The 72,089-nt window shown below is 42.1% G+C and overlaps 2 protein-coding genes across 6 annotated transcripts; one reads left to right on the top strand and one right to left on the bottom strand.

Moving 5' to 3' along the window:
* The first annotated feature begins 15,641 nt into the window (after positions 1–15,641).
* On the top strand, positions 15,642–32,828 carry LOC106562106 (aryl hydrocarbon receptor nuclear translocator-like protein 1). 3 transcript variants are annotated; one of them, XM_014126697.2, is made up of 19 exons: positions 15,642–15,752; positions 19,503–19,586; positions 23,045–23,113; positions 23,658–23,802; positions 24,174–24,194; positions 25,311–25,373; positions 25,539–25,696; positions 25,847–25,926; positions 26,042–26,134; positions 26,543–26,660; positions 27,108–27,257; positions 27,444–27,690; positions 30,188–30,294; positions 30,569–30,719; positions 31,138–31,220; positions 31,390–31,498; positions 31,664–31,757; positions 31,962–32,055; positions 32,157–32,828. In XM_014126697.2, the coding sequence occupies exons 3-19, from the start codon at positions 23,101–23,103 to the stop codon at positions 32,312–32,314; spliced, it is 1,884 nt and encodes a 627-aa protein (XP_013982172.1). In that variant the 5' UTR covers positions 15,642–15,752; positions 19,503–19,586; positions 23,045–23,100; the 3' UTR covers positions 32,315–32,828. The 3 variants fall into 3 exon arrangements, with proteins under 3 accessions (XP_013982172.1, XP_013982173.1, XP_013982174.1); XM_014126698.2 differs by lacking the exons at positions 15,642–15,752; positions 19,503–19,586 and adding an exon at positions 21,149–21,779; XM_014126699.2 differs by lacking the exons at positions 15,642–15,752; positions 19,503–19,586; positions 23,045–23,113 and adding an exon at positions 23,529–23,548.
* Positions 32,829–33,991: 1,163 nt separating this feature from the next.
* Positions 33,992–47,103, bottom strand: btbd10b (BTB (POZ) domain containing 10b). Of its 3 annotated transcripts, none has more exons than XM_014126707.2 (9): positions 46,910–47,103; positions 39,179–39,326; positions 37,431–37,672; positions 36,962–37,274; positions 36,666–36,768; positions 35,908–36,028; positions 35,517–35,714; positions 35,020–35,130; positions 33,992–34,908 (listed from the first exon to the last, which is right to left on the bottom strand). In XM_014126707.2, the coding sequence occupies exons 3-9, from the start codon at positions 37,582–37,584 to the stop codon at positions 34,574–34,576; spliced, it is 1,335 nt and encodes a 444-aa protein (XP_013982182.1). In that variant the 5' UTR covers positions 37,585–37,672; positions 39,179–39,326; positions 46,910–47,103; the 3' UTR covers positions 33,992–34,573. The 3 variants fall into 3 exon arrangements, with proteins under 3 accessions (XP_013982182.1, XP_013982180.1, XP_013982179.1); XM_014126705.2 differs by having other exon boundaries at positions 37,431–37,648; positions 46,910–47,102; XM_014126704.2 differs by having other exon boundaries at positions 37,431–37,627; positions 46,910–47,102.
* Positions 47,104–72,089: the final 24,986 nt, after the last annotated feature.

Below are 72,089 nucleotides of genomic sequence, written 5' to 3'. Positions count from 1 at the left end.
AGAGAGCCTTGGCTTTTCAACTGTCACTTTCTGTATTTCAGGCCTCGCCCAGTATTTATAGAGCGTTTTATACATGTTTGGACTGGTAGACAACAGGCCACCCCACAGAGAAGGATTATTGACACCATGGGGGAATAAACAAAAATGTAATGCGGTTTGGTATGAGCAGTAGCAAAGAGTTTCTAAACCAAGAGGCCCAAAATCGTGATACTTCCAAGAATGCTTGGGAAGTAGACTCGGCAGGCCAGAATGGGGTTTGAGGTTTGAGAAGTCAATGAAGCACAACCTAGATTGGAGCCAAGTAGCTGAACATGTTATAACTCCAACCTCGTGAAAGTGACAAACTGACACGTTTTCAGTTTCGTCAAAACACCTTTATATCGAAGGAGCACCATTGATTTAACGGCCTGCACATGCCCAGTTCAGCGGAAAACAACCGTTAGACCTGATGATGTGTTTCTACGCATGAACCTATTGCTACTATCGTGATCAGGGGTTTGTGTTGGAGAATCAGTTTCTACATATCTTCATACTAAACCATCTTTGGTATGAGGTCGAACAGCACCACGTTAGCTGGGATATTTTCACAATATCTGTATATCAATGTCTCTGACCCGTTATCACTTAATTAATTATACCAAATTCACAAACACTGGTGTGTGAACAAAACTACAAAATACTCATCTGGAGTAATGACCCAGTGTGTCACGATTCCCACCGACGGTGGCGCCCCCTCCTGCTCGGGTGGCGCTCGGCGGTCGTCGTCACCGGCCTATTAGCTACTACCGATCCCTTTTTGGTTTTCCCTTTTTTTGGTTTTGTTCACCTGTGGCCAATTAGCTATTAGAGGGGGTATTTAGTTTAGCTGGCCCGTCTGTTGTTTGTGCGGGATTAATTTGTGTTCATTGACGACGTGTTGTTCATCGGCTTTACCTGGTCGTCTATTTTGTATTTTATTCCCTATGGTTGGGAACTTTTGTTTATCCTGTGTTATTAAAAACACCACTCCCTGTGTTCGCTGCTTCCTGCGCCTCATTCCTCCTACCCGACTACCGAAGCCGTTACACAGTGGATACATTTGAAAAGTGAACATCCTAGCCCTGCACTGCTATGGGAGAAAGACCATTTTAAACAGTAGTATTATATCAATAGATTGCATTCTCTCAGCGTTTTAACATCTGATTATGTCCAAGGGATCAGCACATCTCCGTCATTCTCATTTGGGAGCAATAACCTTCACTTAAATCCTTTACTTAAACCCAACAAAAACAATAGCATTTGCAGGGTCATTGCTAATACTCTCTGTCATGTCAGTGTTGTGAAACAAATACACACAGATTGCAGGTTGCAGAATGCAGATTTTAAGCCCTTGTTCTGACCTGAAGAAACAGTTCAAGCCCCGATATGCTGAAGAGAATGGACATGTGTTATAAACAGTGGCAAGGACTGGTTGCGTGTGCACCATGTGTGTCTGTGTGTAGCTGTGTGTTAAAAAGGAAAACAAAAATATGCAAATAATGGGTCTGACAAAAAGTTATTCTTATTTAAATCCTCAGATCATAGTAAAATATACAATCTGGGTTCACTTTTCATTAACTTGTCAAAGACAACATCTCTATCTAGAGTCAACACTCCCCTTCCAGAGAGCGAGTGAGCTCAGGGATGCAGGCTCAAGGTGATCCGACATCAAAAGAGACTATGGACCTGTTGCACAGCAGGTGAGGCCTGGCTGTAATCAGCCTGATAAAAGCTGGCTTGTTGGAGAGGGTCTGCTGAGTGATCTCATCAGGAATTCCCATTAGCAGAGAAGGAAAGGGACCTAGGCTGTCCTGTCCTGTCTCTCTGGCAGCTGGATTATGTGACATCTCTCTCAGAGCACAGAGATCAACGACACTACATCTCATGCCTCATAAGCAACTGCTGAAAACTTCATCACCATACTCCTCGTTGTTCCTTCTGGTTTTAACATACCAACAGTCAAACATATGACGATCAAATCTACTAAATCTTCCGAAGCCAAGATGGATGAAATTCTTGTTTGCGATCGTGTATGGAAAAACACAAATTGATCATCCTCTGGAGAAAAAAATCTATTTGCATCAGAATTGTTCCATGCGAGATGGAAGAAATCGAATGTTTCCATTCCATATGATACGGAAGAAATCGAATGTTTCCATTCCATATGATACGGAAGAAATCGAATGTTTCCATGCCATATGATACGGAAGAAATCGAATGTTTCCATGCCATATGATACGGAAGAAATCGAATGTTTCCATTCCATATGATACGGAAGAAATCAAAGACAAAGCAAACCGTGTGGCATGTGTCTGCAAATGCACTTTCATTTAGGAGAGGTTTGTGTTATGACTGAGTCTGACTGACTGACTTGTTATCAGATTGTCTACGACACAATTTATTATTTCTGATTTATCACTATGAGTTCAGACAATGCTAGACAATGGAAAAGCTTACTCATCGGGCACAATTTGGGCCCAGTTACCAGAGCTGGCATTTCTCTAGCTCTGTGCGAACAGGATTCCTCTAGCACCACAACCCTTTCAGCAAAACAATCCCAACATGCCCTTGGATTCCAAGAGGAGCCTCTGGGACTTTTCTTTTTTGTCTAGACAGTGTATGAACTGCTGTCCCTGCAAAGATTAAGCCACAATGATATCAGGGGGAATTCAGCCCAGGCTTTTTAATAAATGGAATGAGGGGGATTCATTGAGATAATGTTTTGTCTGGGTGGGATGATACATGAGCACTCCTGCATAGAATAGCCCAAATCCAAAGATGTAATAGTTTTCTCTGGGATGCAATAGTATGTTTGTCAAAGCTAGAGAATATAAAATACCATTAAATGGATCATATATAATCAGAACTGTGGTTAGGTTACAATTAGCCTAGATAATTATTTAGGCCTATTGTAAAACTGTCTTATAGAAAAATTACTAACCTTAGCTTTATATAAAGATCTTTGATGGCCTTTGAAGCTTCAATGGAAGGAGATGGAAGTCATACACAGCTTTGCTCTGCAGGAAACTGGGCTCCTATTAGAAATGAATTTAACATGTCAATTTACATGTCTGAACTGTGTGTTTTGTGATCATGCACAGACATTTATCCATCTGTAGAGTTGTCATCGTAGCTTTGAATGCCCTTTAGATCTACAAGGAGGATAACTAGTAGTATACAAACTAAAGTCAAGCTACATGAGGAGAGAAGAAAAGCAGTATTGTGTCCCTCTACTTCCCGTCAGCAGCTGATGTGCAGACTCAGAGAAACCTGAGCAGTCACCATGTAAACTCATGGGGATCTCTATTGACAGCTTGTCTAAATCTCTCCTAACAAAATGTTTCCTAATTTACAGGTTTAGGGGGTGAAAGGAGGCAGGGCCTCAGTAATACAGGAGTCTTAGGAAGGATGGACATTAGGGGGGTCTAAAAGGGTTGAGGGCCTCATTGTATTCAAACAAACCTGTCCAGACAGGTCCTCTGTGCTACAAAGCTATGACTGGAAAATATCAAATGCAAGGATAAAAAAACACCAACATACTATATCAGAGTTAACATTTCCACATACAACATATGTAATTGTTGGCTCTGTAGAAAACTTTATGGCGAGAACAGTTTTTCATCTAATGGTTTATTGAGGCAACCTTTTGCCATTGTGCTGCTGGGTGTTACCAAACAAATGTGCACACAGAGACAGCTTTGTGCCTGCCTCCCTAGAGGTCATGTAAAAAAGGCTTCAACATTTCTCAGGGAGAAAAGAGCCACATAAAGACAAGATAGAGCCTGCTGAACACATTGCTTGACTTTGTCAACTCTACCTAAGGCATGGTCACCAAAGACAAAAGTATGGACAGCAGACCACGTCATGCTGCATCTGTCAGACTTTAACACTTCTGTCCACCAGCCTTGTATTTGGTTACATGTTGTGAGGTACTGCTATAAGGCTCATTACCTAGAATACTTCCTATAGTGTACAAACTATATGGTAAGGTAGGGGTGAGTTACCAACGACAAACTTGACGTCTTCAGATGGTCTTGGTTAATAGGTCTTTTGGTGGAAGAAAGAGAGCATTATCTACATGAGGCCATTCAGATGTGCCATTTCTTTCAGGGCGCTCTTACAAGAGATGAGCCTAAGTAAGAATGGAGAGAAAAGAAACTGAAGATGGGATAAGTGCACTGGATCTCATTTTGTCCTGTGGTCCCCAATGGCAGTACTTGCAGCTAACAATCCCTTTTTTGTGTTCACTGACTGGCTTGTTTTGTAAACCTGCCTCTCAATGCAATGGGTAGGCCATGTGTATCTATGGCAATAAAATGGACTGCAACAAGTTGCATCAAGAAATTCTAAATATTGCTTCTGGTGGGTATGATTGGTCTGTTACAAAATATCTATAACTGAATATAAGCCACTTAATTCACTGTTACCCTGATAAGTAATATGACACTTTCACTCCGAAAAGAGCAGATGGGTCGAGTAGCTCATAATCAAATAACTGTATAATGTTGCTTGCTCTCATCATTCTGTCTGAAGAAATATTGAATTAGAGGATACAAGAGCCTGTTATTGCCCAGCTGTTGAGAGAGAATGAGATATAGAGAGAGATAGAGCGAGAGATCACACACCATGGATGACGTAAGCTTATTCCCGGTTTTAGTCAGAAACTCAAAATAAATATTTCAATGGGAATTAAGTTTTGAGATTTTTCATTGTAGGATCAAAATTAAGTGGGTATGGACTTAAAATGAAGTGGGGATGGTATGCTCGCACGCACGCTTTTTAATACATCCCCTTATAAATGGTTTCTCCCAAATTAATATTGCTGTTCTTTTGATCTTCATGCCAATATCATGAGTATTTACATGTGTTGAGGACATTTTTGGTCGAGTTTTTGGCACATTTCAGTTTCATTATCAAATGCAGTAATTTACCTGTTTGCATCCTCAAAGTGGATGTGATATTTAGGTGCACATGAACACACTCTGAGCTTACAAAAAATACAGTTTGTTTGTTTCCTTTGTTTGTAATTTGAGCATCTCGACATGTCTGTCAGTGTCTGTCACGTGCGTACTAGGAGCGCTCGCGAGTGAGCGACTGCCGAGATCCACTGATCTGTGTTGAACACGATAAGGAGATGAAGCCATTCATTTTCAACGGAGGGAAGTGAAGTGGGCGAGGGGACCATTGGGCGATGCGAGCATGGGCAAGGGAGCATGAACAGGGGAGGGGATTTCCACATAACAAAATAATTTGGATAGCCACTTTAGCTTCACCCTTATGCTATTGCTAGCAAGCAGGCTAGGTATACTCTTAGAAAAAAGGGTTCCAAAAGGGTTCTTCGGCTGTCCCCATAGGAGAACCCTTTTTGGTTCCAGGTAAAACAATTTTGGGTTCCATGTAGAACCCTCTGGGGAAATGATTCTACATGTAATCTAATAGGGTTCTACCTGGAAGCAGAAATTATTCTTTAAAGGGTTCTCCTATGGGGACAGCCGAAGAAACCTTTAAGGTTCTAGATAGCACCTTTTTTTCTAAGAGTGTAGTGCTAGGTATCAACAGCCAATCCAGTAGGGGCTGGAAGCTATAGTGAGCTTCGATTGGTCAATAGCATTGCGATATCGCGGCGTATTTGCATAAATTCAGCTTTCTCCAACTTTGGTTCCACCCTGTTCACTCTCCCGCGACCATGCTCCCAGCGCCCAATTGTCCCCCCGCCGACTTCCCTTCCCTCCATTGAAAATTAATGGGGCTTTGTTGTTTCATTCCCCCCAACGTGTCATGTAGAAATACACTGTTTGTTGGGGAAAGCTGAACTTTATGCAAATATTCTGTGATATCGTGTTGCGATTGACCAATCAAAGCTAATTATAGCTTCCAGCCATTACTGAATTGCTGTTGATATCTAGCGTTATCTAGCATTCTTGCTACTTGCTAGCACCCCAATGTGGGTGAAGCTAGCGTGGCTATCAGAGTTATCGCTGACAGTGGAAATCTCTGGTGATATACAGTGGTAACTCGTCTAGTTACGCAGGCTTCACCTAGCAAGGTAGCAATCATACTAGGTAGTGCTACACTCTTAGGAAAAAAGGTGCTATCATATCATACTATAGGAGAACCCTTTGAAGAACCCTTTTTGGTTAAAGGTAGAACCTTTATGGTTCCAAGTAGAACTGTTTGGGTTCCATGTAGAATTCTTTGCACAGAGGGTTCTACAAGGAACAAAAAAGGGTTCTACCTGGAAGCAAAAAGGGTTCTTCAAAGGGTTCTCCTACGGTATGATATGATAGCACCTTTTTTCCTAAGAGTGTAGCACTACCTAGCATGATTGCTAGTATGGACTGGTCAAGAATTTAGATTTTCAGCAAAAGCAAGAAGGGCAAATGAAAACAGGACATCAAGTCTTCAAAAAGAAAATCACTAGATTCTATGAACGTGATGACAATAGTAGAGCAACAACAGGGAAAAAGGACACTAATGAGGAACAGGAAAAAAAGCAGAAGCGCTTCTTGAATGGCGCAATTCAGAACCTGTATCAGAAGTTTAAGAGGGAATATTCAGAGATTCAAATTTCCTACTATGATTTCTTAAAAATACGTCATTTTTGGTTGTCATGCCAGCAGTCCAAGATTGAGAACCTTATTGAGTCTTTGTGTTGTGAGAACTTGAAGAAGGAGTGCATGTATAGAGAGTGCTCCCTTTGCCAAGCAAAAGAGCTTAAAACATATGACTTTGATGCTGGTGAGCAGACATTGTGGTTTGAGTGGAAAACAAAGCTGAAGAGAGAGAGAGAAGAAAAACAAAGAGGGAAACATGGAGAACCTCACTGTACATTTTACAGTGTAGTGTAGTTTTGTTTGAATTTAAAAAAAATATATATATTCAAATGTAGGAACTGGGTTCTAGAGTTTGATCCCACTGCTGTCTCTGGCTCCACACCCACCCCACCCGGCCATCTAGATGTGTGAAGGTTAGTGTCTTTTCTGTAGGGAAGCTAATGATCCATCATGTATGACATTCCCGGGAGTGTGTAAACTAAAAAAATGTATTACCATAGTATTTTTGTATATTCTCTATTTATGTACTTGAAAATGTATAAATTGACCAATTTGGCACATTTGGGCAAACTCCTGGCAGACTTGATACAACATATTGTGTAGTGACGTAATTCTTCATTGGATCGGTCTGAAACTTTGCACACACACTGCTTCCATCTTGTGGATAAAATGTAAATTATACCTAGAATCCTATCTCAATGTATGGCCTTTCTCTTGCATTTCAAAGATGATAGAACGCCCCGAAAATGTATATTTTACCAGATCTAATGTGTTATATTCTCCTACATCAATTTCACATTACCACAAACTTCAAGGTGTTTCCTTTCAAATGGTATCAAGAATATGCATATCCTTGCTTCAGGTCTTGAGCTACAGATTTGGGTAGGCAAAATTTGAAAAAAAGGGTCCGATCCTTAAGTTAAAAGAGAATCTGGGGAAAGAGGAGATCATCATGCATATAGACTTTGCAGAGAACTACCTGTGTAAATACACCAGTGAAATTCAGGTAGTTGTAATTATCACAAGCAGATTCTCCAGACCTGTGTTGGATACACCACAAATGATACAGTTTCACTTTGCTCACTGAGCTCTTCTATGCGGCATGACCCCTCTGCTATCTAGGCCCATCTCTCAAAAACAATGACCTACTTCCTTGAGCTCTGCCCATCGGCTACTGCTGTACACTTTGTGAGTGATGGGCCACTTTTGCCACCCTTCCCTTTGAAATGGGCTTCTAGAGAGTAGGCAGTCATTGTAAATATGATTTTGTTTTTAAATGACTTGCCTAGTTAAATAAAGGTTAAATGCAAAAAAAACAAAGAGTTACATGGAATTTCCTAGAATGGAAAAGGCCAAGCTGATGAGGTAGGAACAGCTGTGAAACGAAGAGCAAATGGAATTATGGCACAAGGCAAGGACCTCCCAAATGGAAGAACTGTATTTGAGAAACTGTCAAAAGATCAGTCAGCTATCAAGCAGTTATATAACTCAGAGGAGGAGATAGCGAGCATGGAGGCCCTCCTACCAGATCACCTGGAGAACATGCATGGGACAATGAAGATATACCAGGTAATATTTGTGGGTTATTTTATGTCAAATCTCACATTTGTTATACAAACATATTATCACTACACTATGTATCACTAGATCACTACATATTTCGAATGTGCATAACTTTTAGAATTTTCTGTGTTTCCAGATCGTCACCGACAGTCCAGGAGAGATAACTTGGAGGATACTTCTGTTTCTTTCCACATCACTGCAGCTGTTTCAGCCCACAGACTGATTCTGGTTGAAAAGAACAGAGCCAGACCAAGACGGAAAATCCAACACATCTCACAGTGGTGGAGTATGATCAGAACGTTTACCCTGGTATCGTGCAAGACATTCACGCAGAGAGTGGTGCTCTTGTTGCGTTGGCCCCAACTGTTTTTTTTGTTTGTTGGCAGATGAGAGATGACATCATATGGTACAGACCACAGCATGCGCTTGGACTTGTCCCTGAGCCCCATCCAGTGACCAAAAGGCACACGGAGCTGGATGCATTTGTCTGGGAGCAACTTAGAACTCTCTTTCTAGATACCCTTGGAAACTCACTATACAAATCAAATCAAATCAAATTTATTTATATAGCCCTTCGTACATCAGCTGATATCTCAAAGTGCTGTACAGAAACCCAGCCTAAAACCCCAAACAGCAATCAATGCATGTGAAAGAAGCACAGTGGCTAGGAAAACTCCCTAGGAAAAACTCCCTAGAAAGGCCAAAACCTAGGAAGAAACCTAGAGAGGAACCAGGCTATGAGGGGTGGCCAGTCCTGTTCTGGCTGTGCCGGGTGGATATTATAACAGAACATGGTCAAGATGTTAAAATGTTCATAAATGAATAGCATGGTCAAATAATAATCATCATAATAGTTGTCGAGGGTGCAACAAGCACGTCCGGTGAACAGGTCAGGGTTCCATAGCCGCTGGCAGAACAGTTGAAACTGGAGCAGCAGCACGGCCAGGTGGACTGGGGACAGCAAGGAGTCATCATGCCAGGTAGTCCTGAGGCATGGTCCTAGGGCTCAGGTCCTCCGAGAGAAAGAAAGAGAGAAAGAGAGAATTAGAGAGAGCATATTTAAATTCACACAGGACACCGGATAAGACAAGAGAAATACTCCAGATGTAACAGACTGACCCTAGCCCCCCCGACACATAAACTACTGCAGCATAAATACTGGAGGCTGAGACAGGAGGGATCAGAAGACACTGTGACCCCATCCGATGATACCCCCGGACAGGGCCAAACAGGCAGGATATAACCCCGCCCCCACACCACTAGAGGGATGTCTCCAACCACCAACTTACCGTCCTAAGACAAGGCCGATTATAGCCCACAAAGATCTCCGCCATGGCACAACCCAAGGGGGGGGGGGGGGGGGGCGCCAACCCAGACAGGAAGACCACGTCAGTGGCTCAACCCACTCAAGTGACGCACCCCTCCCATGGACGGCATGGAAGAACACCAGTAAGCCAGTGACTCAGCCCCTGTAATAGGGTTAGAGGCAGAGAATCCCAGTGGAGAAAGGGGAACCGGCAAGGCAGAGACAGCAAGGGCGGTTCGTTGCTCCAGCCTTTCCGTTCACCTTCACACTCCTGGGCCAGACTATACTTAATCATAGGACCTACTGAAGAGATAAGTCTTCAGTAAAGACTTAAAGGTTGAGACTGAGTCTGCGTCTCACATGGGTAGGCAGACCATTCCATAAAAATGGAGCTCTATAGGAGAAAGCCCTACCTCCAGCCGTTTGCTTAGAAATTCTAGGGACAATTAGGAGGCCTGCGTCTTGTGACCGTAGCGTACGTGTAGGTATGTACGGCAGGACCAAATCGGAAAGATAGGTAGGAGCAAGCCCATGTAATGCTTTGTAGGTTAGCAGTAAAACCTTGAAATCGGCCCTTGCCTTAACAGGAAGCCAGTGTAGGGAGGCTAGCACTGGAGTAATATGATCAAATTTTTTGGTTCTTGCAGCCGTATTTAGCACTAACTGAAGTTTGTTTAGTGCTTTATCCGGGTAGCCGGAAAGTAGAGCATTGCAGTAGTCCAGCCTAGAAGTAACAAAAGCATGGATTAATTTTTCTGCATCATTTTTGGACATACATTTTAGTACATACAAAGCAGGACATAAAATCATACATTAAATAAAACATGTGTAGCTCTCAATTAACTCTTCCTTCAATATTGTCACATTCTGACCATAGAAAGATTTTATTTTCTATTGTAGAGTAGGTCAGGGCGTGACAGGGGGTTTTGTCTAGTATTTAGTTCTATGTTGATTCTAGTTTCTTTTTTCTATGTTGGAGGTTTTGTCTAGTTTATGTATTTCTATGTGGGGTTCTAGTTTCTGTGTTTTTATGTTTTTTTGGGGGGGGGATGATCTCCAATTAGAGACAGCTGGTCATCGTTGTCTCTAATTGGGGATCATATTTAAGTTGTTGGTTTTCCCACTAGGTTTTGTGGGAGATTATTTTTGAGTAAGTGTATGTTGCACCTCGTCGTCACGGTTTGTTGTTTTGTTTATACGTTTATTTGTATGTCTTGCATAGTTTCACAGTTAAAATAAAATGTGGAACAATACACACGCTGCGCCTTGGTCCCATTCTTCAGACAGTGTAGCCAAAACATTGTTCTCATGTTGAAAAGGTGCTAGTTCCAGTGTTTTGGAACCGTACTTTGTCTTATATTAATGAAATGTTTAACAATGGTTGTTCAAAATGTTTGCCATCAAATATTGTTTTCATAAGTTTTTGTCATTTCCACCACAACTATATTTTTGAGGTAAATTAGTATATTATGGATAATTTACATTGAATTATTTATTTTAGATAGGGAAATAATATGGTTGTTATCATGATCTCACAAAAAGTTTGGGTGGAAATATCTTATTTTTCATGATAAATATATTTTTCAGCTGTCACCGAGGCAAGTTTATACATTCAGGCGTCGTGTTGAATTATTAATATTAGGAAAACCTTAAAAATCACTTTAAAGAATATTCAATACAAGTTATGTACAAATGTATAAGAAATATGTCATAAATAATTGTATTTTATTTTCAACTAAAATGGATGTTTAATGACATGATGGAAATTACATTTGTCTATGGTTGTCTGGGAAAAATAACCAAAATATATAAATTCCTGAAAAGAAGATCGCAACCATTATCAGATATTGTTTCTAGACAAATCAAAGACAATTATAATACTGGTAAAATGGTGTTTGAATAAGTTTTAATTTCTGAAAGCTATGCGGCTCGACCAACATCCACGCACCTCGCCAAATTTCCCAACCAACGTGGCTCCACATACTGTACACGTCCTCTTTTAATTTGAATGTGTTCACAGTTGGAATAATTTTTGAGCCACGCTGAGAATTCGAAAGTATAAAAGCCAACAGTCCAATATTATAGAACACTGCTGTGCATAAGCGTACACGTTGGACTCTGACAGGTGCAGCTAGTAATAGTCCTACCTTGCTGCCTATTGTCCTGCAGTACTATGAAATGTATATTCATTTATTAAAAGTGTTCTCGCTTTGATTTTACTCCTAGAATGTTACAAGTTTTCTATTTAAATGTGGATACATTGAAGATACCTGTTGCATAATGTAATGAATGTTTTTGGTTAAGAGTATGGTATGAGTTAATGGTATGGTCCATATGAGAGAGGCCATTTGTATAAAGATACCTGTTTTCAGGTGTACTTCAGTTCTGTTTTAGCTCAGGTATGTGAGTTGTGGGGAAGCTGTTGTTATAATCTTCGTCTTCTGAGGAGTAAGAAATATCGGACCAATACGCAGCGTGGTAAGTGTCCATACTTAACTTTTATTTTTTAAACGTGAACACTAAGCAAAAGAAGAAAACGAACGACAGTCCTGTAAGGCTACACAGCTATACAAAGAAACAACTACCCACAAAACCCATGGAAAAACACCCCTACTAAATAGGACCTTCAATTAGAGGCAACGAGGAACAGCTGCCTCCAATTGAAGGTCAACCCAATAAACTAAACATAGAAGAACTAGAACAAACAGAAATATATTAATATAGAACATAACCCAAAAAACCCTGAAACACACAAAACAAACACACCCCTGCCACGTCCTGACCAACTACAATAACAAAATGACCCATTTACTGGTCAGGACGTGACAGCTGTGGGTCAATAGGCTGGTATACTCCAATCTGCTATAGTTGGCTTGGGGTAAGGCTGATTCATTCAATGTTTTGACAGTATTTGAAATCTGTTTATTTTGTAAATGACTTTCTAGACCTATGTAAATATCCATTGGATTTCATCTTTCAGCTGTACAACATTTTCATTGTGAATAAACGGGATACTATTTTGCACCTGATCCTGCTGCCTCCTGTTACTCACTGCACTTTTAATATTGCTGATCCAACATCTGGGCCCTACACCAGACTGGCCCATTTACTCCCCCCAAAAATGTGGGCTGTGAAATACAACCCAATCCTCCCTCACCCTACTGTCCTATGTGGAACAACAAGTACACAGTATATATTTGATAAAATGAGTGTTTCTCACATTACAGTCATAGTTCAGGAGTGTGAGTTCAGTGGCACAGAAAGCAGCGCTCAATGTGAGCCGGTTTTCCAGCAGACCAGTCATGCATGATGAGCACAAATCACCTGCCCGAGCTGTCAAACCCGGACTTAATAACAAACAGCAAACACAATCTGCAATTTGAATGTTACGTTCATTATAACACCAACGTTTAGTTAGTGGATGGATAAACATGACAAGCTCCTAAGTCATTACATAAATCTTGTATAACGGAGAATGTCTAAGATTCCGCTAAATACCCTCCCATACTCTTCCTTATGGAGGTCTGGAGGAGAAATGCACAGGCATGCAATTGGAGACGGAATTCACCTCACCAGACCCCTCTATCACAAGAAGGTGAAAGGTTGATTGATAGAAAATGGAAACAGCTTATCAGGTTGCGCTCACTGGCACGTGACAGGTCTGGCAATGGGACCTTTTGTTTTGTCAAGCAGTTTCCTTTCATAATCACTTCCTACACAAGCTGCTTGGGAGAAAATAAAATAAAAAAATGCAATCTAGGTGGCCGTTATTAGGGGCAGGTCTTCACAGTGCAGGTCATGGCCAATGCCATACAACCCCACACAGCTTCACCATTCACATGGCCAGAGTGGTCATTGCAGTGGACCACTCATATCTAGCATTATGTTTTCATCTGAGTTTGTTCACATACAAAAAGCTGTGTGCATGATACGATATTACTATGGGCTGTGTCTGTCAAGGAACAATAACGCACTGAGATGTGAGTCAGGTAAGGGGTGTAGAAATTTGACTACCTCCCCTGAACCTTCTCTGTCTGCATGACCTGGCTGGACGCAGCTGTCTCTCTATGCCCGTCCTGCCGCTCTGCTGCTTCACATCGCCAGGCTAAGGGAGGGAGACGGGGAAGGGAGACGGGAAAGAGCACCGAAAAGCTGGTTTAAACACAGGATGCATTATGATACCACCACAGCGCTTAATTCTTGAAAAGGTACATTAGTTCATCCACTGCAGTCTGCCTAAGCCTCTTGGGACGAAGAGCGTCTGGACTCATTCTGCAGAGACATGAGAGACATATGCTGAATCATCACGGACGGGACACAAATCCCCTGAGAGACTGTCAGGCAGCACAAATGACAGGAAAAGCAACTGAGGGATCAGCAAGTCCCCTTTACCGTTTTGCGGGCAGGGCAGGGGAACAGGGGCTTTTCATGCCCTCATTGGAATGGCAGCCTGAATAAATCTCTCCACAATCTCTTCTTTTGCCCATGTTGTGCTGAATATGTGGCTGGGTGGCAGCTGCAGGTTGGGCGATAACAGCAAGGCTCTGCTTGTGAAGAGCTTTTGTAGCTGCTCTGCTTATGGGCAGGAGATGACAAGATGCCTTCCCCCTTTGTGTGGCAGGGAGAGAGCTGAGGGGTATGCAGGGACAGGGTTCACATGGGGCGAATGAAAATAAATACTTCAGTGATGCAGCAGGCGTCAAGTCAAGCTGGGACACAAGCACCTTTTCCAAGCAGCTGATACACTTTGAACTGATCTCCAGGTGCAGTTTAATATGTCATCATATTCCACAGTGCAGAGATCAAAAGGAGAATCTGTGGATGTCAGTGGATATGCCAAACCAAATCTGTTATCTATTAACAATTTCACAAGTACCACTGACCTGCCCATCTCCAATAGTCAGGCTAATTCTGGCCCAGTCCGTCTGAAATTGAGACATATTTGGGGATTACCATACAAGAAGTCTACTGTACTACCTGAGATCTGCCTAACATAATCCCCTATTATGTTAATTAAAATAGAGTATGTAAGCTTTTGATTAACAGAAATCTCAGCAAGCCTCAGAAATAGTCATATTGCAATGCATCTGAAACCATCCTAAGGGAACATGAAACATCTCTATTGCATTTGAATAGCCTATATTTGCAAATAGCATAGTTGTTTAAGGAGACATACTGCGGCCAGCCATATATGTGTGTAAATGTGAAATGACAACTGGCCACACTCTTCACATCCATACGTTATACTCTGCTGCCCATCTGTGGTGGAAGCATGAAATAGCCCTAAAGTTAAGAACCCCCACTCATCAACATGTTATAAAACCATGACAGGTCTTGGAATATGCATTGTTTCTCTGTTTTTGGTAACATTTACTTTCCATGTTTCATCTGATAGATATTTGTCTTGTCTTAGAATGTGATGTGGTAAGAATGCACTGTTTGTGGCTCATCTTTCAATTGGGCTGTTGGTATGGCAACAGATTTTACTTAGACAGGCAGTGATGGTTCTTTATTAGATTAGATAGTTCGTTATTTTCTGTTGATATTTGCTCTGTAACTACATATTTTTGTAACTATACATTGTAACTATATTGAACTACATTGCTTTGGTGCATTGTAATTCTGTTTTCCAAGAATACACAAACATAATATTTCTGAATAATTGCATATTCACCAGATTGTTACAGAGTAGCATATCAAGTTATTCCTAAAGAAATAGAACAGTAATTATTAGGTAATTACTGTAACTAACTATTTCTAATAAAATGTCAAAGTAGATAGGCCTATAAGGTCATTATCAGACAGACTTATTTATGTTGATTGTTTGCTATGTGGTTATCCTACATGCCACGTTGGATGCTTTATCTTCCTGAGTTAAATAGGCTACACTTCTATGCATTGCAACACACATTCTTGACTTGGTCCATTAGAGGAGTTCCACAGACGAGTCCAGCAAAAATATTCCAGTTTACTGCCCACATGTGTTGTGATACAATATATATTCCTGCTGGCTGTATTCTATTTTGCCATTGGCTGAATCGTTGCGTTATTCTGTAGCTTCCTTTGACGCTTCATGTCATTTCATTGGATATAGCCCATATTGTCTTCCCCATGTTCATTGGTCCATAAATGGCAACGAGTTATTCTATTTGCTAGAAGCTCAATACCTTGATCTCGAAAGCACCCAATTGGTTCATAAACTGGGTTAGTGGTGCAACGATCATCACAGGAGGAGGAAAGTAGGTCAGTGTATTCCAACTGCCTACCACTGTTCCTATCCGCATCAGTACACATGTGCTGCCTTTCCACACGTAAGTCACATACTTTGTTATATTTTATGTAAAAGGCCCGTAACATGTTTCCTTTATTCAACATTTGGTATACTGTGTGCATTTCTTTACTCGTATTATGGTTTCAATTGGCTGTCTAATGCCATTACCGAGGATGTGCAGTCATCGGTTTACAGGGTAACTTTTAAAGGCAAACAGTGTAATTTAATGTCGTAAGAAAAAAAACGCGATTTGTAGGTGTCTAACCTAATTTAAACATCTGGAATGTCCGTTTGTAATTTTATTTGATTGGGAGGCTATCTTTTTCGATTTGTACATTGCGTGATTTGTCTGAACTTCCCTACCACGGCTCGGATTAAACGAGGTCATAGCTATGTTGCATAAATCTACTAGTGACGGGCAGTTGATTACCTGTTACAATAATTTGCCTTTTATAGTCCTATATAGTTATCCTTTAATTAACAGAAACAATGATTCTCCTCTATATGAGCAATCCAAGGCAGGTGTTGGGCTGATATTGATACAATGTAATGAAAACATTCTGTTCTGTTTCAGATTATATCAAATCAATGTGACAGTCACTGACAGGTTTCTTTCCATTTGTAAACGATTTGCAGTCCATTAGGACGGTATGTTTCATTATTTAATGACCGTTGTCATGAGGCCTATGTGCTCCACACATCCTAGTGCAGAATAGTCTAATAATAGCCATGTATTTCTATCAAGCGTAACAAATAAAATTTTGTTCAATTTGAGCAAATCCCTCTGCTCATAAAAGTACACCATCAATTGCAGAATTTTGTAAAAAAGAAAGAAAAGAAAAGATAAACAATCTATATATGTGAAAGTTATATGTTGGACAAGCTATTTATAAAAATAGTCTCAATATGCTGTCTATTCCTGAGTAACAAATGGCTACAGTACACCATGTCCAGGGAATGCACATCCAAATTGTTCACTTTTAAAAGGACATTTCTCTGCTATTCTTAAAATCTGAAACAGCTATTCCTGAAAAAGTCGACAAGTGTATCAGTAATGTGACAGTAATAACATAGATGATGCTACATGGTTTTAATTTAACATAATATGCCATGAAGGTAAATAGAGGTCAGTGGGGTCAGAGGAAATTCAATTGTGATTGCGTTGTCTTTACTAACTCATTGATGGACAGCAGTAAAATAAGTCAGGTCTTGTTTTTGTTTTATGAAGTATTTACCTATCAGTACTGCACATTAACACGGGAAAGTGGATTTTATTGGCTACTTCACCAAATTTTGGTAATCGTCCTTTACTTTAGCGAGTTGCATCATGTCACATTACAGTATGTGTGGCGCTGGATTGTTTCCACTGGAGCTGTGCAACTCGCAGTAGCTTTTATGTTGGGGACCCAAAATTACACACTTCTTGATTTTCACTTCTATTCGGAAGTCTCTCACTCTTTCTTCATGTTGCCCTCATCCCAATAGCCAACTTTAGGTTTCAACGGAGGGATTCAACAGCAAGCAAGGCATCGAATTTGAACACCCTCCTACAGTGTATATGACCATAACCTGACCATATTCACCTGCCCTACCAGTATGATGCTCCTCTCAGTGTTTTCACTGAGCTTTCGCTAAGCCTACAGTAGCTCTCAAAGAACATGTAAAGTTGCTTTTTGCCAGTCAGGAATGCTTGAAGCCAACAGCAAATTTGCAGAAAGAGCAGGATATGCCGAGGGAGAAATCTGACCTTGAAATTCTGTACATGTACAGTTGAAGTCTGAAGTTTACATACACCTTAGCCAAATACATTTAACTCAGTTTTTCACAATATCTGACATTTAATCCTAGTAAAAATTCCCTGTTTTATGTCAGTTAGGATCACCACTTTATTTTATTATTATTATTATTATTATTTATTTTAGCTTTTTTTTCTTTCATCACATTCCCAGTGGGTCAGAAGTTTACATACACTCAATTAGTATTTGGTAGCATTGCCTTTAAATTGTTTAACTTGGGTTAAACGTTTTGGGTAGCCTTCCACAAGCTTCCCACAATAAGTTGGGTGGATTTTGGCCCATTCCTCCTGACAGAGCTGGTGTAACTGAGTCAGGTTTGTAGGCCTTCTTCTCGTCTGGCCCCGTAGCCTTGTGAATGTTGACCTGTTTAAAGGTCTTACTCACGTCGGCTACGGAGACGTTGATCACACAGTCATCCGGAACAGCTGATGCTCTCATGCATGCCTCAGTGTTGCTTGCCTCAAAGCGAGCATAGAAGTGATTTAGCTCATCTGGTAGGCTCGTGTCACTAGGCAGCTCGTGGCTGTGCTTCCCTTTGTAGTCTGTAATAGTTTGCAAGCCCTGCTACATAAGACGAGCATCTTAGCCGGTGTAGTACGATTCAATCTTAGCCCTGTATTGACGCTTTGCCTGTTTGATGATTCGTCGGAGGGTAGTGCAGGATTTCTTATAAGCTTCCGGGTTAGAGTCCTGCACCATGAAAGCGGCAGCTCTACCCTTTAGCTCAGTGCAAATGTTGCCTGTAATCCATGGCTTCTGGTTGGGGTATGTACGTACAGTCACTGTGGGGGCAATGTCCTCGATGCACTTACTGATGAAGCCAGTGACTGATGTGGTGTACTCCTCAATGCCATCGGAGAATCCCAGAACATGTTCCAGTCTGTGATAGCAGACTGGAACATGATCCCTGCTGATGATCCCTGCTTTAGGTGTTAGAGGAAGGTTCATGTCACTTAACCCACCTAAGCCAATCATTTGAAGCAATAGGTTTTCTCAACCAATAATAGAGTAAAAATACAGTAATAATAATTCACAAAGTCAAAGGATGACAAGCGTAGTAGGCTGGGTAGAGCTATAGCTGCCACCTAAGCCTAGAGCTGAACGGTCAGAAATGTAGTTTTTTGTTAGACTATTGTGAATGGTTGTCCAGCTGTCTGCTTTGCCCTTTCCCTGAGGCACACACAATGCTCGTTAATCTCTGTTGCTGATTTTTTTAGACCCAAAATGGTCTCAATCCCCTTGAGTTGTGCATGTGTTTTGTCCATTCTGCTGACATGCTTGATATTTTCCTCTGGAGTTGTTTATGAGAGTAGCTGAGATCAGCTATAGGTGTAAACATTCCAAATTAAAAGAAGGCATTGCTGTTATCAATGTACTCCAATGATGATATGAGCAGGAAGGTTAAAAGTCGAAACAGAAAGTTGTTCTGTTTATGGTGTGGATAAGTGTGCATGTGTGTCACTGACCTATATATAAGGGGTGTGTGTGTGGAGCCATTAGAGCACATGCTAAAAGGAAGGAGAAGTGGTCTCTTTTGTATACATCTCCCCATGGAGCCGTGATAGTATGGGAAACATAAACATAAATGGGCCTAGCAGTTCTGTTTCTAATTACAGGAATCACATCAGGGACTGGGCTGTCTGTTGTCCATAGTATACTGTGTGGCATTCAAAATGTAGTACTTTGTGCAGAACTGATGCAGTATGATTAGTCTTATAGGCATGATATTTAGCATGGCAGTGGCGATCCCATTGCTAATACACCCTGTTGGGGCTTGGCATAGAGGAGAGTCTGTGGCCATCTCCTCTACTCCCACTATCTCCAGATCACCTCCCATCTGTCGCCCATCTGAGTTTTCTCAACAAGCCACTTAATCAGAGCACCACTCGCTCTTACATCATAGGCCTAGATGAGTCGCCACTCCCAGCTGGCCAGTGTGTTTTACACTGTGACCTGACCTCTTGTCCTACCTGATCCCTCTCTTTCCTTTCCAGGTACTGTGCCTGTCGATGGATCTGTGAGAAAAAGCCCAGCTCTGACATAAGGAGGCCAGTCCACTTCCTGCACCACTCATCCAGGTATGTGGACGCACATGGTTCTGTGTGATTTCATAAGAATTGACAGCTGCTCTGAAGTGAGTTCACGACCTTCATTTGAAGTGAATCACCAATGACATTTGTGACGCACGGCTTCATGCTGTTTCACTTCAAAATGGCCACATGAGCAGTTGGCGGGTAGAACAGTTAGGGGTGAAGTAAGTTATGATCGCAGTCAGTCAGTCATACATAAACACAGTCATGCGTGAGGGTGGTTTTCTCACAGCTATCTGTGTTTCATCAATATTGTTTTCTTGCATCTTATTAACTTGAACTGGAGTCTTATTTCTGCTTTTTTAACATGTCTTCTAACCATCTATTCTACCAAAGCTTTAACATCTCCTTCTGTCTATCTTTCTATTTTGGCTCTTAGAATGCTCTGTTCTGAGTAAAGGAGCCTACTGAGAATCGGACAGCTTGACTTACATAGCACACGTAGGCCATGTCATTACAGGAGCCAAGCCTGAGCTTTCCAGGATGGCACACAACAGAAGGGAATTACAGACTGCCTTACAGCGCTAGGATAATGCTGCTGAGTGCACAGGACACTCTGTTTCATCTGAACGTGACAGAACGATGAGATCACGTCAGGGGAGTGGCTTAAATAGGAACACAACAGTGACATAGCATTAAGAACATTATGAAAGGGAGAAGTTCTTGCAGGGCAGACAGTATCATAGTGCTGTGTAAGCTAACCATGCGTATCCAGCTGAGCTGACACACTGTACATTCACCCTGACCCTGTTACCCGTGGTTCTGCTTCTTCCCTGCTTCTCCTCATCTGATCAAGGTTTTTGTTTCCGCACAGATTAAATATAAACCTTTTTTTGTCACGTAGATACCATAAAGGTCATGTGCATTAAAACATTTGAAATGATCAGAATCCAGCTTAGTGATCTTCTAGCGTTGTAAAATGGATGGTGTTGAGTGTTACTGAATATGTGAATGCCATGGAGATGGTAAAATGATACTAAAGTATTTTCATTAGACTGATGAGCAGTGGAGTGGTGGTGTGGGGAGAGGTGTGACCTGCATGCTGTCAGTGGGTTATGTGTAGCGGAAAAGGTTCCCTAATTGGCAAGCATTCAAGAAGTTCCTGCACCACTGTATCCAGGCAACCAGAGATTTGTCACAACTAGCTAAGCTGACCTTAAAGCAGGGTTTCCTTTTTCTCCTTTTTTTGTCAGTACGAGCGAGAGCTTTTGTGTTTGAGTATACACTGAGCATACCAAACATTATGAACACCTTCCTAATATTGAGTTGCACCCCCCCCTTTCCCCCAGAACAGCCTCAGTTTGGACTCTACAAGGTTTCGAAAGCGTTCCACCGGGATGCTGGCCTGTGTTGACTCCAATGCTCACCACAGTTGGTGGTGGATCATTCTTGATACCCACAGGAAACTATTGAACATGAAAACCCAGCAGTGTTGCAGTTCTTGGCAGAAACCGGTGCGCCTGGCACCTACTACCATACCCCGTTCAAAGCTCACCCTCTGAAAGGCACACATACACTATCCATGTCTCAATTGTCTCAAGGCTTAAAAATCATTCTTTAACCTTTTACTCCCCATCTACACTGATTTAAAGTGGAATTAACAAGTGACAATCAATCATAGCTTTCACCTGGATTCACCTGGTAAGTTAATGTCATGGAAAGAGCAGGTGTTTTTAATGTTTTGTACACTCAGTGTAGGTGTTTTAGCCTTCCTTTGGCTTATGTGACAGAATTAACATTTACAAAAAGGCTTATTCTTAGGAGTACTGTTTCATGCAGCTTACAAAAAAACATGTAAAAAAACATAGATGATGAATGGTGAAGCAAGTCCTCTTTGCCCCGTGGATTACATGGTCAGCTCGGATGTCTGTTGTGACATATACCGGACCAGAGTGAAGGGTCAGGTTGTAGTGTAGGTTGTTCACTGGTGACAGTGACAATAACAACGTTCCTGGCTACAGGCAAGACATTATGGGGTGTAATTATGGTTTGGTTCGATGTAATCACACTCTGAAACTGTCACATCATACGGATAGGGAAAAAGAGCAGGGAAAAATAGGTCAGTGGAGAATCTAATTACAATGAAAAGACTTTCAGGCACAGTGGAGCAGAGCATTAGTTCTGGTCTGATTACAGGAGCAGGACAAGCCACAGTGACCTGAGGTGGCTGGGCTTTTTAAGGTAATTTTGTGCAACCTGGTCTCAGAGCATTTCATATTATTCTGTATTTAAATCTGAGACACTCCATTTAGTATGATATGTTAAGTTTCGTATGGTATGTATTCATTTGTGGATGTCCATCACCCATTCGTATGATATGTTCCAAATTACAATTTTTATTATATGTTACAAATTTGTGAAACGTGCAATATGTTACGAATTTTCAAAACGAACAATGTGTTCCGAAATTGCAAAACGCATGATATGTTACAAATTCTAGCAAGGTGGCTAACTTTAGCTAGGCTAGGGGTTAGGGTTAAGGTTAGGGTTAAGTTTAGGAGTTAGGCTAGGGTTAGGGGAAGGGTTAGTTAACATACTAAGTAGTTGCAAAGTAGCAAAAAAATTGTAAGTAGTTGAAAATTTGCTAATTAGCTAAAATTTTAAAGTTGTTGGACAAAACTGACAGTGTAGTTTATTTAGCACTGTATCCAAATGTAAAAATCCATACCGGTATACCTTAAAATATGATATATCGCCCAGCCCTATGTGAGGTTAAGGTCATCTATCGAGGCAAATTGACCAGGATTACAATGTTACAAGGACGTTGTGCAGGAAACTACAAGGAGCACCAAGTGATGGGTTAGCAGAGGAGACTCATTTAATCTATCTAAGTGAGGTTAGGAAAAGGCCATGTTACTGATTGGATTATATAAACAGTGATCAATGCAGATATGGGTTCTTCATGAAATGTGACACCTCTTCCTCTGTAACATTGGCATTGTTTTATCTGAATTAGCCTTTACATTAAGGACTAATCTCACTAAATTATGTCTCTGACTGACACCCAGGTTTATGTTGCATATGCTGCATTATGTTATGGACACTATTCCAAAGCATCCGTTTTTAGTAATCCAAGGTTTTCATTGACGACAAAATCAATTCTACGCACATCATTCTTCTGGTTCATTATTGCTGGAGTTAAAGTGAATGATGCCTCTCAAAGATACTCTTGATTGTTGCCTAAGGGAGAGCGAGAGGCTTGAGCCTCTGCTATAGCTTTCACCTTATGTAAGACCTTATCATTTCTATCTCAAACCATAAAGATATGAATCGGTCCTCTTACATCACCTTTACTGAACGGGCCATCTACGGTATACGTCAGCACAAAGTCCAGGTTATACGGCAGCTGCTCAGGTTCAGAGGGCTTTGTTATATGATGCTGCTGTGGTTTCCTCATGCCTTGTATATAAAGAGGACGTCTGACTCTTCACTGACTTGCCTTTCAGATCTGGGTCACTGCTGGAAAGAAACTGAGTGAGATGTTTTGAGGATAACCGGCCTTATGAATATTTGTGGTGAGTGTCACACCCTCTTTAAAACAACCACCATTTATTTACATTTGTGATCAATTGTCTTTGTCTAGGAATTGAGATTTTTATATCTATAGTTGTCAAGTGTCAGTGTGCAGCGGGTAGGACGGAGTCAGGCTCAGGACACAGAACTGAGTAAAAACGTACTTTACTCGAATAAATCACAAACTAATTCCATACAGGGAAAACAATCCAGCTCGACACAGAAGAGCGACCACTTAACAAAGAACAAACACGCACAAAACCATGTGGGAACCAGAAGGTTAAATAGGGAATAAATTATAACGTAATGGAAACCAGGTGTGTACAATCAAGACAAAACAAATGGACAAAGAAACGTAGATCGGTGGCGGCTAGAAGGCCGGCGACGCCGACCGCTGAACGCCGCCCGAACAAGGAGAGGCACCAACTTCGGCGAAAGTCGTGACAATAGTGTTCTTTCATAGAAGTCGCTTTCACGTCAACTGACCTTTTGTTGTGTGTTATGGAGAACAATAAGTGCTGAAATCAGTGTGTTTTCTCTCTAAAGGGGATCTAATGGCAGACCAAAGAATGGACATTTCCTCCACGATGAACGAGTTCATGTCTCCCGGCTCCACTGATCTAATCAGCTCGATCGGCACACCCGGCATGGACTACACACGCAAGAGAAAAAGCAGCACCACAGACTACCAGTAAGCCTGACTTCAAAACTGCTTCTAGATTTTGTCCTACTTGCCACCTGAAGATAGTACATGTGCCAATCATCTTTATTATATTAATGTCACGTTAGTTCTGGTTTAGTGAGATCACATTTTTACGTTTGTCATTTATGCCATTTTCTGACAGATGTGTATGTTTGCATGGCAGCTTTTTGATTAACTATATGGAAATATTTTCTTACTGTGTGTCAAAGGTTTCCACTTAAAGTTGACAAGATATCTACCTACCTAGAAATGAACAACCAATTAGGAACAAATGGTAGCATAACCTTGATTTAGATTAGATCAGAATAATCGGTATACTTCATTTGAATTGTAATATACGAACTTCCTTGCTTTCACAGAATTGATGACTTTTCTTTTGAGTAAGTATCAAATCTAATTATGAATGTTAAAGTACATTTGTAGTAAAGGAGCCAATCCCGTGTCTGATTAGTTGGCCCTCTGTGATCCTTGTTTGGTCGGGATTGGCCTCTTCTTTGATCAAACCATACAAACTGTTCTAGCGTTTACCCCTAGAAATAGAGGTTAGACACTGTGTTCTCCATATCAGTTAGATGTTGTGAAATTCCTCATCCCTAATTTAGGTCAATCAAAATGAATGCACTATGGTGATCAGCACCCTGAGAGTGACTGGTCAGTTAGTATGTACAGTATGGATCGCTGTGAATATGGGAGAGCCAGGTATGCTATAGTGTAGATTTGAATAGCTAGAATTAGGATAAGCATCAAAGCACGAAGGGGTGCAGCAGTAACAATCTTGCAGCACCAAGACAGTATTACAGTTGTGTTATAAAAATGTATTTGCTGGTATTTAGTTTGATCAGGCCTTCGTTTAATAGAGAGGGCACCCTGATTTTATGTATGATACATTATATTGTTGTCTGTAGCTCATTCACTAAAGGCACAGATTTGTTTTTACCTGCCTTAGTGAGACTTAAGACAACAACTCTGTGTGAATACCTTTGGGTCAATTTTGTTGAGCCAGTCATATTTGAAATAATCTTTATTTGAGGCTGGTGAATGCTATTATAGTATGGAGTCGACCAGTCTTGACTTGGCACAGGATGTGTAATGGGTCATGGCTTAATTTCTCTTTTGTGGTTTGTGAAAGGACAGTAAGGCTGAGTGGGGTGACAGAGTAGGAGTTGAGCTGTGAACAATATCAGAGGCACAAGGTCTTTCGCCTGAATCCACACTAAGAAAGGTCTCAAAGAAACCAGGTTCATAATTCTGTAGGGACATTTCTAATAACTATTCATTTAGCTTCTACCAAAGATGGTAAGAAATGTTGATGCTTCATGTGAATGAAAGGCTCTCCATGTTTTTTTAAATTATAAACATTTCAAATGACTCCTCACTTTAGTGTTTTGCTAAATTCATACTTACATTGCATACTGTAACATCATTATTTAATATTTGCTGTAAAATAATTGTTTTACTGTATTTCTTTGTACTAATGTTATTGCTTCTCCTCAAAGGGATAGCATGGACACAGACAATGATAGACTTGGTGATCATCAAGGCCGGATTAAAAATGCCAGGTAACCAGATGTTTCTATCTCCCGTAGGATGACATAAAAATCAATGGAATATAAATCTTTGTGTTTACATTAGAATTTAGTCATGTTTCTGTAAATGCAGGCAGACTATGGATGTGTTGATTCGTTTGTCTGTGTTAAATGCTCTTTGCATTGTTTGGATGGCAGGGAGGCCCACAGTCAGATTGAGAAGAGACGCAGGGACAAGATGAACAGCTTCATAGACGAGCTGGCTGCACTAGTGCCTACATGCAACGCTATGTCCCGTAAACTGGACAAACTAACAGTCCTGCGCATGGCTGTCCAGCACATGAAGACCTTAAGAGGTGAGGCGAGAAGGATTTTAATAGGACTGCTGCCAGAACAGTACAGTGATGACAACCACCACCATGCAGCTGATTAATAAAGTACATCAGAGAAATACAAATGACATATTTATTCAGTTGTTTTACATATGAGCTTTTTCTGAATCACAGGGGCTGCTAACCCCTACACTGAAGCTATCTACAAACCAGCCTTCCTGTCAGACGACGAACTGAAGCACTTAATACTGAGGGTGGGTGTCCTTACCTCCATAGACTGTATGGTGTCCTCAGAGTGTGTTTCATGATGAGTATGCATGTGACTCAGTATTTGGCTCTCATCTCTCCCTCTCCCTCTCCTCTCCACAGGCATCTGATGGCTTTCTGTTTGTTGTTGGCTGCGATCGAGGGAAGATACTGTTTGTTTCGGAGACAGTCTACAAAATCCTAAACTTCAGCCAAGTACGTCCTCTCCAATATGTGGCTGTTTTTTTCCATTAAATGGTGGTACTGTAGTCATTTTTACCCTCATGATCTATCCTGATGACATGAATATAACATTTATTTATTATTATTAACCTGGTATAATTTTACAGACATTTACATTTGATTTGTTTAGCAGACTCTCTAATCCAGAGTGATTTACAGTTAGTGCATTCATCTTAAGATAAGTAGCTTAGACAACTACATATCAGTCAGTACATTTTTCCACAATAAAGTAGCTATCAGCAAAGTCGGTGCTAGTTGGAAAAAGTCAAGTACAAGTGTTAGTTCACGATAGGCAAGTGTGTTAGTTATTTTCTATTTTTTTATGGGCCTCATTTATGTAACGTGGTCTTATCTTACGGAACTCTCTCCCTCTCTGTGCAGAATGACCTGATTGGCCAGAGCCTGTTTGATTACCTGCATCCTAAAGACATTGCCAAAGTCAAGGAGCAGCTGTCCTCGTCAGACACGGCACCACGGGAGCGCCTCATCGATTCCAAAAGTAATGCACCCTGGCCTCTAGTTACCAGCCTTTCTTATAGTGCCCGGGGGGTGGAGAACAAGGAAAGCAGAGACACAGTGTATCTGATAGAGCAGACTATAATCAGTGTCATCAGCCTGCTGTCCCCTACACAGCTAGCACAGCTAGCACAGTGACACAACCCTCAATGTATCCCCCTGTACCGTGTGTTCCTCATTATTTAAATGTCAGAAGCTAAATATAGCGTAGTGCTATTTTTACATTAAGCCATGCTGGGTTTAGGGTAAAAATAAACAGTCAAACAGTTTCTGTAAATTCAGCAAAAAAAATTGTAATAGCAAATTATGTATTGTAGCTTTATTTGCCAGAGTAGAACTTGACTACAGTATATATTTATAAAGGATCATGGGTGATACTGTTCCTGTTGTTGCAGCATAAATGAAATGCTATGTTGTGTCTGGTCCTCAGCTGGCCTTCCAGTAAAGACAGACATCACCCCCGGCACATCCAGACTTTGCTCTGGAGCCAGGCGATCCTTCTTCTGCAGGATGAAGTGCAATCGGCCCCTCATCAAAATGGAGGACAAGGACTTTCCTTCCACCTGCTCCAAGAAGAAAGGTACTTTAGCCTCCTATCTTTTCCCTACGTGACCTGCTCAAGGGTGTTTTTTCATCTCCTGTGATTCATTTTAGTTAACAGTTCATTTGGTTTCGTACCAATAGACTACTTACTCATTGATGTCAGTGATAGCTCCAGAGTAGAACTGAGATGATGATGATGATGATACATTCCCTATATCCGCAGCTGACCGTAAGAGCTTCTGCACAATACACAGTACTGGCTACCTGAAGAGCTGGCCGCCCACCAAGATGGGTCTGGATGACGACAATGAACCAGACAACGAGGGCTGTAACCTCAGTTGTCTGGTGGCCATTGGACGGCTGCATCCCCACATTGTCCCTCAGCCAATGAACAATGAGATCCGTGTCAAGCCCACTGAGTATGTCTCGCGCCATGCCATCGACGGGAAGTTTGTCTTTGTTGATCAGAGGTGAGAGATGTTTTATGGCATGCAGGCAAACATAGAAACATGTAGCAAAGGACGTGCCAGTTGGCCCCTACACAGTGATGTCCTGACACCTGGCTGGACCTCGTGGGCAGTCCAGAGCTGGATTTACTGTGGAGTGACAGCTTATGTGTGAGTGAGGTTTTTGTCAGTCCAAATATAGCATCAGCAACATGTTCCAGATGGAGGTGTAATGGAGGCTCAGAGGGCAGACAGGATTTAGAGTAGATATGTTGACAAAAAATACTCCACTGCCCCCTGACAAAACGATCCCATAACCTCGCCGCGTCACTAATACTGTTCGGTACGTTCGGTACAGATAATGTCACTGGGTGCAATTTGATTGTCATAGGGCTGGGCAACATGGACAAAATATATCACAATATTTGTAAAGCAATTGACCGTATTTGACGGTATTTTATGTTTTGGAATAATAAAAGTATTTTTTTCTGAGTCATTCATAACCCTAGGGTAGCAACACATAAATTATTAGTGATTTCAATGTGGCTTTCTCCCTTTATACTATTCAATCCAAACCAAAATGATTTTCAGCATTTTCATCTATTTCTGCTTATCCTGCACTTTTATTAATATTTCCACATGGTGCCACTCAGCATGATATTGGCAAAAAATATATATCTAGCTAGCCAACATATTCTTTACCATCCTACTGTTCTAGATGACTGTTGGGAATATACTAGTAGACAAGGCAGTGGTTTTGGTTGGACAGTTGGAAAGCTTGCTGATGAGAGTGGTTGGAGGGAGTTTGAGGTTGGCCCTTCTGTGGTGATAGGGGATGGTCCTCCATGGTTACTCCCAGATCCTGTTGTTGATCTAACCTTGGTAGAAAAAAGGAATGATTGGTCAAATGTCAGTGATATAGGGAAACTGGTTCACAATTACATTGGTAGAAGTTGTTGAATTTGATGTGCAGATATGTAGAAGACTAAACTGTCAGCATATTCAGTTGAACTGTTGGCAATAGTAGTTGCCCTCTAGTGGGTGGAGGACGTACAACCTGTCAGAATGATAGTATGCTCAGATTCCCTGTTTGTATTGAATAGTTTATCGTCTGGCAAATATAATAGGAGTGACCTACTATTGGGGGTATTATTGCTATTATGGCGAATTGAGAGACTGGTTGTAGTAGTTAGATTCTGCTGGGACCCAGCCCATTCGGTTGTGGAAGGGAATGAAATTGTAGACCAGTTGGCCAAAAGAGCTTCAAAACAAGATATAATTGATATTAATGTTCCACTGGGTAGAGGTGAGGCCAAATGTAAGATCAGAGCCATTTTGATAGATGTGTGGCAGAAGAGATGGGACTCTGAGCCCAAGGGTCGGCATTTATATGCCCTCCAAAGAAAGGTCGGTGGACCAAGATTCAAAGGTCAGATTAGGAAGGAAGAGGTAGGTGGTGTTTGCTCGATTGTGCCTATGACAATGTACATTGAACTCGTCATTACATCTGGTTGGCAAGCATGTTTTTATATTGTTGTAAGTATGTTGAAGAGAGGGAAAGATTGAAGTTAAGGTTATTGAGGTTGGGGGGGGATGGGGGTCTTTTAGAAGTTAGTAGGGCTCTTTTTTTATCTTCTCAGAAGTACTGAGTTAGGTAGGAGGATTTAGAAATGTGGAGCTAATGTTGTAAACCGTGAATGACCAAACACTCCAGCATAGTAGGTGGCGGCATGCACCTTTTAACGTTTGTTTGCGGACCCGCCATTATATCGTAGAAGAAGCCAACATATTCATACTTTGCCTATTCCTCTTCCTCTCTGATAAGATACAATTGCACAACATGCTTATCTTGGCTTACACCGGCACCAGGCAGTGTTAGCTAACTAGATAAGTTTGCTCCGACTCTTAGTACATTTAGCCAGCTAAGTAGCGATAAGAATTAACGGCTAACACAAATTATTTTAGCAACACCTTGCTAAGAAAAGACCAACTAGCAAACAGTAGTTTGCAGACAGTAAGGTACACAAACGAATAGAGTAATTATTGGACGCTTGTGGAAAGTAGCATGTCACCAACATCCATCTGACCATGCAGAGTGAACGGGAATAAAGTGCTTGTGACTATGGTCGAGCAACTTCTCTCTTCTTGAGTGACAGGGCAGGGCTTGGTGTGGTTAGCGGCATGCAGCAGCAGGAGAGGGAGAGATGACTCAAGAAGCAAACAGACATTACACACGCCAGAGTTGCGTAATACATTTAACAAACCAAACTTTGAAATACCGTTATAGAAGTTAAAGTAAAAACTGAAACATCAATACCGGTATATAGTCAAATACGGTATACCGCCCAGCCCTAGATTATCATGGCATTGATTATGATCAAGCAAGCAAAGCAGTGGGGAGAATATTATTTTATTTGCATACAATAAAAAAGATGTGGGCTAGACTTATATTAAAAATGTCCTAAATACCACTGGCCTGCTTTGATAGTCAGGACTTGTTTAATACTGTTCTCTTTTGTAGGGCCACTGCTATTTTGGCATATCTACCCCAAGAGTTGCTGGGTACATCGTTTTATGAATACTTTCATCAAGATGACATAGGGCACCTTGCGGAATGTCATAGACAAGGTATGTATCAGATTGAACAAGGACACCAATATAACACCTAAGATCAACGTTTTAGACTGATGCATCCCTGAATCTCAGGCCATACATGAGTAATATTGTAATGTCTGGTAATTTTATCATAAAAAATGTATCGTGCTAAGCCTGTCACATAGCGAGTAGACTGTGATATGAATTAATCTAGAACGTGGCAGGCTACCATTTGGCATGTCACAGAGGCCAAGTGTGCAGATATCATGCCTTATTGAGCTCACCCCCTGGCGGCCTCTGTTCTCAGTGCTCCAGATGAGGGAGAAGATCAATACAAACTGCTACAAGTTCAAAATAAAAGACGGCTCCTTTATCACGCTGAGGAGTCGCTGGTTCAGTTTTATGAACCCTTGGACCAAAGAGGTGGAGTACATTGTCTCCACCAACACTGTCGTCTGGTAAGTAGCTACACACATCGGTTTCTGCTAGGACTTTCTTCCATAGTCCTCATTTAACTAGTCAATGCATAATATTACACTGTATTCATTGTATTAGGGTCATATCCTAATAAAGTCGGATAATAAATGTAAGATTTCAAACAGCTGATTACAATACCTACTGTGTCAAAGTTGTTTTATCACCACCACTATTGTTTCAATATGAAATCAATGTCCAACTCATGTAGTTAACTGGTTTGCCTCGGAAAACAAAGCATGCATTATTGGAACTCTTGCATATTTATTACTGTGTCTTTCTAGAGCTGTTGGGCTATCTATGCAATGGATGTTAATACGCTGCCCAATGAGGTGTGAGGTGATGAGCATGCTCAGTGATGATGCTCACTCTCTCTTCTCTCCCCCTTTCTCTGTCTCACAGCGGCAGCGTGCCTGAAGGATCTGATGGCATCTATCCTCAGCTCGCCGCCTCCCCCCAGAGCATGGATAGTGTACTCACAGACGGTAAGCCTGCCCTCCTGCTGTGCTCTCACACAGCAGTTCACCCGCTTGGATGAAGTGTGACTGTACTTTGATGAGTTGACATAAAAAAAATAGTGCCTACCATGACTGTGACTAAGTAATTGTTTTGTTTTCTGAAATGTGACTGAACTTTTGCGTTTGTTGGTTGCAGGAACCGGGAAGCGGGCCCTTCAGACCGTACCTGGCATCCCCGGTGGCACAAGGGCAGGGGCGGGCAAGATCGGCCGGATAATCGCAGAGGAGGTGATGGAGATCCAGAGGTGAGAGGAACCATGTGGATTGTGTTATGATTGTCTTGTCAAACATAAATTGACATGTCTGTATTGTCATAACTATACCATGGTCATTGACCCCCAGTGCATAATGGAAATGTCTGTGTGACTGAGACTGTATGGGGCTGTCTCCTGCTGTTTTTACTCTTCCAGGATAAGAGGCTCTTCGCCCTCCAGCTGTGGCTCCAGTCCTCACAACTTCACCAGCACTCCACCCCCAGACATGTCGTCCCCAGGGGGAAAGAAGGTAAGAGCTCCCACCTGTCCTTCCCATTCTCCTCCACTTCAACCCCTCCCATCTGGGAGGAAGTCTGCTATTCACTCCACTGCTCATCCATGTGAAGTCAGTAATGAGCTCATCTGGTGGATATTTTTAGTGTCTGTTGGTGGCTCATACTTGAGGATGCAATGGTGATTCCTGAATGTCAATTCTGTCTTGATTCTCTCACAGATACAGAACAGTGGAACGCCAGAACATCCCTCAGCAGGGCTGATACCGGGACCAGACTCCGTAGGCTATCCATACTCCAACAACTCCAATCTAAGTATGTATTTTTCCCCACTCTGAAATCTACTCTTGATTACAGTTAATGAAACTATCCACATAAAATCTTAAATATTTAACCCTTGTCCTTACCCTATTTAGGTGATAACTCTCACATTGGCATTGACATCATGGATGAGCCAGGCTCCAGTAGCCTGAGTAATGACGAGGCAGCCATGGCTGTGATCATGAGCCTTCTGGAGGCAGATGCAGGGCTGGGAGGCCCAGTGGACTTCAGTGACCTGCCCTGGCCACTGTGAGGACTATCAGGCTTAGGCAAGGCCTCCTAAATGAGCTGAACATGGTGGAGTAAGGGCTGGGTGTTACAGTATTCACATTGTGTCAGTTTGTGACCAGTACCAGAGAGCCATATCAACAGGGCTAATGTGACTGTAGCCTCACAGTAAGGCTGAATGCAGGCGGGCCCTGAAAAGGAAGGAATACTAGGCCTGGGATCGGCCATGATGTACAGTCCGCCTCAGTGCGGTTTGGGAAAACTGAAACTGCCTCATTACTCATGTAGTATTATTGTACCAGTTATCTGGGTTTTTCTATGTCCATTCATCCTCACAGACATTGAACCCAGCTCTTTTATAATGGCATTTGTTTGTTTTTTGTGTGTTTTTACACTACAAAAAAACATGTTAATATTTCTAAAGAAAATTGTATCATACATGTTTATTCTAATTTTCTCTAAATATATATGTATGTATGTATATGTAAAAGTGTATTGTCAGCAGTGAATTCTTTTTAAAATAAAACTTCCTCTCTATTGCTTATTTCCATTTTCTAAAATACGAAACAGGGCGGTCTGTATTAAGTTACCATCCAGTGGCATAACACTGCTAAATAAACTGTAGGGATTTTACATTGTTACAATGTGGAAATCCAAGGTACTTTGCTACAATATGTTGAATGTGGGTATACAGTGAGTAATCTGTTTGCTTGCCAACAGTAGATGAAATGACAAAATCAGACAAGTTCCTGTGCCAGAGTTGCTAGGAGACTGGTTGGTATTGTCCACACGACTTGGGATGTTTGCATATTGTGGGGGCACACCATTTCTCATCACCTACTCACCTTCCTGGACCATCTCACTGCCAGCGGCGTCCACCCACACAGGATGTGCTTTACTACTGACCACCGGGAGATATTGTTGTTCCCTAGCAACAGGCGGACTATCCAAATGACCCATAAAAGGAAAACTTTTCTCCTGATCTGAAATCAGGTCAACTCAAACCACAATTGCAGGCTAGGTATTGCACATGTATTAGGCTACTTTTTGAACTTTCAGTTTGAAAGTGTAGGGGCTCTATTCAAATCTGTGTGTCGCTGAAGCGTTACAGATTGTGCAATAGAAATGTAAAGGAGATTTCTAATTGAGCTGACGTATGCAGCGTTTACCATGAATACAGTCTCCACTTAATGCAGCAACATTGCCTTTAAATTTCAATTATGCTGTAAAGTTCAACTTTCACAATACAGATTGGATAGAGCCCTAGTCAAGTCACAAATGGTTTAAAAATATCCTATTACACACACTCTACGTCAGGGATCATCAACTAGACTCAGCCTCGGGCAGATGTTGTGAGTGGATGGTCGGGGGGCCAGAACATAATCACAAATCATTTGTGGACTGCAATTTGACCGCAAGAATCCTAAACAGATAATATTTGACAAGAACATGATCATTTCAAACCTTGCTTAAATTTGTATACGATAACGTGTCTCTCTATCATGTGTGGGAATACTTGAATAGATTTCCAAAATTAAAATAACTGGTGTTTTTGGCCAAATGATTTTTGCTCAGAAAATGTGGGGGGCAAAATAAAACCATCGCTGGCTCTATGTAGAGGGATAAGGTGAAAGTAACCACTTTCAACTCAAGTGCTATTAATGGATAAGCATAATGATAGGAATAAAAACACAATACAATGTGATTTGAATGTCTTTATGTCATGCTGAATATTTAGGGAGCACAGAGCACAGCATCACATTACTAATTCTATGATGTCAACCAACCCAACCATTACATGATTCAAAGTATATTGAGGGGAATTCAACAGTAATTTCTACTGAATGGTGATGAAATCAGAGGCTGTTCTCCATGGCCAGGCATCAAGCTCTGCACCTGTTCCCCAAACAGTTACAGTATTCACTAGTCTTGCCATCCAGGAAGTATGCCCAGAACTGCACGTGAAATAAAACTCAGGGGGAGAACACAGTAACACCAGTGAACAGCCCAATAACCACTGTAAATAATAATAATTACAAAATAATTGGGTTTGCTAAATTTATTTCAAACAATTAACAGAAAAATAAATTCCTTTGGTCAAGTATTGTTTTTTTAAGAAATAAGAGGAGAAATATACCCTTTTGCCAGTCTAGTCCCTTATAGGGTTTTTACAGTCGACCAGATCCTTGAGGCTCTAAGGCTGCGGAGGAGGTGCCAAGGCAATATGGTTATGATGCCCCTCTAGCTCCATGCTGCGGTACACTGGGGAGGGAGGTGTCAGTCCTCAGACTGCGGGCGAGGGGGCGTCTGGGTCACCGGGATCGTTGTTGTAGTTGTTGCTGTACTGGGGTCCGCTGGGGGGCTGGTTGGGGAGGTTGTCCAGCTCGTCCACCTGAGGGCCAGGGTGCATGTTGACCAGCTGGTCCTGGGGGATATCTGCAGCAGCTGCAGCCAGGTTAGTGATGGACTTGCTTTTGACACACTGGAAGTCAACATGGCGGCTCTTGCCCTCCTCCTTCTCCCAGGACATGCGGATGAAAGGCCTCTGGACGTAGTTGTAGATGACCTCAGGACGGCCACCAGGACGCTTCTTCACCTTCTCTTTATACGTGGGGTAACCTACCAATACATGGCGCAGACAACAGAGCCAGTGAGTTCACAATGCTGAATCGAAAAACTTACATTTTTGCTCTGAACCCCAGCAAATACATGATAAAACCAGCATCTTACCTTCAATGCCTAATCTTATTTTCTTCAGTCCTCTCTCCTTTAAAACTGATTTGGCAACATCTCGATTTTCTATATACTTGAAGAACCGGTATAGTTTTGTACTGTATATTACTGCAGAGAGAAAATAAAATGTGGTGAAACACAAAGCAACTCATTATCAACAACTTTTTTAAGCAGTGTCAATTACGTTTGTCCTTTTAGGTAAGTGAACAACAGTTTAATCCACGGCAGGGATTACTAATTAGGAAGAACACATTTTTGGTATTTAGTATCTTATTAGGATCCCTATTAGCTGTTGCGAAAGCTGAAACTACTCTACCTGGGGTCCACACAGAACATGAAACATGACATGAAACAGAAGATAAAAAGACCAGAACAGCTCAAGGACAGAACTACTTACATTTAAAAATGACACAGTCTACATATCAATATGCACACAAAATATCTAGGTCAAATAGGGTTGGGTGGAGAGTGTGTGTGTGTGTGTATTAACTAACTCTGTGAGTACTCTTCTCCCATCTGTGGTGGGTACTCTTCGTCCCAGTCCACTACGTCGTCATCAGTGAGCACCACGATGTGGCATTCTCTCTCTCCGCTCTGGGCGCTGGCCACCATCAGAGACACAACCATTTCCTCCAGGTAGAACTCAAACTGACGCCGGGCACCGTCGTTAGACAGCTCATGCATGAGGGCACCTAGGGACAATGGGACATGGTCAGTCAGGAGACAGCAGTTCAGAGACGCAAACCAACACACTAACTTCCCAGAACATCATCAGTCTAATGGAAACCTAATTAACCACTAATAATGGATATGAAAACCAAGGGCTCATGATTTATGTTCACTGAGCCAACCAGGTCAAGAAGGGTAAAAAGGGGATGTACTCACTGAGGTCTCTGCACTTGATGGTGCTGTAGTCAAAGGTGATGCACAGATAGTCACATGCCTCCCTCAGCTCAGGGATGGAGATTCCATCGGGGCAACGGATTATCCCAGATTTGTAGTAATCCTGCCAGTTAGAGAGTGAACAGAGAAAACACAAAAGGCAGCCATTACAGAGACTGCCCCCTATCAGCTCCCCCTTCCTAAAATGGTAAAATAGCCAATGCTATCCCCCCTACGTACAGATATCAGTTTACTGCCAGTTGAGCTGGGCATGGATATAGATTTGCAAATGCAAAAATAAAATGGTGCATCTTTCAAAACAAGTGCTGTGCCTCTGAGGCCAGAGTGATCCATGTTTGTCAACAACAGCCCACATTTGTATCAATCCCATCCTCCATTTTAACATCAGCAGCCTACAGCCAGTGGTATTGATTGTTGCATTTGTTCTCAGGACATTCATAGCCTCAGTGGACAACTCATGGCATCTACTCAATAATAACAGTCTGAGGTTGACTCTATAGCCTTAAGTAAATGTTTCTGGTGTCTATATAATTAAGTTACAAAGTTTCAGACAATCAACAAATAAGTTAATCAATTCAGGATTACTATGCGTAGCAGGCTGCCCCTTGTGGCTCAGAAGAGCAAAGGTTAGCAACGGCTACGCTAGATCAAGGATTTAAAAAAAAAGTAAAAACAGTTAATAATTGACCAAGTTAGTAAAAGGGAGTGTTGTACTTGGTAATACAGTGCTATTGACTGACCAGGATGGCTCGGAACACTGTAGAGCTGATGCCCTCGGCGACTTCATACTCTCCTTTTTCATTGGGCCGTGTAAAATTGTGTTCCCTTCCAGATCCAAACATTCTGCAAGAAACCACAAAACAGGTCAGATTTCACAGGGGTCACACTTCAGTGTTGTTCAGCGTTCATACAATAAAAAAGCTAAAGGAAAAAAAACATGTAGGTCACTTCCTCCTCATATAACCATACTGGTAAAACAAAACTTGATACGGATTGATGATTTTACCATAAAGTACAACAATGAGGTCAGCCCTACCTGCCCAGCATGGTATTGGGCTGTGCTGTGAAGATTGAAGGGTCCACCACAAACCGTGTGTTATCTACAATAAGAGTGACCCTCTCGGAGCCTGAGGTCCGGATGCTGCGGGTACCCAGGCCCGTGCCCAGTCCCTCCTTGCTATTCTCATAGACAAACACCATCTCTCCCACTCCCAGGCTCTTAAAGCAGCCCTCAGTGCTGGACAGGCTGCTGTTACGGCTGCTGACCACCCCGCTGCTACTGGAGCTGCTGGGGGAAAGCCTCTGAGGACGGGGGCTGCTGGGCCTGGAGCCACCGTCCCTCTCACGGTCTGGAGGTGGAGGGAGAGAGGCACTAACTCACTGCCATGACGACTGACCTTTTTCATAGACTACTCCAATTACATGCCAACATTAGAATCCAACATGTTCTCTTAGAAATATTATTTTAGGAGACTGTGAAAGTGTTCTCAGTACGTTCTACTCACCGCTGTTGTGCTGGCGGGTGGGCGAGGTGACATTTCTGATGCAGGGGGTGAGCTGGCCCTCTCCCCTCTCGTGTGACGAGTCCCGGGAGCGATCGCTGGAGCGGCGGCGGTCGCGTGAGCGGTCACTGCCCCCACTAGCACCATGCAGGCTCATCTTCACCAGGTCTGCCTCTAGTCGAGATGCACGCGACTGAGCGCTGGCCAGAGCAGAAAGCAAACTAAATACTAATTGCTGTTAAACTCTACACACACACACACACACACACACACACACACACACACACACACACACACACACACACACACACACACACACACAGTTGTCTTTCTTCCCCTAATGTATTATTACAGATTGCAGGTGTCTGCTGTAACCGTAGACACTCAGGACCTCTGTCAGCAGTGACAGTGTGGTCCAAGGCTTTACTAGAACCAGTATTTACCTCTAGACGTAATTATAACAACACTGCCCTGGATCATACTGTCACAGTCACGTTTTTGTGACCTTGTGGGAGATCTGTCGACGTGCCCTTGAGCAGGGCGTTGACCCTGGATGCTTCTGTATGTCGCTCTGGATGGGAGTCTGTAAGATGACTACTAATGTGATGTAGTTGTTGAGCGGCAAGTATATTCAATAATAATAAAACAAAAAAATACAGACAGCATAGAAACAGCCCATCTAACCCAAGAAGAATAACTGGACAGAATGGAAGGAGACAAATGTACACGCACAAAAGCAGAATCCCTTTTAATGTAGGCGGACCACTTGTCTAATGGTACATCTTTTAAAGGGAAAAGACATTAAAAGCAGTATCAAAATGATTGCGTCCCTATATAGGCCTACAATCATAAGTAATAGCTTCCCATTTAGTATTGAAATATTGAATATATTGTCCCAGAGATTCAGTAAAAGCACAGTGTTGTATAGGATAACGTCTGTTCCCTTAATATGAGGGCACATCACATCAGTGAGCCATGGAAGTATAAAAAGTAGGCCAACGTTCCTGTTTGGAGAGAAGCCAAAAGACACACTTGCATGGTCATGTTCTGTACCAGTTCTTAGAAGTTAGGAAAAATAAGGACTGTTTTTGAAAGAATTTGCTTTGGAAGTTAGGTAGCTAGTCTCTCCAGGGACTCTTAAATAACTGAACTACAATGACCCACGAAATGCCAAAGACTTTCTTTCTGCCTAAACAACAGCCAGTAAAGGGCATAGACCATTAGCAAACACTTCACTTAAACTTGTAGTTATAAAGTGTACATAGCGCTGTCATGACAGTGGACTTTTAAAATAATGACTACTGGGAGCGTTATGACAGCCCATCTGACTTTACAGTTATGATAAAAACAGTAGCCTTTTATGATGTTGGGCTCAAGAGTAACCTGGCCTTCATTGTAAATCACAATGGTCAATGTCAACATTATGAAATCAAAATGTATTTGTTACATGTGCCGAATACAACAGGTGTAGACTTTACCAACAAGCCCTTAACCAACAATGCAGAGATTTTTTATATATTTTTTTATAAGAAAATATTTGAAAAACAATATATAGAAAACTAAAGAAGTGCACAATGAGTGTGTAACTATGCTGAAAAATATCTGTCTAGCCTATAATAGGATGGACTATACCTATAACACTATACACATGATCATGGATGTGAAATGCCTCCACAGAAATGCCAACTATCTTGGTTAGTGTCAGTTCTTTCTGATCTTACACACTATCAAATACAAAGTAATTGCCTCACCTCGAGTGCTTGCAGAGTTAGCGAGGTCGGTTGGTTGTTTTTCGTTCCCAATTCTCAGTGTCACTTGAGTTGCTATCATATGACTGTGGACGTGCTGCCATCACCCGTGCACAGAGACGTCCAGCCCGGATTATTCACCATTCATAATCTGACATGACGAAGGGAGTCGAGTTATATATTAATTCACTGGGTTGATTCAGGAGAGCAAAACAAGCTGTAAATATTCACATAAATGCTAGTTATACATTCAGTGAATACGAAACTAAAACGCAATTCCCCTTCGCATTCCAACTCTTGACAGCTGCTCGCCAGCTAATGTCACGATGATCCCGAATAATGCGAGCTAGCTAATTGTGGCTAACTAGCTAGCTAACAATGATGACAGTAGCACCTCAGCTAACTAATGTGATCACAACATAGCAAGCACTAAGTTAGTTACCAGTCCCAGCTAGTACATAGCAGAGATGATTTAGAATGCTTGTAAAAAATAAAATAAAAATCATTATATATATATATATATATATATATGTTTAGCCAGGCAGTGGCTACCTATGTGAAACTGGCCACAATAAGGATTAGCCACAATAGTGGAATTTGCGAGTAGCCTTCAAAATAAAAGTCCCCCATTGAAAGCGATGCAAAAGGATACAAATTGCGGAATCAGGCCATATTTGGACTAGATAATGTTAAACAAGTTCTAAATGTTGTTATATAATCTTAACAAAAAACAATTTGATAATTTGACGAAATAAAGCAAAAAAATCTGTTGAAATCGTATTGTGGCTGTATTAGACTTCAAATGTTGTGTTACAAAGTGGGAATGAAATGGATTTGTCCTTTTTTGGTCAACGATCTACACAAAATACTCCAATGTCAAAGTGGAAGAAAAATCTTTAAGAAAATATGTGAATTTATGGAAATGTTAACACTAATATACCTCATTAGATAAATATTCACCCCTTGAGTCAATACGCGTTAGGAACTCCTTTGGCACAGATTACAGCTATTACGTCTTCTTGGGTAAGTCTTCTTGGGTAAGTCTCATAAGAGCTTTGCACATCTGTATGGTGCAATATTTGCCCATTATTCTTTTCAAAATTCTTCAAGCTCTGTCAAGGTGCTAGGGATCATGGCTAGACAGCAAATTTCAAGTCTTGCCATAGATTTTCAAGCAGATTTAGGTCAAAACTAACTTGGCCACTCAGGAACATACAGTTCTTCTTGGTAAGCAACTCCAGTGCCGATTTTGGCTTATTGTCCTGCAGAAAGGTGAATTCTCCTCCCAGTGTCTGGTGTAAAGCAGACAAACAGGTTTTCCTCTAGGATTTTGCCTGTGGTTACCTCCGTCCCTCATACCCATACCATGCTGGAGCCAGCACCGTGCTTGAAAATAAGGAGGCAGTTAACTCAGTGATATATTCCTTTGCTGTGTTTTTTTTGCAGTATTACTTTAGTGCCTTAATGCATATACATGTTTAGGAATATTTTTTATTCTGTATATTTAAATTGTTATTTTCACTCTGTCATTATTGTAGAGTCACTACAATGTTGTTGATCCATCCTCAGTCCTCAGATCACAGCCATTGAACACCGTAGCTGTTTTAAAATCACATCCCTAAGCAGTTTCCTTCCTGTCCTGCAGCTCAGTTCAGAATGACAACTTAGTCTGATGTGTCTGGATGGTTTAATATATCATCCACAGCATAATTATTAACCATGCTTAAAGATATATTCAATGTCTGATCTGTTATTCAATGTCTGATCTGTTATTATTATAACCCATCTACCAATCACTGCCCTTCCTTATGAGGCTTTTAAAAAGCTCCCTGGTCTTTAAAGTTGAATCTGTGCTTGAAATGCAATATTTGACTGAGGGACCTTACAGATATACAGTACCAGTCAAAAGTTTGCCAAGAGCGTGCAAAGCTGTCATCAAGGCAAAGGGTGGCTATTTGAAGAAACTCAAATATAAAATATATTTTGATTTGTTAAACACTTTTTTGCTTAATACATGATTCCATATGTGTTATTTCAAACTTTTGACTTGTACTGTATGTATGTGGGACAGAGGAAGGGGGTAGTCATCTTTTTTAATTTTATTTTTATTATGTCAACCCCTATTATTTCACATATAAAACTTAGTATGATTTGTTAAGCCACATTTGACTTCTGAACTCACTTAGGCTTTCCTAAACAAAGCGGGTGAATACCTATGCAATGACTTCAATGATTTTAGTTCTAAACATTTTATTAATTTGATTTTTTTTTTAATTCTCTTTTCAATTTGACAGAGTATTTTGTGTAGATCAATGACCAAAAAAATTACAATTAAATATACTTCAATCCCACTTTGTAATACAACAAAATGTGAAAAAGTTCAAGGGGGTGTATGTAGACTTGCTACAGGCATTGAGTGTACAAAACATTAGGAACACCTGCTCTTTCCATGACATTGACTGATCATGTGAATCCAGGTGAAAGCTATAATCCCTTATTGGATGTCACCTATTAAAGCCACTTCAATCAGCGTAGATGGAGGGGACAGGTGCATCCTGTTTCAAATTGATCATCCTTGAGATATATTTCTAAAACTTCATTGGAGTCCACCTGTGGTAAATTCAACTGATTGGACATGATTTGGAAAGGCACACACCTGTCAATATAAGGTCCCACAGTTGACAGTGCATGTCAGAGCATAAACCAAGCCATGAGGTCGAAGGAATTGTCCGTAGAGCTCTGAGACAGGATTGTGTTGAGGCAATGATCTGGGGAAGGGTACCAAAAAAATATCTGCAGCATTGAAGGTCCCCAAGAACACAGTGGCCTCCATCATTCTTAAATGGAAGAAGTTTGGAATCACCAAGACTATTCCTAGAGCTGGTCGCCTGGCCAAACTGAGCAATCGGGGGAGAAGGGCCTTGGTCAGGGAGGTGACCAAGAACCTAATGGTCACTCTGACAGAGCTCCAGAGTTCCTCTGTGGAGATGAGAGAACCTTCCAGAAGGACAAACATCTCTGCAGCACTCCACCAATCAAGCCTTTATGGTAGAGCAGCCAAACAGAAGCCACTCCTCAGTAAAATTTTCCAAAAGGCCCCTTAAGGACTCAGACTCAGAAACAAGATTCACTGGTCTGATGAAACCAAGATTGAGTGCTTTGGCCTGAATGCCAAGCGTCACATCTGGAGGAAACCTGGCACCATCCCTACGGTGAAGCATGGTGGTGGCAGCATCATGCTGTTGGGATGTTTTTCAGCGGCAGGGACTGGGAGACTAGTTAGGATCGAGGGAAAGATGAACGGAGCAAAGTACAGAGAGATCCTTGATGAAAACCTGCTCCAGAGTGCTCAGGACCTCAGAAGGTTCACCTCCAACAGGACAATGCACACAGCCAAGACAACACAGGAGTGGCTTCGGGACACGTCTCTGAATGTCCTTGAGTGACCCTGCCAGAGCCTGGACCTGAACCCGATCGAACGTCACTTGAGAGACCTGAAAATAGCTGTACATCAATGCTCCCCATCCAATTTGACAGGACCTGAGAGGATCTGCAGAGAAGAATGGGAGAAACTCCCCAAATACAGGCGTGCCAAGCTTGTAGCGTCATAGCCTCAAGTCTTCTTGGGTGTAATCGCTACCAAAAGTTCAAAGTACTGAGTAAAGGGTCTTAATACTTATGTAAATGTTACTGTTTTATTTTCGAGAAATTTGCAGAAATGTCTAAACCTGTTTTTGATTTCTCATTATGGTGTGTTGTGTGTCCATTAATGAGATATATTTGAATAAGACTGTAATGTAACAAAATGTGGAAAAAGTCAAGGGATCTGAATACTTTTTGAATGCACCGAGTAGCCTTACCTATGAATCTTGGGTCATTGAAATGGGGTATCAACTGACTGACATCCACAGATTACAATTCTGAAGAGTTCACACATATGAGCGTCGTAGCTCTTACTGCGAGACTAAAAACTGTATAGTGAGGTGATTTCGGACAGTTAAAGATAAATATTAGCGTCATAGCGCATATTAGTTGTGTAAACACTTCAGAATTGTAATCTGTGGGTGTCACACAGTAGGCTGATACCTATGGATCTTGGGTCCATGAAATGGGATAAGGTATACATTGTAATATTATTGTTCAACACATAGGTTGTAGGGGTGTAACGGTACACGTATTCGTACTGAACTGTTCGGTACGGGGTCCTTGGTTTGGTCCACACTGTGAACCTGAATAAACACATACAAAATAAATGTTAAACTACTAAAGGCTATGCGTTGTATGCCCCTGCCTTGAGTAAAACTGATCTGAAAAAAAAATAATAATAATCTAGGCTATTCCATTAACTAGAGCATATGTGCACATTGTAATCAAAATTAAAATCTTAACTGGCATATTTGAAACTATACTTTGAGGCGCAGCCAGCAACTACTTCGGTACAATGGCGAGTAGTAGGGTCGATAAACCGTCGTTGAAATCTCCGGTTTGGGAACATTTTGACTTCACAGTAGATTACAACGGCGATGGACAGAGTTGTGGATAAAATGTTAATAGTACGTCACCAATACTCATCGACAATAGCCTATGCAGAGTGGCATGTGTAGCTTGTTGTTTTTGGGATATCACAAGTCATCAAAGCAGCCCTACTTTCAGAAAGACTCCGTGTGTGACAAAGCAAGTTAGGAGATATTTAATCAATGGAAGATGGAATTAAAAGTTAAATGAGAAGGATATGCTACAACGACCAAGAGACAACAGTTAGGCTGCTACTTAATAATCTGAATGGAGGTAATATTTGTAACTGTAGGACATGTAAAAAGTGCATGCCTCCTTCATTAGCCTTGCTAGCTGACGAGTGTTTCTCGGTTTGATGCAGTCAGCACATGTAAAAAGTGCATGCATCCTCAATTAGCTGCTAGTGTTTCTCGGTTTGATGCAGTCAGGACAGGTACAACGTAATCATATTTGATCAATAAATAGCTATGACAAGCTAGAAGTTAGTCTACTACCGCGCTTCGGCTTGGTTTAAGTCTCTCCCTCCGCCAGTCACTCGCTCACAGTACACACACAAGACCCCTCCTACATCTGGTACAGCGGCACCTCTTTCTCCCTCACGCTTTATCAACTCTGGTTAACAAAGTAGTTTACAAATTGACTTTTCTGCTGCTTCCCTCACTCGGATCGGGTCTAGATCCAACCAGGTCTATATGTGACTGGTCTAGTTGTCTTCGGGTCCGTTCAGTCTTTATATTGAAAATTGTATTTATGCATAGAGTGGGAAAGCCCCAGGTCCATTTTGGAACAGGTCCAACACTTTGGACCCCTGAAGACTACTTGAGAGGCCCAAAATAAATCTCTGTCACAACAGACAATGCAGGAACACTGTGAATGCTGTCACAGAAGCTGGACTTTTGTTTTGAGTCTTTTGCCAAATAAACAAAAAATAACTACAGCAACTGTTGGCATTTCAATTTCCTGCTGTACCGTAAACAAACCAAACCGTGACCCTAAAACCTCAATAAGTACTGGACATCCATAGGGGCGGCAGGTAGCCTAGTGGTTAGAGCGTTGGGCCAGTAACCGAAAGGTTGCTAGATGGAATCCCCAAGCTGACAAGGTACAAATCTGTCGTTCTGCCCCTCATCGTAAATAAGAATTTGTGCTTAACTGACTTTCCTAGTTAAATAAAGGATAAATAAAATACATTGCAATATTAATGTTCAATATTGCAATGGAGGCTGCAAAGATTTGGCAACAGGCTGAATAGTGAGGTGATTTCCCACAGTTAAAGTTCCCTAATATGAGCTTCAACGCTAATATTTGTGTAAACTCTTCAGAATTGTGAGGCCCGACAGATTAACAGGATGCGTACTCAGAGCACACGCTGACCAACTGGCAAGTGTCTTCACTGACATTTTCAACCTCTCCCTGACACAGTCTGTAATATGGTTCAACAGACCACCATAATCCCTGTACCCAAGAACGCCAAGGCAACCTGTCTAAATGTCTATGGCCGTGAAATGCTTTGAAAGGCAAGTGATGGCTCACGTCAACATCGTCAACCCAGACACCCTGGACCCACTCCAATTCGCATACCGCCACAACAGATCCACAGATAACGCAACCTCTATTGCACTCCTCACTGCCCTCTCCCATCTGGACAAGAGGAACACCTGTGTAAGAAAGATGTTTATTGACTACAGCTCAGCGTTCAAGACCATAGTGCCATACACTAAGGAATTATCATGGTCCACACACACCAACAGTCAGAAAAGGCACAAAAAATGACTCTTCACCCTCTGGAGGCTGCAAAGATTCGGCATGGGCCTTCAGATACTACAAAACGTATACAGCTGCACCATAAAGAGCATCTTGACCGGCTGCTCACTGGGGCCAAGGTCCCTGCCATCCAGGACCTCTATACCAGGCGGTGTCAGAGGAAGGCCCTAAAAAATGACCAAATAAACTGTGATCGACTCCTGCCACCCAAGTTAGACTGTTCTCTCTGTTAGCACATGGCAAGCGGTATCGATGCATCAAGTCTGGAACCAACAGGACTCTGAACGGCTTCTACCCCCAAAGCCATAAGACTGCTAAATAGTTAACCACATAGCTACCTGGACTAGCTATCTGCATTGACCCTTTTATCCCTACCTATATGTACATATCTACTTCAATTACCTTGTACCCCTGAACAACGACTCCGTACTAGTACCCTGTGTATATAGCCAAGTTATCGTTACTCATTATGTGTTTTTCCTCATGTTACTATGTTTCTATAATTGTTCTATGCCCTAAGTAAGCATTTCACTGTTAGTCTACACCTGTTTAAAAAGCGTGTGAAAAATAAAAATTAGAGTTGAGTAGGCTGATACCTATGGATCGTGGGTCCACGAAATGGGGTAAGGCTGTACATTGCAATATGAATGTCAATACGCACAATAGGCTAGTGAGGCGATTTCCTACAGTTAAAGTTCTCTAATATGAGCTACTACACTATTTGTATAAACTCTTCAGAATCGTAATCTGTGGGTGTCACTGAGTAGGCTGATACCCCATTTCATGGACCCAAAATCCATAGGCATCAGCCTACTCTGTGACACCCACAGATTACAATTCTGAAGAGTTTACACATAAATGTGCATCGTAGTTCTTACTACAGGACTCTAAAACCACTGTAAAATGAGCCACATTAAGCTCACCAGTCAACCTATTATGTATTGAATATTCATATTGCAATGCACACAGCCTTACCTATGGACCTTGGTTCCAAGAAATGGGGTAAAGCTGTACCGTGCATGTTAGTATCCCCCCAATGCAATTCTGAACTATAACACATCCACAGTGCGATTTCAACTTTTTGTATTTCTTTTTGTCAAATTAACAAATAATTGTATTACCACTATTGGTTTCCGTTTGCATCACTTTCAATTGAGGACTTTTATTTTGAAGGTATACAGCAAATTCCACTATTGTGGCTAGGCTTCACATAGGTGCAGTGGCTAACATGATGTGCAAACAGTTGGCTATTCACTCGTCGGCTAACTAACTGGACAAAACAAAACCTAGCTAGTTTCATGTCAAGTTAGTTAGCTAGCTGCATTAGTTCAGGGTATTGATCAATAATCAATCAATAGTTACGTTAGCTACAACAAGCTATATATGCAGAGGAACTACCAGTAAACTAGCTAGCTCAAACATGTGAACACTTACATTCACCAAAACAAGTCTTACCTTTTAAATGATACATATTATCGCATGAATATCATATACCCTGTACAAAACATATACATGGAATTCAAAGGATCAATCCAATCCGTTGGTAAAATAATTGATCTTGGTTTGGCATTTTCCCCTAAAAGGCAAAAGTGATGTTGTCCCTGCTGCACAGATGCTCTCGCGAGATTTGGCTGTAAAAAAATAATAATTACGTGGCCCAGTTTCTTCTTCTTCATCTTGGCAGTCCGCAAACAAATATCATAGGTGCATGCCACCACCTACTGTATTGGCTGTGTATCAACCTACTATTCTGGAGTATGAATTCATTACACTTTGTGAAAAAAAATATATAATTGCCCTTCCAACTAACCCTACACCCATTAAAACCTCACCACTATTCCACTACTTTGGCCCCATCTGATCCTACTCCAGGCCAGCAGTCTGTGAGGATGGGACACTATAATTCAAAAACATCTAACGCTTCGGCAGTGAAATCTCATACACCCAAGTACTTCTCTGCAGCTGCCACCTATCTATCCTCTGTGATTTACGTTCCATCCCTGCAGTACAATTGGCAACCATGGCCTTGAACGCCAAAAAAAACCCAACCTTACTGAAGTACTTTATTCCTATCACTCCATTGGCCTCGGCCTACTCACAGGGATCCTCTTAGGATCCCTCACCCTGGACTCATTTTCCTCTACTACTCTCTTCACTGCCTTAGCATACAACACCTTCTGCACTACTCTGATCCTGGCAACCTCAACCTGCCTTTCTCTCACCGGACACAGTTCTGATCTCCAGCACCATGGGTACCCCTACAGTTTACACACCCAACTTTTTCCACTGATACTACACATTCCTTTGTCTCATGTCCTCCTGCACACTTCTCAAATCTAGGAATCTCCCTCCTACACACTGCTTATCTGAGGTTTGAGGCAGACTACATCCTATAAAACACAAATGAGCAACATCACCTGAAACAATGAGAACTTGCACTCTGTGTGATTGTTCATCTTGAACAACAGCTTCACTCCCGGGTCTTCACTGACCTGCTTGGTTGTTGAGGGCGTGTCCACCCTTCTTGGCACAGTCACCTTTTGTAGAGAAGGGGAGTCAGGTGAATCAGGAAAGCAATGTTCAGTTTTGACTGCCACTAACCCAGCAGAACCAAGGGCAGGGTCAGACTCCTCCTAAACTTCAGGCCTAGGGTACAACTCAGTATTATCAGTCTCAGGAGATAGAGTGTGAGAGGCTCTTCACTCTTACCAGCTACCGGCAGAGACTCCGCCCCACCGCCATCCATCAGCTCAGCAGTATTGGCCATGGGCAGCTGGCTAGCCACCAGCTCATCAACACCATCAGAAACCTGCAGCTCCACTGGCGTCTCGGGCACCCCAGCTTGCAGCTCAGACTCACCTCCAGCAGGGAGCAGAAGATCAAGGACAGGTAGATCAGGGACCTCACCAGCAGACAGGGAAAGCTCATCCTCTCCTCCAGGAGCGCACCGCAGAACAGTGGACAGTTCCTCGTCGGTAACAGTGCTTGACTGTGGGGCCTCTACAACAGGTGGTGAATCAGCCAACGCCTCGGGCCTCCATGGCTGGTGGAACACGCAGGTAGCCAGTATGTGCCCGTGCTTGTCACAGTGATAACACCAGGCCTTGCCACCAAGGCAGACTTCCCAGTCATGGCCACAGTCACATGCACAGCTTCTCTTAGGGGTGCAGGTATTGCAGTCGCACAGCTCCTAGAACCCGTTGCACCTTGAAGGGCTGTATTTATTCCTGGTGTTATTATCGTTCTAATATTTTTCTATTTTGGCTCTCTGCAATGTTGGGAAGGGCCCATAAGTAAGAATTTCACTGTTATTCTACACACATTTGATTGGATTTGAGCATATAACCTCAACTGGCATGCGATATTCTTCCCTTCGGCATACACTTGACACATGACCAAATCTTTTGCATTCATGACACTGAAGGGGTTTGTTCACATAAGCTCTTATATGGTATCTCACAAAGCCTAACTTTACATGAGAAGGGAGAGATTCTTCTTCTTCCTCCAGTGTCTCAACTCCTTGTCTTACTTCCCAGAGTGCGAATTATACCTTAACATTCGGTCCTCCTTTGTGTACAGGTGCTTCATGTGCATGGGCTTAATAGTAAAGACATATTTTTTTACAACCTTTTAATTTGAAATGAACACATTTGGCGAATGCCATTGGGTCTACACGCTTGTAGCCATAATTAATTGATGTGTCATTTTTTGTAGAAAGAAAAGTTGGGACACCTGAAAAGGGGCTGAGAAACGGGACTGTCCCAGGATGACAAATGCAGATACATGGAAGAAATTTGTTTCAACCATGACACAGAGCTGGGATGTACATTTCATTTGGAATAAACATTTACTTTAATAGTTATCACTATAGCAGTACAAATTGCATAAAAAACTAGTAAAATGCTTAAATTAGCATTAGAGCCCCCCCAAAGTTTGACTTTGTTGCATTTAGGGGGACTCATGTCTCATTCAGGGGGTCACTGAGTCCCCCGTAACTCTGCTTCCACCCCACAAATGTAGACCTGCCAATTTCTTTGCAAATATTCAATTTATTAATGCATATAAAAATAATCTCACATGATATTCACATTGAAATCCATTTTTTTTTTTTACATTTTGTGCTTTTCATGAATTCTTATTTTGAATTTACAAAGCCTCTGTGAGAGAAGTAAACAGTAATGTCATTATGATTATAACGGTACAAACAGTAACCAAGTTGGTCCTCATTGTGAACATTATTTAAAGTAAACAGTGCTTTACACTGAAATAAAGCCATGTCAAAGAGATGGACATATCAAAGACAATAACAAACCTTTTTTCATACCGCTAACGGTAATTTGACACGTACAAATCAAATCAAATCAAACTTTATTTGTCACATGCGCCGAACACAGCAAGTATAGACTTTACCGTGAAATGCTTACTTACAAGCCCTTAACCAGCAGTGCAGTTCAAGAAGAGTGAAGAAAATATGTACCAAATAAACTAAAGTAAAAAATAATAAAAAGTAACACAATAACATAACATTAACGAGGCTATATACAGGGGGTACCGGTACCGAGTCAGTGTGCGGGGGTACAGGTTAGAGGTAATTTGTACATGTAGGTAGGGGTGAAGTGACTATGCATAGATAATAAACAGCGAGTAGCAGCAGTGTACAAAACAAATGGGGGGGGGTCAATGTAATAGTCCGGTGGCCATTTTATTAGTTGTTCAGCAGTCTTATGGCTTGGGGGTAGAAGCTGTTAAGGAGCCTGTTGGTCCTAGACTTGGCGTTGCAGTACCGCTTGCCGTGCAGTAGCAGAGAAAACAGTCTATGACTAGGGTGGCTGGAGTCTTTGACAATTTTATGGGCTTTCCTCTAACACCGCCTATTATATAGGTCCTGGATGGGAGGAAGTTTGGCCCCGGTGATGTACTGGGCTGTACGCACTACCCTCTGTAGCGCCTTACAGTCAGATGCCGAGCAGTTGCCATACCAGGTGGTGATGCAACCAGTCAGGATGCTCTCGATGGTGCAGCTGTAGAACTTTTGAGGATCTGGGGACCAATACCAAATCTTTTCAGTCTCCTGAGGGGGAAAATGTTTTGTCGTGCCCTCTTCACAACTGTCTTGTTGTGTTTGGACCATGATAGATCGTTGGCGATGTAGACACCAAGGAACTTGAGACTCTCAACCCGCTCCACTACAGCCCCGTTGATGTTAATGAGGGCCTGTTCGGCCCGCCTTTTCCTGTAGTCCACAATCAGCTTCTTTATCTTGCTCACATTGAGGAAGAGGTTGTTGTCCTGGCACCACACTGCCAGTTCTCTGACCTCCTCCCTATAGGCTGTTTCATTGTTATCGGTGATCAGGCCTACCACTGTTGTGTCATCAGCAAACGTAATAATGGTGTTGGAGTCGTGTTTGGCTACGCAGTCGTGGGTGAACAGGGACTACAGGAGGGGACTAAGTACACACCCCTGAGGGGCCCCAGTGTTGAGGATCAGTGTGGCAGACGTGTTGTTGCCTACCCTTACTACCTGGGGTGACCCGTCAGGAAGTCCAGGATCCAGTTGCAGAGGGAGGTGTTTAGTCCCAGGATCCTTAGCTTAGTGATGAGCTTCGTGGGCACTATGGTGTTGAACACTGAGCTGTAGTCAATGAACAGCATTGTCACATAGGTGTTCCTTTTGTCCAGGTGGGAAAGGGCAGTGTGGAGTGCAATTGAGATTGCGTCATCTATGGATCTGTTGGGGTGGTATGTGAATTGGAGTGGGTCTTGGGTATCCGGAAGGATGCTGTTGATATGAGTCATGACCAGCCTTTCAAAGCACTTCATGGCTACCCACGTGAGCGCTATGGGGCGGTAATCATTTAGACAGGTTACCTTCGCTTCCTTGGGCTCAGGGACTATGGTGGTCTGCTTGAAACATGTAGGTATTACAGACTCAGTCGGGGAGAGGTTGAAAATGTCAGGGAAGACGCTTGCCAGTTGGTCCGCGCATGCTTTGAGTACACGTCCTGGTAATCCATCTGGCCCCACGGCTTTGTGAATGTTGACCTGTTTAAAAGTCTTGCTCACATCGGCTACCGAGAGCATTATCACACAGTCATCCAGAACAGCTGGTGCTCTCGTGCGTGCGTCAGCGTTGCTTGCCTCGAAGCAAGCAAAGAAGGCATTTAGCTCATCTGGTAGGCTTGCGTCACTGGGCAGCTCAAGTCTAGGTTTCCCTTTGTAGTCCGTAATAGTTTTCAAGCCCTGCCACATCCGACGAGTGTCAGAGCCGGTGTAGTAGGAGGTAAAGGTGGTAAAGTGGTGTAAAAAAATATATACTGTTCTGTGTGCTTTAGTCCAGGTAGTGGTCATAAACAAAATGTCTTGTTAATTCAAATGCAGAAAAACCAGGAAATGAATATAAAATATAAATAAACAGTAAATACATTAATAAAAACATCATTAGAATAATAATTTAGAAAATATCTAAAACTAAAATGAGTTTCACAAGTTTCATTGTGAAATTTCAACTGTTTTTTTTACGAGGTATTACTTGTGTAAGACTGAAGAGAAGACAAACCCTGAGTACTGAGGCTTAACTTGTATACAGGCTCAGTCCTGTGAGATCATCAGGAAGCAGACTCCGGATCTTCCCTGATTGTCCATGTTGTTGTGCTGTGGCGTGTGAGGCTGCAATTATATCCTTTAACTTCAGCTGAAGCCAGTCTTGTCTCTCCCCCACCTGCTTGTGTACTCCCACGTTGTGCATGAGCTGGACCTCACTGATGGACCTCTTTCTGTTGGCCAGAGAATAACCATTGCAACCTGTTTTGATTGAGGTGACTTAGAATACAGGTTACAACAAAGAAATGAAATACCATTGAGGAATAAACCATGGTATGAAATGCAACACACAAAATTGCATTTCGACAGTTAAGTTGGTCAATTTACCTCATTGGTCTCGCCTCTGTGTGTAAGCTGCAGAGGACAATTATCAAAACAATTTTGTCCAAAGATCTGATGGAAAGCATATTGATTGCCTGAAAAATTAAGAACACGTCTCAGCAATCTTCTATGAACTTATTTAACACATTATTACAAGTAATCTGCTTCCAATAAAGGTCAGTAACATGTCTATATCTTTAACTCTGTGGTAAGACAATGCTTCACATTTAACATAACGTTAAGACAGTTATTAAATGTATCTTAGATTATCAATATCAGATTACAACATTTATTGCAAACTTTTACTTACCAGTTTCTGGCTGAGTTTATTCCACAAAGTTTAGATATGTTTTTCTATAATGCTTTGGAGGGGCCAGTCTAGCTGGTTGATCAGTCTTTTATAAGTGCTTAGAGTAACTCTCCCTCCTTTTTATACAGTAGCCCTCCCCTGGTCATTGATGAGCCACTTTCATTATTGATGTTGATGTCACCCCTTCAGTGCAGGCATCTGCATGACGACATCTCCACCAACACTCCCCACTAATTCAGCTTTCAGCACCTCTGCCAAGAGCCCTACTGGTCACACTGCTTTTGAACCTATTCCATGGTTGTCCATGACATGACACTGAACAAGAGGGCCTACTTCAATTTAATCTCTATCTATTCATCTACCAAACTGCAGAAACTTGGGATGTGATGAAAGTTTTTGATATTGATGTCTTTATTTTTTTGCTGTACGTAACAAAGCTTTGCTATCCTCAAATTACCCAGAGTTACTGTCTCTGGTGTCATCTAAATATAGAAACAAGGCTGTTTATTTATTGCAAGCATGTAAAGGGTATATGAGGCCTTGAAGTGAAAAAGTGCTGTTGGACCACCACAAAGCAAATGCTCAATAGAACCTATCCACAGACCGTTTATTGGTAACTTTGGCAAGGAGAACATTTCCTCAGAGACAGTCGTTGGTATTTCAACACATTAGAAAGCTAAATGTGCTTAGAGAGATGTGCCCAGGCTGTGACGTCTAAATTGCACTCTGACTTCAGACCTGTCAAGAGTGTTCCATCACTCTCTACACACTTCCTGTAAAAGTAGCAATGTGAGGGTGAAAGAGCATAGCATCCACTTGCGTTTACTCTTGGTATTCACAGCACCAGGTGAATTTATCTTGCAGCAAGCTATTATACAGTGCGTTCAGAAAGTATTCACACTCCTTAACTTCTTATGCATTTTGTTGTATTACAGCCTGTATTTAAAATATATACAATTTAGATTTTTTTTGGTCACTGGCCTACACACAATACCCCATAATGTCAAAGTGGAATTATGTTTAAAAATGTGAAAAACATCTGAAATCTGAAATCTGACATGTCTTGACTCAATAAACGCTCCCTGAAACACTTCAGCGAGCAGGCCTTTCTAATCGACCTGGCCCGGGTATCCTGGAAGGATATCGACCTCATCCTGTCAGTAGAGGATGCCTGGTTATTTTTTTAAATGCCTTCCTCACCATCTTAAATAAGCATGCCCCATTCAAGAAATTTAGAACCAGGAACAGATATAGCCCTTGGTTCTCTCCAGATCTGACTGCCCTTAACCAAAACAAAAACATCCTGTGGCATTCTGCATTAGCATCGAACAGCCCCCGTGAAATGCAACTTTTTAGGGAAGTTAGAAACCAATATACACAGGCAATTAGAAAAGCCAAGGCTAGCTTTTTCAAGCAGAAATTTGCTTCCTGCAACACAAACTCAAAAAAGGTCTGGGACATTGTAAAGACCATGGAGAATAAGAGCACCTCCTCTCAGCTGCCCACTGCACTGAGGATAGGAAACTCTGTCACCACCGATAAATCCACTATAATTGAGAATTTCAATAAGCATTTTACTATGGCTGGCCATGCTTTCCACCTGGCCACCCCTACCCCGGTCAACAGCACTGCACCCCCCACAGCAACTCGCCCAAGCCTTCCCCATTTCTCCTTCTCCCAAATCCAGTCAGCTAATGTTCTGAAAGAGCTGCAAAATCTGGACCCCCACAAATCAGGCGGGCTAGACAATCTGGACCCTTTCTTTCTAAAAATATCTGCAGAAATTTTTGCAACCCCTATTACTAGCCTGTTCAACCTCTCTTTCGTGTCGTCTGAGATTCCCAAAGATTGGAAAGCAGCTGTGGTCATGTCCTCTTCAAAGGGGGGGATACTCTTGACCCAAACTGCTACAGACCTATATCTATCCTACCCTGCCTTTCTAAGGTCTTCGAAAGCCAAGTTAACAAACAGATCACCGACCATTTCGAATCCCACCGTACCTTCTCCGCTATGCAATCTGGTTTCAGAGCTGATCATGGGTGCACCTCAGCCACGCTCAAGGTCCTAAACGATATCTTAACCGCCATCGATAAGAAACAGTACTGTGCAGCCATATTCATTGACCTGGCCAAGGCTTTCGACTCTGCCAATCACCACATCCTCATTGGCAGACTCAACAGCCTTGGTTTCTCAAATGATTGCCTCGACTGGTTCACCAACTACTTCTTCGACAGAGTTCAGTGTGTCAAATCTGAGGGCCTGTTGTTCGGGCCTCTGGCAGTCTCTATGGGGGTGCCACAGGGTTCAATTCTTGGGCCGACTCTCTTATCTGTATATATCAATGATGTCGCTCTTGCTGCTGGTGAGTCTCTGATCCACCTCTACGCAGATGACACCATTCTGTATACTTCTGGCCCATCTTTGGACACTGTGTTAACAACCCTCCAGACGAGCTTCAATGCCATACAACTCTCCTTCCGTGGCCTCCAACTGCTCTTAAATACAAGTAATACTAAATGCATGCTCTTCAACCGATCTCTGCCAGCACCTGCCCGCCCGTCCTGCATCACTACTCTGGACGGTTCTGACTATGTGGACAACTACAAATACCTAGGTGTCTGGTTAGACTGTAAACTCTCCTTCCAGACTCACATAAAACATCTTGAATCCAAAGTTAAATCTAGAATTGGCTTCCTATTTCGCAACAAAGCATCCTTCACTCATGCTGCCAAACATACCCTCGTAAAACTTGAGAACAAAAAATAGAGAACAAAAACCTCTCTATGGCCAGGGCGTGACAGTACCCCCCCAAAGGTGCGGACTCCGGGTGGGCCTCCCTTACGGCGGCGGCTTTGGTGCGGGACATGGACCCCGCTCCACCTTCGGCTTGGCCCACTTAGGTGGCGCCTCTGGAATGGGGACCCTCGCCGTCGACCCCGGACTGGGGACCCTCGGAGCGGGCCCCGGACAGGCGGGCAACTCTGGCGGCTCCGTACTGGCGGGCGACTCTGGCGGCTCCGGACTGGCGGGCGACTCTGGCGGCTCCGGACAGGCGGGCGACTCTGACGGCTCCGGACAGGCGGGCGACTCTGGCGGCTCCGGACAGGCGGGCGACTCTGGCGGCTCCGGACAGGCGGGCGACTCTGGTGGCTCCGGACAGGCGTCAGGAACAGGACTCACCAGGCTGGGGAGACATGCAGGAGGCCTGGCTCTGGGAGCAGGCACAGGACTCACCAGGCTGAGGAGACTTGCAGGAGGCCTGGCTCTGGGCGCAGGCACAGGACTCACCAGGCTGGGGAGACTTGCAGGAGGCCTGGCTCTGGGCGCAGGCACAGGACTCACCAGGCTGGGGAGACTTGCAGGAGGCCTGGCTCTGGGCGCAGGCACAGGACTCACCAGGCTGGGGAGACATGCAGGAGGCCAGGCTCTGGGAGCAGGCACAGGACTCACCAGGCTGGGGAGACATGCAGGAGGCCTGGCTCTGGGAGCAGGCACCGGATAGACCGGGCCCTGGAGACGCACTGGAGGTCTGGAGCGCACAGCCTGCACAACCCCTCCTGGCTGAGTTGTCACTGTAGTCCGGCACGGGCGGGGCGCAGGCACGCAGAGCCAGCGCAGGATACCCTGGGCTGAAACGGCGCACTGGATACCAGACGCGCTGAGCTGGCACAATTCGCCCCGGCTCGATGGCCACTCTCGCATGGCACTTGCGGGGAACTGGCCTATAGCGCACCGGGCAATGAGCGCGTATGGGCGACACCGTGCGCACTTCCGCATAGCACGGTGCTCTCCACGTCACCCGCTCCCCATGGTAAGCACGGGGAGTTGGCTCAGAGCTCACCTCTGGCCCAGCCAAACACCCCGCTGCCTCTCGGGCTTCCTTGCCAGCCGTGTGCCAGCATAGTGTTCGCTTCACTCTCCTGCTGCCTCCGCTCTCCTGGCTGCCTCCACCTGTTCCCATGGGAGGCGATCCCTTCCAGCCAGGATCTCCTCCCATGTGTAGGATCCCTTTCCGTCCAGGATATCCTCCCATGTCCAGGAGTCCTTCTTACCATGCTCTTTGGTCCGTTTGTGGTGGGTAGTTCTGTAACGGTTGTTGCAAGGAGAGGACCAAGGTGCAGCGTGGTACGTGTTCATCATGTTTATTAGTTCTGAACACTGAATCAAAAACAAAGTGGAACAAAGCGCAACAGCTGTGTCAGGTGAAAAACAGAAAACAACTACCCACAAAAACCCTGTGGGAAACGGCTACCTATGTATGGCTCCCAATCAGAGACAACGATAGACAGCTGTCCCTGATTGAGAGCCATACCCGGCCAAAACAAAGAAATACACAAAACATAGAAAATGAAACATAGAAAACTAGTCACACCCTGGCCTAACCAAAATAGAGAACAAAAACCTCTCTATGGCCAGGGCGTGACAATTACTGAGTACCGCTCTCCATGTTCTCAAGCATAGTGGTGGCTGCATCATGTTATTGGTATGCTTGTAATTGTTAAGGAATGGAGAGTTTTTGGAGGATAAAAAAGAAGCGGAATGGAGCTAAGCACAGGCAAAATCCTAGAGGAAAACTTGTTTCAGTCTGCTTTCCACCAGAAGCTGCACACATTTTGAAAAACATGTTTTCACTTTGTCATTATGGGTTATTGTGTGCAGATGGGTGAGAACAAAAATCTATTTAATCCATTTTGAATTCAGGCTGTAACACAACAAAATCTGTAAGCACAAGATATTTAGCTTAATAGAACACCACTGTTATATTGAGGTCTTTAGTTGGGCCTACCTGTGCCTTACATGATCTATGGGTGGTGGATAACCTTGTCATACTTTCACAGGGCACATTAGGTAACCATGAGATAGGTTTTCTAAATGTGGAAGAGGAATGGCTATGCCATGACAGAAGGACCAGAAGGAGTAGGTCCCACAAAAGGAACAATATCTATCTGTCACAAGATGACCTCTTTACAGTAGCCTTGGGTGGATCTCTTACAATGTCTTGTTATATATTCTCAAAGCATATTATGTTTAATAGGAATACTAATTTTAATAGGACAGGATCCTGCTCAAAGGTCAAAGGTTGATTTATGTGATAGCTGTCATTAAAGTGGGCAGTACCTTGCCGGCTTGGCCGCCACTACGCATAAGCTACATAAGCGACCACTTCGGGCCCCGCGGCCGCTAGGGGGACCCCGGCCCCCCCCAAAATCAGTCACTGACAGTCACTCAATTAGCCCATGTCAGCTAACATTTTTAGATTGGTAATTTAGTCTAGCCAGCTATCCAAAGTTGGATGGGTACAACAAAACTTCACTTAGGGCCCCCAAAAGGCAAGGGCTATGGGTCAGTGTGGTGTGATGTGAGGGGTAGAGGAGGGGGAGGAGGAGGAGAAGGAAGAAGAGGAGGAGGCGTGGAACAATGCTGTTAACTAAGGCTGAGTCATTTGTACATAAATCCTATACATCTTGCACGTAAACAGCTTAAAGTGCTCTCTACCTGTGTGCTCTGCTGGAAAGGATAGGCTTGGACACGTGTGCTATACCCGACCAACTTGCTCTCATTACCTCATGTGGGCACAATGCGAACCATCCTACTAATGGTATGCCCCTGCAGTGGTGTGCAGGGGGACTCGACAGGGATTAAGGTGAAGAATTGCTTACAAACCATTAACTTTGGTCACCCCATGTCACAATGACAGCAACACAAATCACGCAGGGCTCCTTTCTATATTTGTATCTTTTAACCAGATAAGTAGAACAAAAGGAATCTATATTTAAATGTTTGTGTATATTGTTTTAACTAATGATGGATACATTATCATTCCTTAACATGGTATGAAAAAAAATGTGGAGGAAAAATCTGTATAAGTCAAATGTACTATAATATGGTAGTTTTTAGCTTATGTCAATGTTCCTTTTATCATATATTGTTTTGTATAATTGATGTGCTTTTCATACTGCATGTCCCCAGTAGGGGACTGAAACAGGTCTCTCACCTCTGCATTGTTTCTCCAAGGCTATGCGAAGCCATACCAGCTATCCTCGCTTTCCCTGAAATCTATAAATGGACCTCTATTTTTCAAGAAATGAGGTCACTAAACTTGTATTTATAATTTGACAAAATAGGATATATTTAGATTTAGATGGCCTACATCATCTTTAATCATTATATGTGCTACCAAGACAAACACATAGAAAATTTACAGAAACTGCAGTATTAATTAGATACAACGATTTAGTGATAAAACAATGTATCCCTTTTGAACATGTTAGAATGCTGTGATCAGCCACGAGCTATACATGTTTCAAAGGCGTGTATATCAAAGCTCTCTGGGGCCAGCCAACAGCATGTCAAGCCTGCCCTCCTTCCTTCAGTGTGAAACTGTTTTTCTCACTGAATTGTCTGATACACAATGTAGATATGTTCCTACATATCCATCCATCGCATAGTGTACATTTGCCATGTTCTGTCTGATTGCTTTGCACAGGTGTTAAGAGAGTCACATTGGGCTCTCTGGGTTATTGTTCACAGAGTGCATGGTAGCCTACATATACTCCAAGAACTAGCAAATTAACTTAAATGCCAAAGAGAGAAATGGCTCAAAGTTTGCATTATGTCCTCCCCTGTCTATACAAACAGTTTCTCTAAATATTCCCATTGCCTTTCAAAACATAAATATAACAGTGCACTATCACCGTAAATGTCAAAAATGGAGAAGCATTAAGACTATGTTAATATTTGTGATTCATTATGTCTGTTGACATGATGATTTTCATGCAATTGCAATGAGAAAACAACATCTATTTTAGATTAGGAAAACACAATGAGAGGTGATATTACGGTGTGAGGGACAGTAAATATCCACCAGCAAAATGACTCAGACCTTGAGTGACAAGGTCTGAGTCATGTGACCTTGCTTTTGTATTTATATTTTATCATCTGAAAGGAAATGGAGGCTGCTGCTGTGTGCTCATGATGGACTAAGGCACTTTTTTATAAGTGTGTGTATGTAAACATCCCAAACGCCTCTGCAACATCTGAAAAAGGTTTCAATCTGTCCAGTATTCCCCACAATAGCCACCAGTAGCCATGGACAGGATATCAAACAGATGCCTGGGCGATGTCTCTCTGCCATGCCATCCTGTCTGTCTGCTGTTTCTTAGGCACAAAACTTGCTTCCCTCTCCATTTCAACAGACACCGCAAGAAGAGTCTAGCATAACTCTCTGCTTTCTATTCTCGGCACATAGTTACTCCCTTCGTTGCTTCCTTGCATTTCAGAGACCATAATTAGATTATGTTAAATTCTGCTTCAGTGGCGAACATTTGAAGAGGCAACAACTAGAACAATGAAAAAGAAAACACTCCAGCACTAATTTGAACGGAAGGGCTATGATCCCAGGGCAGCTTCTCAAAACGTAACACCTTCTGTGGACTTATACAGTTACACCAGCAGTACAGTGTGATACTACAGAGACTACTGTCAACTCTTGTGAGTGTATCCCGCTGTGAAGGAGAAGACAAGCTGTATTGCTAATTGCACTCTGATAACTTATGCAGTGTTAAGATTAGTCCAAATCTGTCAAAGTCTGCTCCATAAACACGTTCTGTAGAAACGGAAGGTGCCTGCGGATGAGCTTTTACCTGGAACATGGAAAGTGAATACAAGTTTTCAGCTTCCTTCAGTAGACTGTCCAAAAATGATGGAAAGATATTTAAAGAGGAATTACATTTTCAAAAACATTGATAAAAGTTACAATTTTAATGTGCCGTCAATATGGATGTACATTTGCATGGACAAAGGGGAATTCCCAAAGATCTCTGTTTCAGATCAGAACACAGTCTCTATTATGGAACTACGCATTACTGAAAATAAAACATGAAAGTAGTCATTGAGGCAGGGGAATGAAGAAGCATTACTCAAATGTTTTTGCAAATTTTTTTAATAAAAATTTCATTTGACGGAACAATTAAAAAAACATGAACAAACAAAAATAACTAATTAGTGGTGATAAAAAATTAAAGAGGCATGTCTGTGTAAATGTGAGAGAAAGTCAGAGAAATCGAGATTTTCCCTTGATCCTGACTAAGTAATGAATCCAAAGTTAAGACACACTCAATCTTTCATTCAAAATTAACTGCTCCAAAAGGAGTCAAAGCAGGAACAAAGAATCCCAGAGATAAAGGAATGTCCTCTGAGCTGTGAGAGGTTAGCAGAGAGACTGTGGATTAAAAGCTTGAACAAAATGCTAGAAGCTTGACATCACAAGTATTTTTCCTGCATGTGAATCACTACCCAGGACGTGTGGAAGAAAAGGAGGGCAGGGAATAAGACTGGAGATTTTAATTGCTGCGCTGTTCTGGTGTTTTATATTGCCCGCAACACAATAAAATACGTAACTCCCTTCTTTAGCCACAAGAGGTCAGTATGCTTCCACACAGTTTAGTGGAATCAAATTCACTGGCAAGTTCCATTACTTGACAACTAACAGTATGTGTTATGTAAGCGATAAAGACAGATCAGGATGAAGTGTGTGTGTGTGTGTGTGTGTGTGTGTGTGTGTGTGTGTGTGTGTGTGTGTGTGTGTGTGTGTGTGTGTGTGTGTGTGTGTGTGTGTGTGTGTGTGTGTGTGTGTGTGTGTGTGTGTGCGTGTGCCTGCATGTGTGTAACAAGCCTGGCTACATCTGTAGGCCATGTGGAACCCAGAAAACACACAAACACACCGACGGGAGAAAACAGGGGTGCGGTTCTCGTGTGTGTGTTGGAAGTCGAGCGTCTTCTCTGCACACTGTAAAAAAAGCCTCTCTAATATTGGACCTATAACATTGCACAGATTTTTTATTATTTTTTTTATTTCACCTTTACTTAACCAGGTAGGCCAGTTGAGAACAAGTTCTCATTTACAACTGCGACCTGGCCAAGATAAAACAAAGCAGTGCGACACAAACAACAACACAGAGTTACACATGGAATAAACAAACATACAGTCAATAACACAATAGAAAAAATCTATATACAGTGTGTGCAAATGAGGTAAGATTAGGGAGGTAAGGCAATAAATAGGCCGTAGTGGCGAGGTAATTACAATTTAGCAATTAAACACTGGAGTGATAGATGTGCAGAAGATGAATGTGCAAGTAGAGATACTGGAGTGCAAACGAGCAAAGATTAAATTTAAAGAAACAATAACAATATGGGGATGAGGTAGTTGGGTGGGTTATTTACAGATGGGCTATGTACAGGTTCAATGATCTGTGAGCTGCTCTGACAGCTGATACTTAAAGTTAGTGAGGGAGATATGAGTCTCCAGCTTCAGTGATTTTTGCAATTCGTTCCAGTTATTGGCAGCAGAGAACTGGAAGGAAAGGCGGCCAAAGGAGGAATAGGCTTTGGACCAGTGAAATATACCTGCTGGAGCATGTGGGTGCTGCTATGGTGACCAGTGAGCTGAGATAAGGCGGGGCTTTACCTAGCAAAGACTTATAGATGACCTGGAGCCAGTGGGTTTGACAACAAATATGAAGCGAGGGCCAGCCAACGAGAGCATACAGGTCGCAGTGGTGGGTAGTATATGGGGCTTTGGTGGCAAAACGGATGGCACTGTGATAGACTGCATCCAATTTGCTGAGTAGAGTGTTGGAGGCTATTTTGTACATGACATCATTGAAGTCAAGAATCGGTAGGATAGTCAGTTTTACAAGGGTATGTTTGGCAGCATGAGTGAAGGATGCTTTGTTGCGAAATAGGAAGCTGATTCTAGATTTAATTTTGGATTGGAGATGCTTAATGTGAGTTTGGAAGGAGACTTTACAGTCTAACCAGACACCTAGGTATTTGTAATTGTAAGGGAAGACCCCCCTGAAATGGACAAAAATGAATGGGATCTTATTGGCACCGTACGAAACATATACACGATGTACAATACCACTCATTTGGACGCCGTTTCATTCAAAACATATTGCAAATGTCATATGGCAAATGCCAAGTGTCACACAGCAAAAATCCAATAGATGGTGAGCACGCTCCACTGTAAGTCAAGACCCAAGAGTAAAATTTTGAAAATGTGATTTTGTTTCTAAAACGTATCACCCCCTTAAAAAAATGCTTTCTGGACCGTTTTTTGAAATTCTTTCAATTATTTTGTCAATTACACATGTATAAGAACTGTATGAACATACTTTTGTCATATTTTATTGTCATATATTTACTTGTCCATAAGGCATATGTTTTGTCCATTTGCAATAAGATTTCATAGGAAGTCAAAAGTCAAAGTCAAAAGTCACTTTTTTTTCTTACTTTTTTGCAAAATGCATGTACGATCATAGGAAGTTGTTTTCCAAACCCAAAAGTCAGTGAACCATGTCCAAATGGCATTTATACTGCCCAAATGATATATAGCCCTATGTTAACCTTTTGGGATTAGGGGGCAGTATTTGCACGGCCGGATAAAAAACGTACTCGATTTAAACTGGTTATTACTCTTGCCCAGAAATGAGAATATGCATATAATTTGTGGATTTGGATAGAAAACACTCTAAAGTTTCTAAAACTGTTTGAATGATGTCTGTGAGTATAACAGAACTCATATGGCAGGCCAAAACCTGAGAAGATTCCATACAGGAAGTGCCCTGTCTGACAATTTGTTCTCCTTCTGTGGCATCTCTATCGAAAATACAGCATCTCTGCTGTAACATGACATTTTCTAAGGCTTCCATTGGCTCTCAGAAGGCGCCAGAAAGTGGAATGACGTCTCTCCTGTCCCTGGGCGAAAAACAGCACGAGATTTTGTGAGTGGTCAGGCTGGGAAAAGTGACACTGTGACGCGTTCATGTGAACTCTCAATTTTTTTCTTTCAGCCTTTGAATGAATACAACGTTGCCCGGTTGGAATATTATCGCTATTTTAAAAGAAAAATTGCATAAAAATTGATTTTAAACAGCGTTTGACATGCTTCGAAGTACGGTAATGGAATATTTGGAAATTTTTTGTCACGAAATACGCTCGCGCGTCACCCTTCGGATACTGACCTGAATGCACGAACAAAACGGAGGTATTTGAATACAACTATGGATTATTTGGAACCAAAACAACATTTGTTGTTGAAGTAGAAGTCCTGGGAGTGCATTCTGACGAAGAACAGCAAAGGTAATCCAATTTTTCTTATAGTAAATCTGAGTTTGGTGAGGGCCAAACTTGGTGGGTGTCAAATTAGCTAGCCGTGATGGCCGGGCTATGTACTCAGAATATTGCAAAATGTGCTTTCCCCCGAAAAGCTATTTTAAAATCTGACACCACGATTGCATGAAGGAGTTCTGTATCTATAATTCTTAAAATAATTGTTATGTATTTTGTGAACGTTAATCATGAGTAATTTAGTAAATTCACCAGAAGTTTGCGGTGGGTATGCTAGTTCTGAACATCACATGCTAATGTAAAAAGCTGGTTTTTGATATAAATATGAACTTGACTGAACAAAACATGCATGTATTGTATAACATAATGTCCTAGGACTGTCATCTGATGAAGATCATCAAAGGTTAGTGCTGCATTTAGCTGTGGTTTTGGTTTTTGTGACATATATGCTTGCTTTGAAAATGTCTGTGTGATTATTTTTGGCAGAGTACTCTCCTGACATAATCTAATGTTTTGCTTTCGCTGTAAAGCCTTTTTGAAATCGGACAATGTGGTTAGATTAACGAGAGTCTTGTCTTTAAAATGGTGTACAATAGTCATATGTTTGAGAAATTGAAGTTATAGCATTTTTGAGGTATTTGTATTTTGCGCCACGCGATTCCACTGGCTGTTGACTAGGTGGGACGCAAACGTCCCACCTTGCCCAGGGAGATTAAGCCATGAATACACCTAGACGGTCTATCTGTCATGTATGATGAAGGAGAAGTGGGACTCTGTTGTTTTTTAACGATTTTTTGAAAAACATCCAAAATGACCACCCCTACGAGTGGGGGGTGCTCCCTACCCAACCGTAGACCCCTTGCTCCCCCTAAAGGCATTAAAAACCATTTAAAAAATGTGCTTCTGATAACCCATTCCAATCACCAGTTGCACGGCTGTCCATTTGCAATATGTTTCAATGGGCATTTACCATCACGAATTTGACATGCTCAAAAATACTGTAGAAATGTGAAATTGACTGGCCCGATGAACTCGGGATGGCCGGGCAGTGACTGTGGTTCCTCTCCATCGCTCGTTGTGTTGATTTCATCATGTCCATTTGGTGATGTTTTTTCACTGTTGAATCATATTGCAAATGTACTGTCCATTTGCAATATGTTTCAATGGGCATTTACCATCCCGAATTTGACATGCTCAAAAATACTGCAGATATGCAAAATTGACTGGCCCGATGAACTTGGGATGGCTGGGCAGTGACTGTGGTTCCTCTCCATCACTCGTTGTGTTGATTTCATCATGCCCATTTGGTGATGTTTTGGTGACATGAGAGAAGTGGGACTCTGTCGTTTTTAAAAAAATGTTAATGTCCAAAATGGCTAGGGGTGACCCCTATTGGATGGGCATGGATGGGGGGGGGGTGCTCCCTACCCAACCGTGGACCCCTTGCACCCCCTAAAGGCATTTAAACCATTATAAAATGTTATCCTGGTAACCCATTCCAATCACCAGGCGCACAGCTGTCCATTTGCAAAATGTTTCAATGGGCATTTACCATCACGAATTTGACATGCTCAAAAAAACTGCAGGAATGCAAAATTGACAGGCCCGATGAACTCGGGATGGCCGGGCAATGATTCTGGTTCCTCTCCATCACTCGTTGGTGTTGATTTCAGAATGTCATTTGGCTATGATCTATCACTGTTTAAACATATTGCAAATGGACAGAAGTCAGCCAGAAAGTCACCGTCCATCAGTCAATTAGATATCATTCTGACACCAGACCCACTTTTTCCAACTCGATTGTAAGCCAACTATCACATATTTCAGAGCAGGCCTATAATTCACAGTGCCTTCTGTTTGAAACATAATAAAAACATAAAATACGTAGTTACATTCTAGCTGTGGGTCCAGTTCTGAAATTATGTGTAGGCCTATGTGAGGCGACCCCGAATCCCAAGTTTTGGCTCGATAGGTCATTCGGTGCCCGAGCAACGACCTTAATTGTTGCTGAAAATCCACATTTTCCAGGCGTTGCTACGGGGTCCTTGAATAAGCTAGCGGACAGAAACGTTGGGGTCCGTCTCTATGGGCCGAGCTGGTTTCAATGCACCTAGTTTTGCGACTCTTGGACATTTCTAAATGTCATAATTTTTGTGATGTCAAAATGAATTGAAGTTATTGCAAATGTACGAGGCTGTTTTCTCAGTCTGAGAACCTTCTAGAGCCAGATAACTCACCACGCACTATCGACTTGAGCTCTAGAACAGGTTTCTAAAGTTTCAGAGCTCTAGGTCTGACGGTTCTTTGACAGTTCGAACAAAGGTAACTATTGCAGGCTCTGTGTGTCTCTAAGCCCCACACTGTGTCACGCCATCCTTGCTGTGTGTGTGTGTGTGTGTGTGTGAGTTTTTCTTGGAAATCTGATGGGATAAATGACTGATTTACAGTTCATGAGGGTTGCCTAATCACACATATGAAGTTTTGGAAAGATGTGACTTTTTTAACCCTACAAAACAGCCACTGTGACACCAATTTAAGGCACTTCCGGTTGACACAGGAAGCTAAAAGTAAACACATATCCTCATTGGGGTAGGCTTTTACTGAATCCTGAGTTTTAAGTCTTTACGTAAAGAACTGACTGATTTACACAGGGTTGAATACATTATTTCTCACAAACTGCAGGTTTGGTATATCAAAACACCTTTAGGGTGAATTTAACCACTTCCGGTTGCTCCAGGAAGCTTAGAATCAACACAGGTAGACCTCATAGTGGCCTGATGGACAGTCAAGACAGGTTCATAAGACATTCATAACCCACATAGGCTTCAGGTTGAATTTAGATGTTTGATGTAAACACCTTCTTTTCACTGTTTATCTCTATGGGCTAGGTGGGACGCTTGCGTCCCACCTACTCAACAGCCAGTGTAATCCCGTGGCGCGTTATTCAAATACCTTAGAAATGCAAAACCTTCAATTTTTCAAACATATGACTATTTTACACCCTTTTAAAGATAAGACTCTCGTTAATCTAACCACACTGTCCGATTTCAAAAAGGCTTTACAACGAAAGCAAAACATTAGATTATGTCAGCAGAGTACCCAGCCAGAAATAATCAGACACCCATTTTTCAAGCTAGCATATAATGTCAAATAAACCCAAACCACAGCTAAATGTAGCACTAACCTTTGATGATCTTCATCAGATGACAACCCTAGGACATTATGTTATACAATACATGCATGTTTTGTTCAATCAAGTTCATATTTATATCAAAAACCAGCTTTTTACATTAGCATGTGACTAGCATGGGACTAGCATTCCCACCGAACGCTGCCGGTGAATTTACTAAATTACTCACGATAAACGTTCACAAAAAGCATAACAATTATTTTAAGAATTATAGATACAGAACTCCTCTATGCACTCGATATGTCCGATTTTAAAATAGCTTTTCGGTGAAAGCACATTTTGCAATATTCTCAGTAGATAGCCCGGCATCACAGGGCTAGCTATTTAGACACCCAGCAAGTTTAGCACTCATCAAAGTCAGATTTACTATAAGAAAAATGTTATTACCTTTGCTGTCTTCGTCAGAATGCACTCCCAGGACTTCTACTTCAATAACAAATGTTGGTTTGGTCCAAAATAATCCATCGTTATATCCAAACAGCGGCGTTTTGTTCGTGCGTTCAAGACACTATCCGAAAGGGTAAATAAGGGTGATGAGCATGGCGCAATTCGTGACAAAAAAATTCGAAATATTCCATTACCGTACTTCGAAGCATGTCAACCGCTGTTTAAAATCAATTTTTATGCCATTTTTCTCATAAAAAAGCGATAATATTCCGACCGGGAATCTGCGTTTAGGTAAACAGACAAAAGAAAAGAAAGCATTCGGTCGACTCGGGCACGCGTCTAAGCCCATAGTACTCTGAGCGGCCACTTGCCAAAAGCGATAAAGTGTTTCAGCCAGAGCCTGCCTCGATATCGTTCAGCTTTTTCCCGGGCTCTGAGAGCCTATGGGAGCTGTAGGAAGTGTCACGTTATTGCAAAGATCCTCAGTCTTCAATAAAAAGAGCCAAGATGAAACACAACTTCTCAGACAGGCCACTTCCTGTATGGAATCTTCTCAGGTTTTGGCCTGCCATATGAGTTCTGTTATACTCACAGACACCATTCAAACAGTTTTAGAAACTTTAGGGTGTTTTCTATCCAAACGCCAATAATTATATGCATATTCTCGTTACTGGGCAGGAGTAGTAACCAGATTAAATCGGGTACGTTTTTTATCCGGCTGTGTCAATACTGCCCCCTAGCCCTAACAGGTTAAGGGTTAATGCCACATGGTCAAGGTGATGCTTGCACAGATCGGGAGGACCTCAGGAATGTTCCTGAGGTTGAATTGTGCTTCTAACCCTAACGGTTCTCCCGCTGTCACCCAAAAGCACCTGCAATTTAGGGCCAGGCTTCATTATGGGCCTACTTTCTTCATGGTCGCTGCGCTCAGACCGAGCAAGCTACGGCCAAGCGGGGCATCTCGTTGAACTCGGCACTGCCTAGAAATTATGGTAATGCCATTGCAGGCTCTGTGTGTCTTTAAGCCCCGCACTGTGTCACTCCATACTTCATGTGTGTGTGTGTGTGTGTGTGTGTGTGTGTGTGTGAGAGAGTTTTTTCTTTGACATCTGTTGGGAGAAATGACTGATTTACAGTTCATGAGGGTTGCCTAATCACACATATGAAGTTGTGGAAAGATCTGACCTTTTTAACCCTTTGAAACAGCCCCTATGACACCATTTTAAGGCACTTCTGGTTGACCCAGGAAGCTGAAAGTAAACATATATCCTCCTTGGGTTAGGCTCTTATAGAATATTGAGTTTTAAGTCTTTACGTTAAGAACTGACTTATTTACAGAGGGTTGAATGAGTGTGTGTTATTTCAGAAAATCACAGAAATCTTGCAGAGCTCCAAAACCCGCCTTAACGGATTCATCTGAACACGCTGCAACTGGATCTGTAACTTTTTAGGAAAAAAAACCTTTTTTAACATCACCAATTGTACATTGTACGATTTCTCTTAACCTCTTACATCTAGATGTTCCGCTAGCGGAATGCCTCGCCAATATCCAATGATAGAGCGTGGCACGAATTACAAACACCTCAAAAATCCCAAAACTTCAATTTTTCAAACATATGACTATTTTACACCATTTTAAAGACAAGACTCTCCTTTATCTAACCACATTGTCTGATTTCAAAAAGGCTTTACAACGAAAGCAAAACATTAGATTATGTCAGGAGAGTACCCAGCCAGAAATAATCACACACCCATTTTTCAAGCTAGCATATAATGTCACAAAAACCAAAACCACAGCTAAATGCAGCACTAACCTTTGATGATCTTCATCAGATGACACTCCTAGGACATTATGTTATACAATACATGCATGTTTTGTTCAATCAAGTTCATATTTATATCAAAAAACAGCTTTTTACATTAGCATGTGACGTTCAGAACTAACATACCCACCGAAAACTTCCGGTGAATTACTCACGATAAACGTTCACAAAAAAACATAACAATTATTTTAAGAATTATAGATACAGAACTCCTTTATGGCCGATTTTAAAATAGCTTTCGGTGAAAGCACATTTTGCAATATTCTGAGTAGATAGCCCGGCCATCATGGCTAGCTATTTTGACACCCACCAAGTTTGGCACTCACCAAACTCAGATTTACTATAAGAAAAATTGGATTACCTTTGCTGTTCTTCATCAGAATGCACTCCCAGGACTTCTACTTCAACACCCAATATTGTTTTGGTTCCAAATAATCCATAGTTATATCCAAATAGCTGCATTTTGTTCTTGCGTTCAAGACACTATCCGAAGGGTGACGCGCCGGTGCATATCGTGACAAAAAAATTAAAAATATTCCATTACCGTACTTCGAAGCATGTCAAACGCTGTTTAAAATCAATTTTTATGCGATTTTTCTCGTAAAATAGTGATAATATTCCGACTGGGAGACCTTGTTTTTGTTCAAACACTGAAAATAGAAAATGGAGTCTTCACATGCACGCACGCACCAGTGTCATTGTTCTCAGAACGACCACTTTCCAAAACCCCTACTGTTTTTTGCCCAGGGACTGCAGAGTCATCATTCCCCGTTCTGGCGCCTTCTGAGAGCCTATGGGAGCCTTAGAAAATGTCACGTTACAGCAGAGATCCTCTATTTTCGATAAAGAGGCTATAGAAGGACAAGAAATGGTCAGACAGGGCACTTCCCATATAGAATCTTCTCAGGTTTTGGCCTGCCATATGAGTTCTGTTATACTCACAGACACCATTCAAACAGTTTTAGAAACTTTAGGGTGTTTTCTATCCAAATCAAATAATTATATGCATATTCTAGTTTCTGGGCAGGAGTAATAACCAGATTAAATTGGGTACGTTTTTTTATCCGGCCGTGAAAATACTGCCCCCTATCCTAAACAGGTTAAATTACGATAGATAAATGTCTGGTTCTTTTTTTCCTGACACCGTAGGTTCATGTACTTTGACGTGAAGTGGTCAAATTAGTGCTCTATTTTCATTTTTGACCTTTAATCCCAGAAAAATGGCCTTAACTCAAAAAGCGTTGAGGCTTCGACTCCATATTGTTCGGGGCCAACTGCCCATTATGCCAAACCTATGCTCACCAAGTTTCGTCTTCAAAGTCTTTTCCGTTTAGGAGAAAAGGCCACGTCATGATTGGTGATGTTTTGTACATTTGCAATATGATTACATTCGCCCTCTGGTGGTATTTTCCGGGACAGTGGGAAAATGACCAAAATTTGAAAACTTTATAAAACGGAAACCGAATGTCCGAGAGACTTCGTTCGATGACTTCCCGGAAGATCTGGCCCCATGCACGGCCCGCCACCGTCCGCGAATTTTACAAACATTCGCGAACGTCTAGTAAGGGACCGTACATTTGCAATATGGAGTTTCTCATCAATCATGCAGCAAATACCAAAATGTGCCCTTCATGTATGTACACATATTTTAAATCAGAACCGTCCAGAGTAGTGATGCTCGACGGGCGGGCAGGTGTGGGCAGCGATCCGTTGAAGAGCATTCATTTAGTTTTACTTGCATTTTCCTCCACACGTCCTGGGTAGTGATTTGCATGCAGGAAAAATACTTGTGGTCAAGCTTCTTGCATTTTGTTCAAGCTTTTAATCCACAGTCTCTCTGCTAACCTTACACAGCTCAGAGGACTTTCCTCTATCTCTGGGATTCTTTGTTTCTGCTTTGACTCCTTTTGGAACAGTTAATTTTGAAAGACGTTCCAGCTCTGGCACAGGGATCAGACAGCAAAGAGACATGCATGGCATAGAGTTCACCTGTAAAAGACAGTTCTGTACCCTCGTTCAAAAGCAGCAACGAGTTTCACCCTCTCCTCGATACTGCCACAGGATGCGATTGAGACCATGACAAGGGCAAGGCGAACGTTACTAGTCAGTTCAGTTAGACATTTACATTTACATTTAAGTCATTTAGCAGACGCTCTTATCCAGAGCGTCTGCTATTCAGTTAGGGCTGAATCCTAACATGCATGCAATTTTCCCTAAAGCCATTTCTCATTGATGTCAATGAGAAACACCCACTCATCCAGACAATTCATACAAGGCCAATGTACTACATGATATTATGGGATATTGTGCAAGAGTACTGTATACTACTTAATGCCTTTCTTTTTCGTACTTTGTCACAAGACTATCTCTAAACTGAGAGCCCCAAAAGGAGGGCAGTGAAAGAGACTATGCTGCCCTGTTCTGTTGTTTTATATTGCCCACAACACTTTACATAAAATATGTAACTCCATTCTTTAGCCACAAGAGTTCCATTATTTGACAACGATACATCTTATTTCAACAAGATTTTAAATCCTATCTTTCGCAATGCCTTTTTGTCAATATCTAGAATCCTGTCTTAACCCCATCCCACATGCTTACAGCATAACTTTGGAGCCCTCTGTCAATGTAATCGGGAGGTGCTGGTGATCAATAGGTGTCCAGTAATTGGATTTCTGCAGGCGAGGAAAGTGGCCCCGGCTGGTTTCGATTAGGAGTTCAGGCATTATGTTGCTTCAAGAATTATGATCTTATCCCCCCTCTAGAACTTTTCTCATCCCTCCAATGAATTAGCAGTCTTACTGTCTGGTCAGTAGCCAATGTACTGAAGTGATCCTATAACTACTGAACTATTTCAGCTATGTCACAG

This window comes from Salmo salar, chromosome ssa11, assembly GCF_905237065.1.
Source record: "Salmo salar chromosome ssa11, Ssal_v3.1, whole genome shotgun sequence".
Lineage (NCBI taxonomy): Eukaryota > Metazoa > Chordata > Actinopteri > Salmoniformes > Salmonidae > Salmo > Salmo salar.
Note: the sequence above shows the minus strand (reverse complement) of the source record. Positions and strands in the feature narration are given on the sequence as shown.

Bases quoted from the DNA above. Each gene is read 5' to 3' on its own strand.
- btbd10b (XM_014126707.2), bottom strand. From the start codon at position 37,584: ATGAGCCTGCATGGTGCTAGTGGGGGCAGTGACCGCTCACGCGACCGC. The intron at 36,769-36,961 runs GTAGGGCTGACC...GGTTTCTTGCAG, and splicing joins CCCAATACCATGCTGGGCAG to AATGTTTGGATCTGGAAGGG. The intron at 36,029-36,665 runs GTCAGTCAATAG...TCTAACTGGCAG, and splicing joins CAGTGTTCCGAGCCATCCTG to GATTACTACAAATCTGGGAT.
- LOC106562106 (XM_014126697.2), top strand. The intron at 26,135-26,542 runs GTACGTCCTCTC...CTCTCTGTGCAG, and splicing joins AAATCCTAAACTTCAGCCAA to AATGACCTGATTGGCCAGAG. The intron at 31,499-31,663 runs GTGAGAGGAACC...TTACTCTTCCAG, and splicing joins GAGGTGATGGAGATCCAGAG to GATAAGAGGCTCTTCGCCCT.